We start from the raw sequence: 72089 nt of genomic DNA on the forward strand, positions 1-72089 counted from the left end.
ACATCCTGGCATCACAAGTCATGACACAGAACTGTTTAGGAAATGAAGGGAAGATTGTCTTTAAGAACCACATTGGGATGGGAAGTAAGTGATTCTAAGTAAGGCCCTGATCAAGCAGTTCCCTTGTTATACTGATGGGTCCATGGAAAAATTAATTCTGTTCACCATGATTAAAAATGGAAAAGTCAGGTCAAAAACATGTCTACTGGCTTCAGTGTGGGTTCGTTCCCTGACATTCTTATCTAGGGATTGTTTCAGTTGACTTAGAGACTAGGCCTCTGTTATCTGCTTCAGAATCTATTTTGACAAATGATCCATCTTGATTTTGCCTAATGCGAGTCATTATTATCTCAGTGTATCTCCCTTTCTTTTTTAGAGAAATCCTCTGGTTTATCCTGCACTTAAAAAGCTGCTGCCAACTGGAAGTATCAAAGTGGCCAATTCCAGCACATTCCTGCGCTCTCTTCTTGATAAAAACACCTATAATCTTTTTAACCTAAACTCTTAATTTTGAAGCTTCCCTGGTTATAAACGGGTGTCAGAGAAAGACAAGTACGGTGTGATTTCACTCAGAGGTGGAATCTAATGAACAAAAAGTTTATCTCTCTGTAAAATTGGTGCAGTCCTGGCTTTGAAGAATTAGGATGCTGTGAAGTTTAATTAATGTTGGCAGAAGCCTCAGACGCCACTGGATAAAAGACACCGGGCTGATGCGAAGGATTACTATGACTACAATTTACCAGTTGCTGGCTCTGGTCACTTATTGGGCTGTGCATTATGCTTGCATTTGAGCAAGCACATCAGTGGCCACTTGGAAATCCAACCTGACCTGAGGTTTGCCCAAGCCTTACACCTGAGCATCAAAGCCATCTGACATCCTAGGGGGCATTCGGTGATTCCTACAGCTCCCAGGGAAGGCTCGTTGAGATGCAGCGGGATAAAAAGGAATGAGCTACAGCTTCAGTAGTGAATAATGGTGACCCTGGATCCTGGGCCTACCACTTGCTAACTAACTATGGAACATTCCTTTCCCCCCTTTTTGGAATAATAGAGAGAATGCCTATCTTGGACAGCATGCAGAGGAGTAAATGAGGTGATATAGGCAAACTGCCATGTAGAACATGTGATAGTCAAAGCTGCCTCAGTGATGGATTCCAGAGAAAGAAACTGATGCAAAAATCCGAGAGAGAATACAATGAGCGAGAATACCACCATTCCAGACCACACCCATCTGCGATAACTCTATCAGTACATTCAAGCAGTCAAGAAAATCATGTTATGCTAATGATATTTTGAGACAAAATAAATGCAGGCATGTTTATGAGATTATTCTGTTGATAGCAACACCCTGATAGGTGACTTCTACTGTCTTCATTTGACAAATGTGACTGAAGCTGATGGATACACTTGAAATCACACACAGTCATTGAGCGTAAAGATGCACAGTGACCAGAATTCTCTTAGCCACATGACAGCTGCCTGTCACATCTGCATAGTGAACAGAATTTGTGGGATTAATGCTTACATGTGTTTTGTTTTAAATCCCAACATATGATAAAAAGTTACTTTTGAGAATTTTTTTATTTTTTTAAAATTTTTCTGAAGTTAGAAACGGGGAGGCAGTCAAACAGACTCCCGCATGCGCCCGACCAGGATCCACCAGGCATGCTCATCTGGGGCATTGCTCTGTTGCAACCAGAGCCATTCTAGCACCTGAGGCAGAGGCCATAGAGCCATCCTCAGCGCCCGGGCCAACTTTGCTCCAATGAAGCCCTGGCTGCAGGAGGGGAAGAGAGAGACAGAGAGGAAGGAGAGGGGGAGGGGTGGAGAAGCAGATGGGCGCTTCTCCTGTGTGCCCTGGCCGGGAATTGAACCCAGGACTCCTGCACGCCAGGCCTACGCTCTACCACTGAGCCAACTGGCCAGGGCCACTTTTGAGATTTTGAAGGAAGTAAACAAAGTGTCATTATAACATTTTAATGTTAACTTTATTCTTTTACTCTTACAACCATTCTGCCCCCCCCAAAAAAAAGAGTGGCCGTAATTCCCAATTTATTGACATGGAAATTGAGATCCAGAGAGTATTAATGCCAAGAGAATAACCAATTAATATAATTTATATAGAGATCAAAGGCTTCTTGGGGGTTTACAGGCATTGTGCTTTCCTGTTTTATTCCTAATCATATTATAATCTTTAAAAAATTGTTATCAATTTTTTATTGATTGATTTGAAAAGACAGAGAGAGGAAAGAAGAGAGGGACAGACAGACAGAGAGAAGTATTCCTTTGTTGTTCCACTTAGTTGTGTACTCATTGGTCGCTTCCTGTCTGTGCCCTGACCAGCAATCAAACCTGCACCTTGCTGTTTCTGGACGACATTCTAACCAACTGTGCTAACTGGATAATGCTGTATTCATAATCTCAAAGCAGCATTCCTTAAAGGTGGTGTATTGGGCAGGATATCAATGTGAAAACAAGCTGCCTTCTTATCCACCTTCTACCTAAAGCGAAAGAGGCTCTGGCAGATAAAGAATTTCTCTTACAACAGTCACGGGAGCTCCCAGCTGGGATATTTGGTGCTCAAGGTAGTCAACGCTCGGTTTCGCTGGTCTCCTGCTCTGCCTTCAGCAGCAGTAACACAACATCTGCTGGGACGAACCAGCCACCCTCACCGTGGCCCCTTCACAGGTGGGATGGCCCCAGAGGTCTTGAGAGGGCTGGATCCTGCAGGGTAGGCATGGTTGGGCCTGAACCACGACAAGTATCACCAAGGTCTAGGATTTTACTCTGCTTTCTTCCATCCTGATTTATTGTCCAGCTAATGACTCTCTGGACTTGGTGATGTATGATGCTATGTCGGGGACAAAAAAAAAAAAAAAAAATTGAACGTTGACTAATTAAATAGAACATCTTTATGCAGTGAAAGATTTAGCAGATGAATGTAACTCACATGAAATTATGGGAGAGTCCCATAGAAAAGGGTCCTAAAGACAAGGCAGCAAAGACAGGGAGACCTAGGCTAGAAGAGAGGGAGGGAGATGTAAAAAGGCAGAGAAGGAGAGAATGATGCATGTATAGTTACAAAGATAAGGAGAGACATACAGCAAAACAGACAGCTTGAGATGGAGACTCAAGGAGCAAAGTCTAAAGGGCAGCATTATGGACAAGCTCAGACATGTATAAGATGCATTTGGTTCTTTTCCTGAATAGACTCATATAAGGATGCAATAATATTCTGCAGAGATGTTGAGTACTTTTCACAAATAAAGCTATCTGCTGTATATCTGTTTATTCAACAAACGTATGCATGGAGCGCCTTCTTTGGTAAGGTACTGTGCTAGAACCCAGGGACACAAAAAGCAAAACCTCCTTGTGAAAATCTAATTAGAAAGACATTCATTAAACAGGAAGAATAAAAATAAATATCCAATTTCGAGGTTGCAGTTACAGTGATGGATAAAATCTATGGTTGTTGAAAGGCATGTTTAACAAGTAAATTATTTTCAAGTGTGATAAAAGTAGCAAGGAATAACAGAAGCACAAAAATATGTTTTTCTCCTCATACAGTTTTCAGGTTTAGAGAGGTGGAGGGGTTTAATCAAGCTCAGAAAGGAAAATGTATCTAGAGTGGATACCCATTCCCTAAGCAGGATTTCAACAAGTCATACTTTTTTTTTCTTTTAGGAATTAAACTATACTGTGGAACAGTTCAAACACATAGAAAAGCATCAAAATTGACACAGTGGCCATCCATGTGCCCACCACTACGTACCATCTTTTGTAAGTCTACATTTCAACCACTTAGAAAAAAGGGAAACTTTCCACACCAGTTACCCTGCCTGCACTACCCTTTGGTCTTCGTGACACTCTCAAGATGCAAATTTCACACCCTTTTTGCAGATGAGATAACTAAGATTTAAAAGATTTTTAGGGAACTGTCCCAACTGTGAAAAGCCTAGAAGTGGTAGAGTCCAATTTTTTCTCCCAGGATTATCTAATTCCATGCCTTTTCTGATGTGCAGCACAGCTCAAGGGAGAGAAAAAAGTCACAGAAAGGATCAAGAATTTTCAACACTCTGACATCTGGAACTAGGACACAGAATATACTTCTACTCTCTCTCTTATCCCCCTCCCTCTCATCTTCTTCTTGGCTAGGAAGTCAGGAGATTTATTTTTGCTCCTTGGGGGTTATGCACATGTTCACTCCCACATCATCTCAGGTCTAAGGAACGTTGGCAGGAAGAGGAGCACACCTGTTCCACCTTCCCCACGTCTCCCCCTCCTGTTCACATCAGCATCGGAAGCTGTCCTCCTTTGTTACCTCATTACTGTGATCCCTCACCAAGGGCAATATGCTGCTAAGGCACAGCCGTTGCCATGGGAACCGTGATGTCATAAGGTGACACTACGTGTTTGGGGTGAGTGTGATGATGAATTCTTTTTAATTTAAGATATTAACTTCATACACACACAAAAAAACTAAAATGCTAGATGTTAAAGTACAAAGGAACCCAATGTTAGTGCATACTTTTCTTCCAAGTAATCAAGTTGGACGTGACAACCTCCATATGGTCTTTTCCTGCTCTAAGATTGTATAATTATGGGGAAAGATGAATAATTACTTTTTTTTCAGAAAGAAGCAGCGTCGTTGGCCTCAGATCGTAAGGGTCATGATTTAAATAGGGTTCTCAGCTGAAAAGCAGAGTGGCCTTCTGGAAACGTTGTTAAGATCTCCGCTCACTTCCGCTGGGCATCCATAAGGCCTCCCTTTCCGCAAGCCTCAGTCACACCATCTGTTAAATAGGCATGCGAGCTTGGAGCTTTCTGTAAAGATTGGGTGAGAAAACATGTTCGAAGGAGTTGGCACACAGCGGTTCTACTTAAATATTATTTTCTTAGCTTTAAGTATGTGCCTGGGTACGCCATTTCTCAGCATGAACTCATGAAAGTCATTCTACTTCTTTGAGGCGTAACAACCTTATTGTCATTTATAAAAATGAAGACAGAAGATATATGGATGCCGATGAAAAAGAGATAGATGAAATCTTATTAAAGTCTTTCTAACTCTAGACTCCAGAATGGAGATTCTAGAATAAATGATTTCACACAATAGATGTGCATGTATGCATTACCATGCAATCAGATTCAATTATTGTCAAATATGACAACTGACTAACAATGTAAGATATTTAAGGCTTCTTAGTGAATACTGGTGAATGGGATTACTCCCATGGGGGTGACCTGGGATTTCAAACTAACTGGCATGGGTGATTGGCTCCAAGGATATTGGACTTGAAGGTAGAGAAGTTACAGGGAGAAGTATGATAGTCATTTTCAACTCTGTGAAGGTATTTTATATCTAAAGGGTAGATACCTGCTTGAGTTGGCCCTAAAGTCAGGAAAAGGGACACTAGATAAAAGTTAAATCATATGGACTTGAAGTAATATTTTCATATGATCAAACTTCACAGCAGGTGAGTTCAAGAGACTGGAATATCCTTTCCATGGATAAGGGACACGTTGGGGAATTTGGGTCACAGAGGGGTCTAACTCATTAGAGGAAGGTATACAGTGGCTAGAAGAGGGATTAGGAAACAGCAGGCTAGACATTTTCAAGATCGATACATAGTTTGTATTTGTTCCAGAGAACAAAGTTTAAAACTAATACCCACACCAAAATGCCTGCAGTAGAAATTTCCGTATAAATGGAAAATTTTCTTTTTTCCTCTAAATTCATTTCAGCTGCTAAGGATTTTACATTCTTTGAGCATCTTCAAGAATTGTGATATCTGGTCAACTATGACTGTGAGAGCCATTTATAAATAATGTAGGAGATAGGAAACAGCTGGGCGTCGCAAAAAGTGAAAAATAGTTTATCTTTGATTAAAAGTATTTCCCCACAAATTCATTAACTAGCTATGATTGTATAAAATTCTGTTGATACCCTGAAATCCCATGGTGATATTGGGAGCAAAACAGAAAACATATAAACACAATAAAATCATTCTTTAAAAAAATTACCCCAAGTATCTTACTCTAATATAATGGGTCTTAGAAAAGGGGTTTAGGGTAGAAAATAATATTGGCCTAATATATGGCTGAATGGGAATTCCTCACCTCATCAGTCACAGACTTGCTCATCTATAAAATACTCTAACGTGTTTTTAAAATTTTATGGGTATCATTAGCAAAAAAAAAACACAAAAAACAAAAAAAACACTATGAAGCTGATCATCTTGAACTATAAGCCAGGAAGATGCTGATGGATTAATAAAAGATAAACAAGATAAACACTGCAGGGTATTAAAAGCTCTTTTGTGACCATCCAATTTTGGGGGTGATCCAAGCATTTTAGCCTATGCCTCTGTGAGATGCACACATTACTTACAAGGCTCTGAACTTCAGTAGGCCTGGTCCCAACCCAGTGCACACCAGGTATATGACTTTGGGTAGTCTATTCCCTTCTCTGGACCTCAATTTCCCTTTCTGGACATGGCCATCAACATCCAGTAGTGAGCACAGAGCAGGGTTACAAGCTCTTAGTCTTAGCACTGGGACCAAGGCTCACAACTCTCAGGTCAATGGCCACTCTTGCTGGTTCTCTGATCTCTTTGAATCGACCAAGATGTCTGACCCCTGCTACTGCCCATCGGTTTTTGTAAAAGCGTGCTGGGCGCTAAGCCCAAATCATTGGTTCTGGCTATTTCTGGTCAGTCTTCATTCACTCAATAAATAGGTCCCAAGCATTGAGTTTGATTGGTGACATTTTCTGAGAAAGGCCAGATAATAAATCTAAGGGTCCTAGGGTATCCGTTATCCACTACTCTACTCTACCACTGTCATGCAAAAGCCACCACAGATAATATATCAGACAACGAGACTGGCTGTGTTCAAATAAAATTTTATTTTCAGAAACAGGTAGAGGGCCAAACTTGGCCCAGGAGCCTTAATCTGAAGACATCTAAAGTAGCTTCTGGGCTTTACAATATGAATACAATCTGATATTTGATACAGAGTTCAAAACTCTCTAGCCCAAGCATTCTTATATTGTATATTGCTGATTTCATGGCATAGTGGCCGAACTCACCAAAACCCTGCGACCCACAGAGCCTAGGGCATTTACCATTCTCCCCCTTGTAGAAAGTGTGCAGATCCCTGGTTTATAATAATAAAAGGATTATTATTGAATAATAACTAAGAGCAAGGAATTAGACGTGAGACAGTTACTATTTCAAGTCCCGTAAAAATGCTATGAATAATAACACAAATGACTGAGCGTCAACCATGTGATAAGCATTTCACTAATAATTTTTTAAACTTGTCCTTAATGTGCTAATCATAGCAATTATATAGCACAACTCTTGCTGCACTCGATTTACAAACTCAGAGGTAGTTTACCTAAGCCATGCTCCTATCAGAATATAAGAATTCAAACCCAGCGCAATTGTGTCTCCAAAGCTCAGGCTTAATTAATGTGGATGATGAAGGATGAGTAGGGAATTGGCTAAGTCGGGGGAGGAGCAGAGGAAACAGCCTCTGCAGAGACACAGAAGCATGAAACATGTTCAAGGAACAGGGGAGAAGCATTCAGAAGGGGGACCAGGAAGGGCAACAGGGCTGGCTTCTGACGAGGCTTGAATGTCAGGGGAGAGTTTGTTTGCAGTGTTGTTAGCCGGGGCTGGTTGGTGTGGATAAGCTACTGAGCTAGGCCAGAGAGTATTAAAGCCTTGGGTCATGGGCTTCTCTCACTTATTACGCCTTTCGTGGCATCATGGCGCCCTCCGAGCGGTCAGCTGTGATGAGGTCTGGCACAGGCAGCCCTCTCTTATTGTCCGGGTACCGTATTGGAGCGAACAGTGTCCCATCCTACTTAGGATGTGGCTCTTCTGCAGTCGCTCACCTCTGATATTTATTCAGAGAAATTAAACAGCCAAAATATTAGCCTTTAGGGGTTACTGTGAAATTGGAGGCCTGGCTCATTTTAGAGGTGCCAGATGTTCTTTTAAAGTAAGCATCGGCACACAGTAGGACACTCACTTCAAGGGCAATGCCGAGTGCTTCAAAATGACTCAGCTCTGAGCTTCTGCTCATGACCCAGAGTGGTTGACCTTAGACATGACCAGTCTCCACCCCCATGCTGCCCAGGAGAGAAGACAGGGGCCCAAGGAGAGACTGGCCTTCCTTGGGTCCCAGGACTGGTTCAGTACTGGTTCTGTGGCAGGAAAGCTGTGGGATCTGGCTTCCCAATGGGTCTGACTGGTCCAATGATCTGAATACAGCTGGTGAACCATGTGACTGCACAGATAAAAACAGCTCCAAGATTTGGGCAGCACAAAGGGAGGATGTGGATTCTGCAGCTTGTGCTTAGTAAACGGATTGGTCGTTTCCACAGAGGAAGTTCAATACTTAGAGCTGAAGGAAAGGCAGACCTCAGCTCACAATATGGAAACACCTCTGTGGATTAGAAATGACAGTGGGATGATCAGAGACACATGGCCTCTGAGTGCTTAAGCATCATTTTTTTTTAGTTTCCTGCTTTACGGCAACATTTCATACACACTTTGCATTGAATCTAATAATAAGTCCCTTTGTGTTTAAGATAGCATTTGCACTACTTACTATCCTGTAAACTTGCTCCTTGGCACACCCCTGAAAGTAGCTGAGAGGCAGCAACTGATACTATGTAATAATTAAGGTCATAACATCCAGAGTTGAAACAGGCTCTTTGGGTAACCGTTCCTGGTTACCATCCCCTACAGATATTGGAGTACAGGTCATTTAAAGGCCACCTGATGTCCCTTCTAATTCTGAGACTCTATAAGCCAAGAATTGATACCACTACATTCCTAGTGAGCTGCTGTTTTTACCTATGTTATAGTAATTATGGTATAATTTCAAATATTTTATATTATTATCCATGCACATGAACATACACATGTTTCATAAGAGATAAAGCTATAGCTGCTATGCTTTGGAGTCAGGGAGACCTGGTTCCCAATTCTGGTTCCCTATAGCTGGTCAGCTCTGTGTCCTTAGACATACTTCCTAGCCCTGCTTAGCCTCAATTCTCTTATAATAGAACAGAAATAAAAAGATCTTTCTGCCAGAATTGATGCAAGCATTAAAAGAGTTAAGGAACATAAATCTCTTACCGCAGTAGAGCAAGTCGTTGAGTTACAAATATTTGATTTAGATATAACTCGTACTTAGGAACAGAATGTCATAAGGACTATTGGTAATCCACTGCAGTTGGACATCAGTGAACATAATATCATAGAGTTACTTGACTTTCATGGCAAAGAACTAACGGAAGCAGACCTTATGGAACTAGAGCAGCAGATGATAGCCTTTAGGGAAGAAAACAGGGACCTAAAAACTCCAGAACCAAAAGTTTTCTACATAGTAATTAGATGATGCTTTTTGTCTTATTGAAGCAGGAATGGCAAAGTCAGAGGAGCAAGATCCTGAAACAGAGAGGTTCACCAATATTTACCGTATAGTTACTGAAGGCCTATGTTGCTACAGGGCCATTTATGATGAGAATAAGAAAAGCTCTGTACAAACCTCCCTTGGTGCCGACTTCAAGAAACTAACTCCAGCAGCAGAATCAAACCCTGGCTCTCAGCCCTGGCTGGTTGGCTCAGTGGTAGAGCGTTGGCCTGGCGTGCAGGAGTCCCGGGTTTGATTCCTGGCCAGGGCACACAAGAGAAGCGCCCATCTGCTTCTCCATCCCTCCCCCTCTACTTCCTCTCTGTCTCTCTCTTTCCCTCCCTCAGCCAAGGCTCCAGTGGAGCAAGGTTGGCCCGGGTGCTGAGGATGGCTCCATGGCCTCTGCCTCAGGCTCTAGAATGGCTCTGATTGCAGCAGAGCAAAGCCCCAGATGGGCATAGCATCGCCCCCTGGTGGACATGCCGGGTGGATCCCGGTCGGTTGCATATGGGAGTCTGTCTGACTGCCTCCTCATTTTCAACTTTGGAAAAATACAAAAAACAAACAAACAAACAAACAAAAAACCAAAACCCTACTCTCTAACACCAGATCCATCCAATCCAACAAGTCCATCATCTTCTGCGTCACCCAAGACTGTTTAAGGTGGTATTGGAAAATTTTTAAGTATTTACATACACAGAAAGGTAAAAATAAATACTATGCTAAGAGAAATATCTAAGTGGCCTTTGATAGATATATGTACCTGTTCCAGTTTATATACAGATTCAACCTAAGAAGAAACCTACAGAACCCAGAGACTGCCTGTAACTGGGAAAAGAAAAACACATAAACATGGTAGCTGGTGCGTGACTCTCATAGCGAGTGTCATAAAACAAGGAACTTAATAAAAATGACTGGACTTGCATAGAGTTGAGTCACATGCTGGGGATCAAAGGGTTTATAGATTCCAAGGCTGAGCTTCCAACTGAAAGAACAGTCCCCTGACAACATTTGTTCCTTTACTTCTTGGCTCCAGGAAGCTCCTGAAACACAAGAAATTCTGGAACTTAGTTCTGAAAAGCTGAGAGTCTACATTTCTTCTCCTGTACTCCAACATATGCACTTTTCCTGCACCCCAGACACAGCAGATGGCCAGCTCTCTGCACACAAACCAGCTCTGTAGAACAGCACTGGGCCTAGCAGGGGAGAAAGAACATCTCCCACCAGTTACTCTCTTTGAATTTAAAAACAGGCTCCTCTTCCTTCTTTTTATTGACAACAAGGAATTAACTGGACTCTCGCGGTGCCCTCCAACCCCAGGCTTACTAATCGGTAACTCCTGTTGTTCAAAATTTCTTCATGAAAGTGTCTGCTCCCCAGCACCACAAGAAAGCTGCAGATTAAAGAGACAAAGCTAATTATTTATTTTTCCCTGGGAGAAGGATGGTGCCTGGGAGGTGCTGGATCTCAGAGGTCTTTTATCCACTCCAGGTAACGGGAACATCAACCCAGTCATTGGGCTTGCCTGCAGTTCCACTCCCTATGACCGCTGTCTCTGGGCAGCCCGCAGCGTGTCCTAAGTCATCAAAGTACTGGAGACGATCTGAACCGCCCATCAACTTGGGGAAATATATTATTAGCAGGAGCTGTATTCCATATGCTGAATGTACATATAAAACACAATTCTATTTATAAAATCTTTTTCCTGCTTTTTTTCCCCCAAGATGTTCTACTTCTCAAACTGAGCAGATGGGTCTCTTGTTTCCCCCTGGCAGCTCAGGAACCTTGGGGAATTTCAAGGTATCTGTGTATATGTGGGATCCTTGTTATATGAGTGCTCATTATTTGAATTTGGATAGCGATGGTTGTCCAAAAAAATGTCTTCACTGCACAAAAAGCACTTTTTTTTTTTTTTCCAAAGACTAGTGGTAATAAAACCAGTCTTGACCAAGGCATGTATCCTATCGCTTCCCACCTTGTCAAGATGATTTGTGGCGGTGTTCGGGCTGCCACTGATTGTATAAAGTATTTTGAGTACCCACATCATAATGAGAACACAGTTCTCCTCACCTGCAAAATGAAGCTGCAGTCCTGGGGAAGTGGCACCGTATCAGGAAGTTGATGGAGGTGACGCTAAGGTTGTCCGGAGTCATGCTCAGGCTCAGAGCCATTGGCAAATGACGATTAGGCTGAGTTCGACCAATTAACAATTGAAAAAGAGAAAATCAACAAGGACGATGATTAGAAACTTCAAAAGGAAAATATTTGAATATCAAAGGATTAGGAGAAAGCCTTGAGGGAAAGAAAAAAAAAAGATGAATCTCTCAAATATTTTTACAAAAATTACCTTCCTCCTAATCACGATAGGAAAGTTAAATGCAAAGTGAAGGATTTCATTTCATTTGATCATACAATTTTGTCAGAAAAATGTCTGTTAAAAAATCAAGACCTGGCTCATTTTCTGATCATTTTACGAATTAGCATGCAGTTAAAATTATCAAATAAATTCTGACTGTAGAAGCTAAAATAAACTTATGTTCGTGCATTTTAGTTTCATCTGCCAAACTTCTTGTGTGCTTTCCTCTGGAACTGGGCTTCTATTTGAGGTAAGATTCACTTTTGAGCAGATCTGATTTCCGAGAAGGATTGTGCGTGCTACTTGAGGGACTTAAGATTGTGTGTAGAATCTGGAGCCAGGATGCCTTGGCTTTGAATCCAATTTCTGGTTCTCATTGTATAACATGGGAAGATTATTTCACTTTCCTGTGCTAAGGGTTCTTCCTCTAGAAAACAGAATTAATAGGAGACCTGTTTGAACAGACAGTTGGGAGCAAGGCAGTGGGCATTGTAACCAGAGGCATCTGGCCCATCCTTTGTGACTGAGTGTCTTCTACTTCTTCCATGGGTGTGTGTGTGTGTGGGGGGGGTCTATGCTTTCTTAGTTGGAATAACTAATTTTATTCCTTTTCAGACCCCCTTCTTCTAGTAACCTCCTTCTTTCTCTGCACAACCATCTACTATTTCTAGGAGCCATCTCTAACTATTTCTCATGCCACACAAGTTTTCGGCAGTCCCTGTACTATGATCCCTATAACTTTAGTTAATATCTCCATAGCTCCTCGGATCCAATCCTTTCTTGCTCTCCCCAGTCTGCTTCAGGAATACACGTGTTGCTAAGCTATGAGGAAAAAATATCATGCTCATCTCGGTATCGCTAGTACCTGGCACAGAAGACCCCTAATCGTTAACAATGAATGAATGGTTGCCTCAGTGAGGTCGCCTTGGCAGCAAAAGGGAATTTGAGTGTGAAAGGCACTAGCCAGGTTGGCCACAAACTCACCCTAGAACTTGAAACAGCTTGTTTATCTCTGAGCCTCATTTTCTATGAATTCTGGAGCAGAGCAGCCGAATTTGTTAAACCCTTTGGGTTCTTTCAGCTATAATGCCCTGTAATTTGATGACACCCATAAAGCTTAAGGGCTAAACCTGAAGGGGGCTATGCTAAGTTGTTTTACTTTTTCCCCTTGAGTTATAAAAGGTAATTTTCCTGGCCCTGGCCGGTTGGCTCAGTGGTAGAGCGTCGGCCTGGCGTGCAGGAGTCCCAGGTTCGATTCCCGGCCAGGGCACACAGGAGAAGCGCCCATCTGCTTCCCCACCCCTCCCCCTCTACTTCCTCTCTGTCTCTCTCTTTCCCTCCCGCAGCTGAGGCTCCATTGGAGCAAAGATGGCCCGGGTGCTGGGGATGGCTCCTTGGCCTCTGCCCCAGGCACTAGAGTGGCTCTGGTGGTGACAGAGCGACGCCCGGAGGGGCTGAGCATCACCCCCTGGTGGGCAGAGCATCGCCCCCTGGTGGGCGTGCCGGGTGGATCCTGGTGGGGCGCATGCGGGAGTCTGTCTGTCTCTCCCCGTTTCCAGCTTCAGAAAAAATAAATAAATAAAGTTAAAAAAATAAATAAATGAAAAAAAATAAAAGGTAATTTTCCTAAAGCCCTGAGGATGACTCATTTTTCTGCCCCTGGTTGCCCATTGATGAGTATTTGGGGCTGGAAGCCTTTCAATTTAGAACAACCTTATGCTCTGCTCCACTTGAATGAGCTTGGGCTAAGGTTTCTGGGGTCATGAGTTCTGGACTGAGGGCTTGCTCCTCTGGGTCTGCATTCTGATCACCACCACCACCAGTGCTGGTACCTTTTGTTGTGAGCTAGCCCATGCCAGGCAACACCCTGAAGAACACATTTCATACATTGTCACGTAATCCTTGCTCAAACTCAGAAGGAGGAAAATTATTGTTTCTGTTTTAAGATCGAGACCTCTGAGGCTTAGAGGAATTAGAAAATGTCCTGGAAGTCTCCTTCATAGTAAATTGCAGAAACTCAAACCCTGTTCTTTCTGGCTCCACAACCTATGGTCTTCACCACCACATTTCATGACCTCCCAAGTTGTAGATACACATATTCCATTGGGCTCATTGTCTGCAGCACCACGTGGTGTGAGGACCTCTTGTTCCAGGTCACAATACATCCACTTCTTACATTTGTGTGTGTTGTGGGTGGAATTGTGTGTGTATTGAGTTACTTCCTAAGCCTTCCAAGGTTCTATAAATATGCATGACAGTAGGCCTAAGAGAGGCAGAATGGTGTATTCATTGAAACTCTGATTTCTGCCTCATTTTATGAAGCCAGCATTGTCCAAATTCTAAAACCAGATAAAGACACTACAAAGAAAATTATAGACCAATATCCTTGATGAACATAGATGTTAAAAATCCTCAACAAAATATTAGCAAACCAAATTCAGCAATACATGAAAAAGATCATGCACCATGATCAAGTGAGATTTATTTCTGAGATGCAAGGTTAGTACAATATCTGCAACTCAATTAATGTGATATACCAAGTAAACAAAATAAAGGATAAAAGTTATATGATCATAACAAGAGATGCAGAAAAAGCTTTTGACAAAACCCATCACCCATTTATGATAAAATTTTTCAGGAAAGTGGGAATAGAAGGAACATAATTCAAGATAATAAAGGCCATATATGACAAACCCACAGTTAACATCATACTCAATGTGGGTAAGCTAAAAATATTTTCTTTAAAATAAGAAATAAGACAGAGATACCCACTTTCATCACTCTTATTCAACATAGTGCTGGAACACCTAGCCACAGCAATCAGACAAGAAGAAGAAATAAAAAAGCATCTAAACTGGAAAGAAAGAAGTAAAACTGTCATTATTTGCAGGTGACACAATACTATATATATATATATAACTACTAGAACTGATAAATGAATTCAGAAATGAGCAGAATACAAGATTAATATTTAGAAATGCATTTTAATATACCAGTAATAAACTTCCAGAAAGGAAAACTAAGAAAATAATCTCATTTACAATTGCATCAAAAATATTAAGAATTTTATTAATAATAAATAAGAAGATTCTTTAAAAATAATAAGAAGTAAAATTCCTTACATGAACAATTATCAGATACTGAAAAAAGAAACTGAAGATGATACAAATAAATGGAAGCATATACAATGCTCATAGATAGGGACAATTGACATCATTAAAATGTCTATACTACCTAAAGCAATCTATAGATTCGATGAAATTCCTATCAAAACATCAGCTCTCATCTGTAAAATTTAAAAATTATATTTCCTACCTTACATGATTGTTCTAAGAATTAATGAGTTAATAAATATGAAATATATAGAATGATGTCTTGTGTACATAAAATATTTTGTGTGTTAAATATCATTATCCTATATGCTTTTGTGAATCTAATTCTAATGACACTTTTCTCCACAAATTTTTCCAAAATTCTCTCTTTGGATTTTCATTCTCTGGTATTTCAGCAGGAAATTAAAATAAAATAAAATAAAAACATCACCATTACCACCACTACCACATAACAATAAATAACACCTTTATCTCATTTAGCTTCCTGATGTTAAAATTATATATTAATTAAGCAAATCCTTCATTTCTATGTGGATTCAGACCTAAGTGATATAAATTTCATTTTTTGTTGGCATTTCTTAAATGCAAAATCAATATTCTTTTGAGTTTTTCTTCTTTGTCTTGACTGCTAGAAAACTCATATTTTGAATCAGTTTTACTAATTGATAAGATCAGAGGATCTAGCCCTGGCTGGTTGGCTCAGTGGTAGAGCGTTGGCCTGGCGTGCAGAAGTCCCGGGTTCGATTCCCGGCCAGGGCATACAGGAGAAGCACCCATCTGCTTCTCCACCCCTCCCCCTCTCCTTCCTCTCTGTCTCTCTCTTCCCCTCCCGCAGCCAAGGCTCCATTGGAGCAAAGATGGCCCGGGCGCTGGGGATGGCTCCTTGGCCTCTGCCCCAGGTGCTAGAGTGGTTCTGGTCGCGACAGAGCGACGCCCCGGGGGGGGGGGGGGGGGCAGAGCATCGCCCCCTGGTGGGCGTGCCAGGTGGATCCCGGTCCGGTGCATGCGGGAGTCTGTCTGTCTCTCCCTGTTTCCAGCTTCAGAAAAATACAAAAAAAAAAAAAAAAAAAGATCAGAGGATCTGCATAATTTAAAATTTCCCTGATCTTGAATTTCCATATAATATTTAGATTTCCTGGTTTTATTTTTAATCATTTCATGTTTTTTTTTCCATTTCCTTTTTCATCTTTTGGTTCATCTTCTCACATTCCCTATCAAATAAAATAGAATATCAATGAGTTAAGATAGTAAGAAGTATATTTGTCTTTGAAATCTCATAATTTCAAGCTCTGTTTTATAGTCCTAGAGTGAACCATTGTTAAAGCAAATCAGAGCTGTATAGTAGTTAAAGCGGTGAGAGATTTTAATCAATAATTATTGTAATAAAGGAAGAGACTTTAGTATAAAGCAGGGCTCAGTTTGAAATATAGGGGAAAGTGGGAATTTATAGCTAAGAGGTAGAATCGGTGGATAGAAAATATTGAAAGAATAGGGTAATTCTTGTTAAACTGATCTAATATGGTTCTTGATGAGGGCAGGCCAGGGTGATTGGACACCATCTAGGGCAGGGGTCGGGAACCTATGGCTTGCGAGCCAGATGTGACTCTTTTGATGGCTGCATCTGGCTCGCAGACAAATCTTTAATAAAAAAATAATAACATTAAAAATATAAAACATTCTCATGTATTACAATCCATTATTTCCTACTGCTCATGTTCACGGTTGCGGGTGGCTGGAGCCAATCACAGCTGTCCTCTGGGACAACACCAAATTTTTATTAGATAATGCATAACGTACACGGGTCGTTGTATGGCTCTCATGGAATTACATTTTAAAATATGTGGCGTTCATGGCTCTCTCAGCCTGAAAGTTTCCCGACCCCTGATCTAGGGAATACTAAAGGATGAGAAGAGTGATCAAATATTGGGGGTTGGGGGAATTTAGCAAAAGTAACTTGACTTGATAAAATTCTTGTTAAGCCTGGGCTCTTGGAGGACATGTCCAAGGATGAAATCTAACTGATAAAAAGACCAAATGACCCTTATTAGAGTTTGGTCAAGGAGAGAACCTTCGTCACCATATAAATATGCCAACATCCAATTACTTTTAACCTATATAAACAATAGGTTCAACCTAATATGGTTCAACCTATTGTGTCCCAGAGAGTGCTTTTTTTTCTAAACAACCTTAATACTTCTGAAATATTAGTCATACAATACAGAAAAAATATTATTTCCTTGAAAACTTAAATGACGTTTCTTGATACCCACCCTCCTGGCAGCTTGTTAATAGTGGCAGCTTGTTCAATAACTAGTATATACCAGTCTGCCTCAACTCTAATGTGACCTGAAGTTGATATCTTGAAGCAGAGTTACTTCCAACTACATTTCATATTTAATTTATTACATAATTCTCCATAACAGAGTTTATTGATGAACTGTACAGTGTAAAATTATTATTTGTTCAAGATTTCATGGTCCTTTTTAAAACTTCATAGCTACCCTGAAAAAAAAAAATCCAATCTTCCATAAAGGTTTCAGAGAGAATAAATCCAAGATAAAGAACTTCACAGGATTAAGGATCTGTTCTGCTCGCTGTCTTCATCCCCTGTTTCACATAAACACAGTGGCCTTATTTTTCAAATAGGCTTTCATTTAGAAACAGATAAGAGGGATTCAATTTAGTTCCACAAATATCGAGAATCCTCTATTGGTTAGGGCGTTAGGCTAAGGATAAAATGTTAAAAAATAACCATATTTCCTACCACAGAAGAACAGTCCACGAGTGGGTGCTGGGGAAAAATACAGTTTTCCATATGATGTGATATGTGCTCAAGGTTTATTTTCAAGTTCACGATTTTTTCTTTTTGGGAGCTAAAAGTCTTCCACTATTCTTCACCATTACTTGTAATTTAAACAAATACATTGAATGCTGTTACTCTACACAAACTAATAGGGACTTTATTAAAATGCATTTTTATGTTTGAAATTTTTATTCCTTTTTATTGAATCGATTGGGTTGACACCGGTTAACACATTTACACAGGTTTCAGGTGCACAGTTCTGTAACACATCTCTGTACACCGTATTGTACATCTACCACCCCCAGTCAAGTCTCCATTCATCATCACTACACCCGCCTCCATCTCCCCAACCCCTCTCCTCCCGTCAATCACAGCCCTGCTGTTCATGTCCATGAGTTTTTCTCTTCCTTTTTCCCTTTTTTGCTCATTCCCTCCATCCCGTTTCCCACAGCCTCCACCCCCCGCAGCTGTCAGCCTGTTCTCTATCCAGGAGTCTGTCTCTCTATTTTGCCTGTTAGTTCATTTTGTTCATTAAAGTCCGCATAGAAGTGAAATCATACAGTACTTGTCTTTCTCTGCTTGGCTTATTTCACTCTCCCTAATGCTCTTCAGGTTCATCCATGCTGTCGCAAAGGGTAAATTTTTATTTTTTTTACGGCTGAATAGTATTCCATTGTGTAAATTATCACAGCTTTTTTTTTTATAACGAACAGTTGGTGAGGATGTAGAGAAAGAGAACCCGCATGCAATCTTGGTGGGAATGCAGATCGGTGCACCCGCTGTGGGAAACAGCACGGAGTTACCTCAGACAACTAAAAATGGGTCTGCCTGATGACCCAGCGATTCCACTCCTGGGAAGAAAATGCGTTATTGAACTAGCCCTGCCAGGGTCTCTGAGGAAGTGTCTGCGAGGCAAGCCCCAAGCCCCTTCTCCTGCCCTGTAAGAATCTCCGTAAGTGACAAAAGCACAGGGGGCCCAAGTGACCCTTTCGGAAGTCAAAAAGGTACACAAAATGCCACATTAAAAGTGGCAAAGAGGCCCTGGTCAGTTGGCTCAGTGGTAGAGCGTTAGCCCAGCATGTGGAAGTCTTGGGTTCAATTCCTGGTCAGGGCATACAGGAGAAGCGCCCATCTGCTTCCCCACCCTTCCCCCTCTCCTTTCTCTCTACCTCTCTCTTCCCCTCCTGCAGCCAAGACTCCACAGGAGCAAAGTTGGCCTGGGAGCTGAGGATGGCTCCATGGCCTTCACCTCAGGAGCTAGAATGGCTCGGAATGCAGCAGAGCAACACCCCAGATGGGCAGAGCATCGCCCCCTAGTGGGCTTGCCGGGTGGCTTCCGTTCGGGCACATGCGGGTATCTGTCTCTCTGCCTCCTTCCCACTTCTCACTTCAGAAAAATACAAAACAAACAAACAAACAAACCCCAAGGCCTGACCTGTGGTGGTGCAGTGGATAAAGCATCGACCTGGAATGCTGAGGTTGCCGGTTCAAAACCCTAGGCTTGCCTGCCTGGTCAAGGCACATATGGGAGTTGATGCTTCCTGCTCCTCTCCACTTTCTCTCTCTCTCTCTCTCTCTCTCTCTCTCTCTCTCTCTCTGTCCTCTCTAAAATGAATAAATAAATTTAAAAAAAAAAACCCAAGAAATGGCAAAGAAGGGTAAACTCCAGAGCAACTGGTACAACCGTTTTTGAACCCAATGTGTGCCTTTTGCTCACTGATTTGTGGACAGTCACAGGGATTTTTATTTGCACAAGATCATGAAGACTGCCTTATACTAAACTTTGAGTTTACAGATAATAGAAACTGAGGTTCAGAGAGCCGCAAAGTCTCATCCAAGATTAGGACCTGGGCTTCTAACTGCAAGTGCTCTGTCCATGATCTCAGATCTTTTCCGTGACAACCACCATGATTCCCCCATTGTGACTTTCTCAGCTGTATCCTACTCTGGTTTTATTTCACATAAAATAACTTTATCTATTTATTATGAGAAATTCTCCTTTCTATATCTCAGTTTGGTTCTCATTAGCTTATCACGGTGAAATAACTTTAAATATAATGTTAAATATAACATCAAATATAATGATCCTATACAAGTTTTTAAGAAGTGGTGCTTTTGGGTGTCTCCGGGCATCTCTCTCCGTTTCTCCCATTATCCCCATCTCCCCTGCTTCTCCACTCCTCGGAATGGGAGGAAGCTGAAGGCACATGACAAAGAAGGAGCAATGCCCAGCCCTTCTTCCAGCCTAAGGGCCTACAGACTAATGGGGCTGCAGAGCTGGAGGCCACGCGTGAATGGAACAGCAAGAATGATACTCCTGAGCATTCTGGCCTTTCCCTGAGCCCACCAACACGGAGGCAACCTGGGTGTAGAAGACCTCCCTGGACAGGTGTGCTAGCTAGTGAGCTTTTAGAACATTCATATGTGCTGAGCCCGAAAACAACTCTAGAGGATGGTGCCTAGACTCTATTTCCAGAGTGGGACCATGAGTCAATGACAAGGATAATGTTAGAGATGAGAAAGAAGATGGAGCCACAGAGGAAGAAGATTCTTTCCCACACATGTCCACCTCCACAAGGACTCATAATGCATGGCAGCATTTCATTGCCTTTATCTTTAATGCAAATAATCACCATATAAAGAAGTAACATAACTTCTACCAAAGAGCCAAACAGAGGCACTGCCACCCATGTGGAGGCAACTTAACAGCCTTTGGGTGTAGGGTTATAAAAATAGCATCTGAAGGTCTGATCTTTCAAACCCAGACTTATAATTATGCAAACATCTCCTTAGGACATTAGTTCACTTTTTTTAAAAAAGATATATATTTTAAATATGTCCTTTGACTTCTGAAATAGCTTAAGGTGACTGAGCAGTTAAAACAAGTAGGAGAAATAACATTTAAGGTTGTTTGAAAAGGCATTTAGAAAAAAACGTATTGGCACTCCCTGGACCTTGGGCTGAGAAGATTATAGCACAGGGACAATTAGTTTATTTTCTGGCAGCTAAGCTATAAAGGAAAACATTTTGAATTACATAATAATAGAAATCATACAAAATCATCTATAGAAAAAATTTTTTTCTGGACCTTAACCCAAGAAGAAATTTAGCATGTACAACAGTATTTTAAGAAAAAAAAAATCATTCAATGCACTGTATTTACAACGAGAGTTTTACAAAAGACACAGAAATGCTGTTCTTCTGGGTGATTCACAGACGGGCCATCCATAAAGGCAGAGGGTGTGACATTAAATCCTAGCTCAGGGCAGGCAATCTCGTTCCAGGCTGATATAAAGGTGCCCCAGCACTTACCCGGCTTTCGGAGGCCCTAACTTACTGCGTGAATAGAACCTGGAGACTTGTGTTGAATGGCTAGTTGAGCATGTCCTCTAAGCTTCTTTTCTCAAATGGAAGCTGTTTCAAGCAAGCTTTGGAAAAAGACTGTCTCACCCTATGTCTCTCAATCCTTTCCTTAAATTTCTCAGCTTTATTGGCATGTGCTTATTATACAAAATGTTGCACAAACTTAATATATAACATTTTGAAAAGTTTGGACAGAGGCACACATCCCTTATACCATCAAGGTAATGAACATGTCTAGCACCTCCAAAAGTTTCCTCTCATCACCTTGCTTTTTAAAAAAATTTTGATTTTTAGAAAGAAAGGGAGAGAGAGACAGAGACAGAGACAGAGATAGAGAGAAACATTGATTTGTTGTTCCACTTATCCATACCATTATTGGTTGATTCTTATGGGGTTTTTTTTTTATGATAGACAGGAAGGGAGAGAGATGAGAAGCATCAACTCATAGTTATGGCACTCTTAGTTGTTCATTGATCACTTCTCATATGTGCCTTGATGGGGAAGGGGATACTCAAGCTGAGCCAGTGACCCCTTGCTCAAGCCAGTGACCCTGGGCTTCAAGCTAGTGACTTTTGGGCTCAAGTCAATGACCGTGAGTTTGATTATCTTAGATACCTCAATAAGTGACACCAGGCATTATTTGCCCTCTGTGACTGACTTATTACACTTAACATTTAGCAAGTGCTTGCTTTACCACAATCCTATGATGTTTATGAAAGAGGACACTGGGTTAACTTTTTCACTCACACATTGCAAGCATGGTTTAAGAATGCAAAGCTAGCGTGTGGTGGAAATACTCACATCAGAGCTTACAGTTTTAAAGGTGTGCTTTTGCTCAAAGGTAGACAAGTTACTGACCACTATTTATTCATGTTTATGTTGAGAGAGATTGCTTATTAAGAGGGATGCAATCTATTTCTTTTGTCCACACTTTTGGCAGTGTGCCCTCGTAGCACCTCCCATTAGGAGATGGAGTCAGTTTCCCTACTGCTTGAAACTGAACTGGCCTTTTGCTCTGACACATATGCTGTGATTGAGGAAACTGTGTGTGGAATCTGAGTGTAGACCTCAGGATTTCCTCATGTCACTGGATCTCCTGGAACCCTACTGATAACCTGTGAGAACAAATGAAATCTAACCTGATGGAGGACGACAGACACCAGAGTAGGCATCCCTGGGAACAACCAGCCAGAAGCCAGCCCCCTGCAGAAGCAGAGCTGCCCAACTGACCTACCGCTTGCTATAGATACACGAGGGAGCCAAGCCAATACCAGAACTGCTCAGCTGAATCCAGCTTAATTTGCTGATCTGCAAAATTGTGAGCCAAATAAATGGTTGTTTTAAGCCACAAGCTTTTGAGTGGTTTGTTTTCCACTAATTGCTAACTGTTATGTATATTAAGAATTACCAACCAGAGGGAGAGGGTAGGGAGGAGAGGAGTAGAGAGTAGAGGGGGCCAAATATACAGTGAATAGAAAGTGCTTTGACTTTGAACGATGGGCACACAATGCAGTGGATAGCTCACATGTCATGGAGATGGGCATCGGGAACTTACGGATTCTTATGGACCAATATCACTCCATTAAATTTAATTTCAAAATTAGAAAAAAATTACCAATAATAATACCTTATATTTGCAAAGAACTTTACCATTTAGTATAAATATTTTACGCATATTCACTCAGTTGTCTCCTGTCCCAAGTCTTCTTATTAAATAAGAAACTGGGTGGGGGGAGGTTGAAGAGGGTAGAGGGGGTCAAAGACACGGTGAGGGAAGGAGACATGACCTTGGGTGGCGAACACACGATGCAATAGACAGATGAGGTATTATAAACGGTACTCTTGAAACATACAATACTACTAACCAATGTCATCCCAATAAACTGAATAAAAAAGTGATGCACCTCAAAAATAATAAAAGAAGAAAAAACCATGCCTATGGTTTCCTTGCAAGGGTGTGAAGATAATGAAGGCATTGGGGCTGGACCACAGCAGCTCAGTGTGTGTCCATCCCTTATTCCCTACTCAGGGTTTCTCAGCTTTTTCTTTTTTTCTTTTTCTTTTTCTTTTGGCCACCACCCTGCCTCCAGAGGATTTTTAAGACTTTCTTTTTTTCAAATTGCCTCTCCATAAAACCTTAATGCTATACAACTATTTCTGTGCTATATAAATTTGTGCTTTATACATAAAGAGCAAGACTTTTTCACCCCATAAGAACCAATTTTAAGTCCCTTGGGAGAGTCTATCATTTCATTACCATGGAGAATGCATACTTTATTGGCATCATGAAATGCACTTTTTTTTTCACGTTGACCCTAGAACCAGGAAATGATTTGCATTAGGTCACATCATTTAAAGACCACGCTGGCCCCAGAGGTGAACTGAGGGCATTGGCGACGAGCTGCACACTCCGTCTGAGAACCTGGGTTCAAACGTGCAATTACTCTCAGGTTGGATAAATGGAATCATCTATCTTTACAACTCTGGGGTGAAAACCAACTAATTAAACTGCTTGTAGCTGTTATAGTGAAAGAGGGGAAAGCTCTATAAATGCTTAATAATCGCGTTGACAGAATTGAAAGATGCCATTTGCCTCTCTGTGTATGGAGAAAATCAGACAGAGTCTTCTCCCGAGCCAGACATCCAGCCCCTCACTAAATTCACTCACACTCCATCTCTTTAAGGACTTATAAGACAGAAAAGAAAATAGCGGAGAGACAGATGAAAACATTTCCTCCATAAGAGCATAAAGCTCTAAGGACTGGGAGCCGGAGGGGAGCCACCCATGGGGAAAGACGGCAGGAGATTAAACGTGTGTGTGTCACTAATCACTATATTCCACCGTTAGACATGTTCTTCGTGAGGGGAGACCCGTGCAGAAAAGGGAGTAGGAAATGGGAGGCTGACCCAAGCCACCAAGTCCGCAGGACGGAATGCAATTGTTATTAAGCTCCAGCTGGTCTGCTGCCAAGTGCAAAGGGTGCCCGTGTCCAGTCCATTGAACCTGACCTTGGTCAGAGAAGCCATTTTTGCTTATGCAAGTGAGGAAGGGGGCTTTCAGGGAACTGGACTATGAAAGCATCCAGAATCTTCTAACGTTTAGGTTAGTTCTCAAGGACCCCGAGTCTGACTGCTTTCTCAGCCATTACCAACACGTTCCTAAATGAAGTTCTTTCCAGAGACTTCTGGTTCTCTGCTGGAAGAGCCCCGGTGTTTTTATCCAGGTAAAATTAATGAAATGAGAAGTGATTTTTCTATCCCCAGAGACAACTTGATCACGATAGAATGACGAATGTTGTAAACATTTACTAAAAAATTAAAATTAAAAAAAATAACACGATAACAAGGAAGAGCCTCAGAAAACATCAAAGGCACTATCTTTTTAACAGATAAGAAACCGAGGCTCCAAGGCAGGAAGGGATTTCTCTCCCATTCAGAGATGCAGCGAAAGTGGAGCGCATTTATCCAAATGCGCTCATTGTTCCGCACTCGCTCTTACTTCCTGCGATACAGTCGTCTTCTGCTCTCTCAAGTATTGATTCAGTTCTGCGGGGACTTGAAAGGAACACACGAACACAAAAACCCTTCTAGAATTACCTTTTCGCTCCTTTGCATTCAGGTTGATTTGCAAGAAGATTCCTCTTGCCAGAGACCATGACAGCTCATCCCCCTCCAACTGCGGATACTTGCTCAAGTTCAGAGATAACTTAGGGGGGGGGGGGGCATCTCCTGCTTCTGTGTCTGTTCTGTGGACGAAAAAATGAGAAAAAATATTTTTTTTTCTTAATAAATAAAGATGGGGCCACGAACCAAACCTGACAAGCTCAGGGAAAGGCTGCACAAAGGCCTTGCAAACTCAGAGACTAAAGGAACACACAGGATGGTCTGAATTAAACCTTTCTAATTAAAAGTGGTTTGTGGTGGGTAGTCATGTCCCGAGGAGGTGTTCTCTCTCTAAACAAAGGCCAGTGCTTACTTTTCCTCAAGCCTAACTGTTGTCCTTTGCATCTACCATAATGTACCTGATTCCATGCCTTTGGAATATAGGGTCATCTTCTCCCATCAGGCCAGACCTCCCACCAGAGTGGGACCCCGCAGACTCCTCATTGTCATTGCTGTGCGAACCATGAACTCCAATGTCCTGTTCCTGCCTATGTCAAAGAAGTTTCAGTTGTACATTGTTACTGTTTACCCGATCCCAGAGATTTCCCAGCTTTGCTTTCTCCTGCCCCCTTATCTATCACCAATCAATTTCATGGAACCCCCTTTGATTCTAATGTATAAAATAAGTGGTGAAACCACTACTTTCTGGAACGCCTTCTCAATTCATTGAGACTTTGCTTCCTGGCAATTGTCGACAGTTTGGCTCAAATAAACTCATAAAAAAATTCTTACAGGTTTGGAAGTTGTTTCACGTTGACAATTCCCATTGGGTCAAAAGAGCAGGCCAGCCCACTGCCTACTGACCACACCCTTTCCTCCTCATCCCCTCTGAGTGAAAGGTTTTTGTAAGTAGTGCTCTTTTAAACATCTTCCTTCCACACGACTTCTTGCTGACGCCAGGTGCCTACAGTACAGGGGCCCATGGGCCATTCCCTTTGCTTGAGATTTGCTGATTCTGGAGGAACCCGCTGAGGGGGCTCAAAATTATTAGTACTTTTCCTCTTCCCTTTGAAGGTCTTCTGGCTGGGCTAATATGCACATTACCAGAGACAGATTAATAGGAGAAAATCAGAGTTTAACACCCACACAGGGGAATTCACAGAGGCATGAAAATTCCAGACAGCGAGGCAACATTGGGGATATAGGACATTTCCGGACAAAGGAGAAAGAGGTGAGGGCCGGGGTCTTAGATTTCAGAAGTGAAAGTAGGCGATTTCCAGGTAGTTGAGGGAGAGCAGAGCACACATGCAGGGAAATTCTCACTAGGTGACTCAGAAACAACGGGCACAGGGGTTTTAGCTCACAGGCACCTGTCTGAAGCCCTCTTGTTGACCATAGTTAATTCGAATTAGGCTAAGGTGGCATCTGAAACCTACCTGAAGTAGGTTTCTCAGCCTGAGCCTCTTGGACAGAAAAGGGGGAGAGTCAGAGAGTCTTTAGTCTTCTGTTTCATAGTAAACAGTTTAAAATCAATACCCCCCCCAAAAAAAACCCCTGCAGCTTCAGAATGGCAGAATTTTCATCCTTTCACCACAATTTCTTTCTCTGCTGCTTCTCATTTATCCTCCTGCCCCATCGCCTTCTTGGTTCTCTTAGTAATTCAGCTGGACGGCTTCATGGGGCCAGCTGGTTGCCTTATGTGAGGCTTTCTTACTGAGCACGGTCTGCAGTTCCTGCTACCCTCCCTTCCTGCTGACCCTGGGAGCGTTGACCTCTTCGGGTTGATCCCAGGACTCATGCTCTCTTCTTCTTTCCTGTCTCTGGAATCCTCTCATACCTGGATTCTCTCAGTTTACTTCTAAACTCACTAGCATGGATGGAGACTAAAGAGTTTAGATGAAACACTGTGTTTGGGGTTTTTATGATATAGCTGCATTAGATGGTCCCTAATCCCTATCCCTGCCTATTGGGCCAGAACCACTTCTAGTGTAGGTGGAGTGCTTAAATATTTATTTATTCATTTATCCATCCATCCATCCATCCATCCATCCATTCATCCATCCATCCATCCAGACTCGGCACTCGTATTTTGAACACTTATTCTTTGCTAAGAAGCTTACTGATGTCAGTTGAAGGGTTCTCCAGGGTGTCTTCACAGAAAGGTCATATGAGGTAAACTCCCTACCTATTCCTGCAGAAGCCAGAGTGACTCATTCTAGACGGGAAGCAGGCTGTCTCAGCCAGAGCCTGTGTGGTACCGAAGCACCCCTAATCTGCAGCAATAAGCCAGAGCTGGAGGTGCGGCTTGCAGAAGGGGAGACTGGGTAGGAACGGAAGAATTGAGGTAGCAGATCTATTTTTTCACAAGTCCTTCCTGCAGTGAAGGAGGCTGCATCCTGTGGTTGAAAATAGAGAGAAGGACAGAAATAGCAGCACCTGCTTCAATCTGCAGTCCTCGGAGATGTGCCTGCAGGCACTTATGCCCGCCCCTGGGAATTGCAGAAGAGCAAGGCTGGCCCTTAACACCCTTTTAATTACCCAGGGGCCCCGCATCCCTGAGTTTCTTCCTTCCCTCCTTGTCACACAGATGGGGCGTCAGAGTTGCCACACCAGCAGAGCTGGACTTTGGCCTCAACTTGCTGTGTGATTTAGACAGAGACAGTACTTTGACCCTTTGCGGGCCTCAGTTTCCCATGTAGAAAATCAAAGCGTTGGTCTTGACATTTTACTTAAGTTCTAGCAGGCTGAACCGAACGGTCCTCCTTAGTGCCTTTCTTACTGCCTCTCCACGTCCCACCCCACACCCACGTCCTTCCATTCCTTCCTTCGTCCTCCGTGTTATACACACACAGGGGGTCCTTGGGTGATGACAGTCTTGACATATGACATTTTGCATTTACGACACTTACTCCTCAAAAAACTTCGTCCAGTTGGAATCCTCTGCAGCGTCTCCTGCATGTTCCTTAGGCGATCCTGATTCACCTGACTCAGTGTCTCCAGCACCTTCTGCAGGTTCTCCTGCCTCCAGCTTCCTCCTCCCAGCAGGTCCCTCTCTCCCACCTTGCAATGCCCCCTCCAGTGTGCAAGCCAACCACAGGAATAAAGGTAAGGAACTTTCTTTTACACTCATTTTTTTTTGGTCATTTTTTCTGTTAATACAACAGAGTATATTTGTGTGCTTTCCCTTTTTCTGTGGCTTACTTGTGTTTTTATGTTCTAGATTGTGATTTTACAGCTGTGTTAGGATAGGGAAGTGACTTAGGTTACGGTGTGTTTCTACTTACACCAAAATTTGCATTATGTCGCTGTCATAGGAACCAAACTGTGTCGTAACCCGAGGACACCCTGTAATCCCTTCTCTCTGTCCTTCCCAGACCCCTGCCGGAAAGGCAACTGTGTGCTCAGAGCACTAACGTTGTCCGGAGTGACAGTAACAGTGACACATGGGCTCCTATCTCACTCAGTATATTTTTTTCCTGTTGTGGGGACCTTCAGGGCACAGGGAACTCTGGCTCCCATGGAAGAGCCAGGGCCAGGGCTCCTATCTCACTCAGTATATTTTTTTCCCTGTTGTGGGGACCTTCAGGGCAGAGGGAACTCTGGCTCCCATGGAAGAGCCAGGGCCAGGGGGACATCTGGGCTTTTGAAGCCTGACATTTGCCTCCAGTACTCCCTCAATGGTGTCGCTTCTCCCTCCTTCTCACTGTTCCTTTTCCTGTCAAGTTCTTTCATCTCGGACCTTCCAGAGTGACAGCCCACAGGCAGTTTTATTATTTTCTGTCCTCGGCATCCGTGCCCACTCTGCTCACTGATTCACTGCCATGGAAACCCCCTCTCCTAAGGACCACCATCGTTCTTCACCACGTGTCCTCCCCCTCCCCCTTTCCTCTCTTACATGCTTCTCCATTCTCTTGTCTGCTGTAGCTGCCCCCTTCTGTCTCATTCTTTGTTCTCCCCCCCCATGTCTTCTCTTATAGTCTTCTTTCATTTCTGACTCTCAGCCTTCTTCCCTGCCCTCCTGGCCTCTCTTCTGCACCTTCGTGCTGTGGGAAGACCACAGTCTCGGATGCAAGATGGACAGGGGTAAGTTTACATTCAGCAGCCTTGAGGACATCGCCGACATCTCAACGGCACCAGGCCCTCATCTTCAAAACCGGTCCATAAAACGCACTATACAAAACTTCTGCATCAACAAGAGACGATATCAGTGAAGAACCTACCTAGTCTTGGGGGGTAACGGTAATTACAGTGCCTTAAGAATAAACCTTGGCTGACCTAACGACCACCATCACCTCATCATCTGCATCATCCGCAACAGCAACAACACCCCTACTTTCCTGTCTTTTTATTCTCCCAGGCTCTCTTCCAACTCTCATTTCTCCTGGATGAGGTTTGGTGTCCTTATTATACGTTCCCATAACCTCTTGAATGTCCCCTCTGATAGTTCTTACCACACTAATTTGTAGTTGCCTGTTGGACCGTCCTTCTTTCTTTTCCACTCAGAGCAGGGGCCCTGTCTTGTTGTCTCTAGGGCCTGGGACAGCGCTGTGTATGAGGCCCAGTGCCAGGACTAGTGGAGGCACATGAGGTGCCCAGTTCATAAAGTTTAAGGAGCCCTCTGAGTTGTGCCTCTGTAATAAAGACGATGTAAAATTATATTGAATGGCTTAGTGGGTTAATGCTGTCTTCCCTTCTACTTTTGTCAGTCATCTCAGTCTTTCCTTTGTTCTCGCTCTCTCCTTTCGCCCTCTCTTCTGTTAACGCCTGTCGTCTTTATCCATGACCTTCACTGCCCGCGTCTGTCCCTTTAACAGCGTCCATCTTCTCCCCCACCCAGCTCCCAGTGCTCCTTCCTCAGACCCTCCCCAGCCCCTGCTCTCCTACTTGCTTGAATCTAGCAAACTTTCTTCTCTCTGCCTCTTGCTCTATTGATTTATATGGGGTTTATTTTGTCCATGGAGGGAAAGGGATTTCTTTGATAATCCAAAAATCAGACTGGGCACAAAGCCACGGACAGCTTTTGTTTGATGTGGACAATTTTATTCCCATTCAATTCCCTGGGTTTTCAAACAGCTGCAGATCTCTGAACTCAAAACATCTGAGCTCATTCGTCCTCCCTCTCCTGAAAGTGCATGGGCATTTTTAAAAGTCTCTAACAGCCTCGTCCTGCAACACACTGAACAGGGGTCACATCATTAGTAGGGCCCTGAGTGCATCCTGAAAAGTTAAAATTATTAAATGAAGAACAGAGCTAGGTACAGGTCTCTAAATAAAAGTGAAAGGTATAAGCTACAATCCAAACTACTTCCTTTTTCCTGTCTCATGTCTGGTGCATTCTCTACTTTCTGAGGTCCAAACCTTTGTGAACACTTACACTTCCCGTCTGAGCTCCATTCCCCATTAGCTGAGTAGCTCTTCTCTAATTAAGATAGTCTCCAAAATAAAATTGCTTTAGAAAATTATAAACGTAAAGAATTTATCAAATAGGACGTAGGTGGCTTTGCAGATTCGGAAAACTGATACAGAAGTTTGTACGAACAATTTGTAGACTATGGGGTAGGTGATGTCTTGTAGACCATCTCTCCTGTTTGTATCTTTTCACCTCCTGCTTCTGGGACTTTCTGGTGGTTTATTCTATATTAGCTAGCAAGCCAGAGATTGAATAAAGTATGACACTGGACTTAATATTTGCTCTAACCCCTTGTGTAAAAGAGTTTAAATTCAAGAGGATAAAGATGTAGCTCACAAATAGAACTACCTTATGACCCAGCAATCCCTCTACTGGGTATATATCCCCAAAACTCAGAAACATTGATACGTAAAGACACATGCAGCCCCATGTTTATTGCAGCATTGTTCACAGTGGCCAGGACATGGAAACAACCAAAAAGCCTATCAATAGATGACTGGATAAAGAAGATGTGGCACATATACACTATGGAATACTACTCAGCCATAAGAAATGATGACATCGGAACATTTACAGCAAAATGGTGGGATCTTGATAACATGATACGAAGCGAAATAAGTAAATCAGAAAAAACCAGGAACTGTATTATTCCATACGTAGGTGGGACATAATACTGAAACTAAGAGACATTGATAAGAGTGTGGTGGTTACGGGGGGGAGGGGGGAATGAGAGAGGGAAAGGGGGTGGGGAGGGGCACAAAGAAAACAAGATAGAAGGTGACAGAGGACAATCTGACTTTGGGTGGTGGGTATGCAACATAATTGAACGACAAGATAACCTGGACTTGTTATCTTTGAATATATGTATCCTGATTTATTGATGTCACCCCATTAAAAAAATAAAATTATAAAAAAAAAAAAAAAAAAAAAAAGATGTAGCTCACGGGAAGGCACACACTTGGACAACATCATCTCTGCCTGGGGAAGAACCGGGCAGTGCCGAGCCGGGGGAGACCAGGCAAAGAGGGAAGCAGGGTCGCCTCGGGTAGAAGACATGTCGAATATTTGGTAGAAGGCAAAGCTGCTGCTGCACCTTCTCTGGTGAGAAATTTAACAATATATAACACCATTTTAAAATGCAAGTACGACTGTCCCAACATTCCTACCCCTAGGAATGTATTCTATGAATATATTAGCACATGTAAGAAAAGACATTTATACAATGTGAACACTGAAGCATTGTGGGAAGTAAGAAACAAGACCACAAATAACCGAAATGTCCATCAGTAGAAGAGATTATATTACCCACCATGCCTTGAAATACCTTGCGTCCGCTAAAAGGCATGAGCTTTTATGTCTCAGTATGGTAGCTCTTTCTGATATAAGACTGTTATTAGCATGCAGTGTATGGTAGCATTGTGATGCTTTGTGATGTGTCAGCTTGGCTAGCCTGAACTATGGTCTCCAGGAGGCCCTTACCACTATGTTCTTGGGTAGAGAGTGAAAAAGTGTATGGTAGCATTGTGATGCTTTGTGATGTGTCAGCTTGGCTAGCCTGAACTATGGTCTCCAGGAGGCCCTTACTACTATGTTCTTGGGTAGAGAGTGGAAAATAGATATTCACTCAGGATAGTTGGAGAGCAGAATGAAAACCGTGGTGATTTCGGAGCATGCACAGCTCTTCTCCCAGTTACTCAAACACTACCGTAGATATTGCTGTGAAGGGGATTTACAGCTGTGACTGATGTCCCAATTCAGTTGGCTTCTAGTTAATTACAATAGAAGGTAGATTATCTGAGACCAGACAAGATTAGGTGCATTCAGGTGGATAAAGAAGATGTGGTTCAAATATACAATGGAATATTACTCAGCCATAAAAAAAAAGAATGACATCTGACCATTTGTGACAGCATGGATGGACCTAGAGAGTATACTGCTAAGTGAAATAAATCAGAAAAAGCAAGACAAATACCATATGACTTCACTTACGTGTGGAATCTAAAGAACAAAGCAAACAAACAGAAACAGACTCATAGACACAGAGAAGAGAGTGGTGGCCACCAGGTGTGAGGGAGCGGGGAACAGAGTGAAAAAAATGGAGGGATGAAGAAGCACAGATCAGAAGTTACAAAATAGTCCTGGAATGTAAAGTACACCAGAGGAAAGATAGTTAATAAGACTATAATAACCATGTATGGTGCCAGGTGGATATGAAGATTATAAGTGGCTCACTTTATAAATTATATAATTGACTAACCACGGTGGTATACACCTAAACCAATATAGAATAATACTGAATGCCAACTGTAATTGAAAAATTTAAAAATCAGAAATAAATAAACCTTTTTAAAAAGGTTACACAGAGTGGGCCTGGCTTAATCAGTTGGATGGCCTTTAGTCTCAAGCATTTCCAGTGACACACTGCAAACAGCCACAGGGGCTGCAGCTGCCCTCTCTTCTCTTTACATCTCCCTTCCTGACCATGACCTGTGCACTCCGAGTGTCAGCTCCTGGCTGTGGGGTTCCAGTGAGCTGTGACTGTCCCCTCCTGACTGCCTGTTGTAAAAGACTTTGGGGTTGGTTAGCCAGCATGCGCAACTGCCTAAGTCCATTTCATAAAATTAACCCCTCCGTAGCTCTGGCTGAGGAGCTCAGTTGGTTAGAGCATCATCCTGATGTGCCAAGGTTGCAGGTTTGATTCCCCGGTTAGGGCACACACAAGAATCAGCAAGGAACGCATAAACACGAAAACAGCAAATCCATGTTTCCCTCTCTCTGCCTGCCTCTCTAAAAACCAATCAATTAAAAAAATTCCTCCGTGTGTGTGTGTGTGTGTGTGTGTGTGTGTGTGAGAGAGAGAGAGAGAGAGAGAGAGAGAGAGAGAGAGAGAGGTTTTCCTTGTCTAGTAAAACCACGACTGATGCACCTGTCATATAAAAAATGAAAAAAAAAAAAAAGAACTGCCTCCTAGATCTCTGATAGGAAACAGAAATCTGTAACAGCATTTGTCTCTGCAGATGGGATCCGTGGGGTTCAGAGACAGAGACAATGGTGAGAGGAGAGGTGCTCCTACCTTTCATACTTAACCTTGTGTTTTAAGTTATTCAAAAGGTCATACTTAATCAGCTTTTTATTGTGCTAAGAAAAAGCACAGCATAAACTCTGCCATCTTAAAGATTTTTGAGTGTACAGTTCAGTAGTGTTACTGTGGTAAAACAGATGTCCAGAACATTCTTTTAATCTCGCAAAACTGAAACTCTGTATCTCCGTATCTTTTCAACAATTACCCTTCCACCTCCCCCCCCCCCCCCCCCCCCCCGCATCCAGCCATGGTGGCCACCATTTCCTTTCTCTGTCTATGAGCTGGATGACTTCAGATGCCAGCTATGGCCGGAACTAGAACCATTGTGGCCATGCTTAATTTTAATGACTATTTGGAAGTGCTGCATAGTACCTATCCAGTCATTCCCTTCCTCTCTGGGGGAGCCCTCTCAGGAGACCTGGGTGCCTGATTGCTGGATTATTGTCTGTGTCACTTAATCACAGACCTTATTTTATAATTAACTTCCATTTATTTGACAAATACTCATTGACTGTCAAAAATTATGAGCTGCCAGCTTGGCTACCTGTGAACATGAAGATAAAAAAGTCACAGAGAGCTTGTTGTGAATGGTATGGCCCTTAGATTCCATCAGACCTGGGTTCAAATACTACTCTACGTACTTAACTTCTCTAGTACTTGAGACTCCATGTCTGTAAGAAGGGAGTTCATACTGACCTACACACCTTATGAGGTTGTTTTGATGAGGAAATGAGAAACTAAAAAAATAAAATAAATTAAAGAAAGAAACAGAAAAAAAAATGATTATCATCATGCCTGTCAATAACTGCTTAGTAATAAGAGCTATGATTTGTTCTTAATAAACGATCTAAAAGCATTCTGAAGGACTGAGCCAACATATTCTCCAACAAAAGGTTACTTTGTAAAACATCACTCCATTGTGTGGATGAGCCCAGGTACACATGTTAAATACTGAGTCATGTTTCTTTAAAATTCTGTGCTATAAAGTGAAAAAGAGATGGACTATCTATATTTGGGATAAAAGAGGAGAAGGAAGGTCTGTTTTTGTGTAATTCCCTTTAACCTTCAGTGAGAGAGTGGTCTAGAAAACGAAAAGGTATTTTGGTAAACTCCGAACCAAGTAACAAACATGAAGTAATCCAAGCTTTCTCTGCCTCCTGGGGGCAGCAGGCCTGGATTTCACCTTATCAGACCCGAAATTTCAGCACTGACAAGTTTATCCCTATCTTTCCTAAGCCATACCATGCTTCCCAGCTGTGGGCATTATATTTAATTGACCCCTTTGCTCAGTCGCTGATACAGAAGGGGGCTGTGAGTTTGTCTCTGAATTGGGGATGAGGAACCTACATCCACATGCAAATCAACTCGGTTTCCTAGCAATTTCCTCCCTGCCTTTCCCCTCCCAGATGCAAGCTGGAGTCTGGAAGCTGCTTGAACATTACGGCTGTTAGAGAACCAAGCTATAATTTTCAGGCTAATGGAAGACGTATTGGCAAAAGTTGACATTAAGTGGAACTAATTGCACTGTAACTGCTAAATAACTAAGAAATAACTACCCTGTAATTTATGGTTCAGTGTGGACTATTCAGTAACTTTGGAGCTCTTTTCGTATAGCAAGGAGTTCAGTGATGCATGAGCTGCCAAACTTTCCGCCATTCAGGGGGCTCTGGAAACTGAAGATTGTGCATTGTACAAACATGCAAGGCTGCAGTTTACAAAGGCAACCTGCCCTACTTTGTGAATAATGTTTCACTTCAGTGCTTAGTGGATGAGAATTGCGCCTGGTAGAGTCTTAGCTGCGGGTCCGCCGTAGGTTGAAATCCCAGACATACTTAAGGAGTATGTCTTTTATGGAATGATTCTGCTAATGGATGGACATTCTGCCATGAACAAAATAAATTAAAGGAGAAAGTAAGGGCAAGTGATGAGGCATGAAGAATAAAACTCTCATCTGGGTGGCAGCTCTCATGTCTAGTTAGGCTGTGTACAAATTTTAGTCCTTCCAAATTATCTTCTGAGCAACAAAGTTAATACAGGAGTCCATTAATTTTTCATTAACTTTTTCATAATCTTCTAACTGATATCCCTGTCACCCATTCTTCTGTCGCACTCCACCTGTGTCCCCAGTCCTCCTCGCCATAGTTAATACTCTTTCCTCCAAAAACCAACAATGCGCTCAGACCAATTCCCCTGCTTCAACTCCTTAAATGACCTCTTGTCATTTAAAACACTATTTTTATACAGCTGTGATCCATGCAACACTAATCACAAGAAATGTGTTTCTAAAAAAAACATTTACTTGGTAAGTATATTTCAGAAATGCTGAATATTGTATCCCCTCTTAGAAAGTCACCTCTTAAAGCTCTAAGAAGTCTTATAGCAAAGACTTTGAATAAGTTAGTTTTTCTCAAAATTTGACCACCGAAATTCATGCGTGTGTGTGTGCGTGTGTGTGTGTGTGTGAATGTATAGTACCTCTTCTTACACCCTATGATAGCATGAATTCTGGTATTTCCCTGGAAAGGAATTTTGAGAAATACTGGTCCCCAATTCAGATCGTAGCTTCTTAGGGTACATTCTTCTCTAAGGACTTAATTTATAACCATTCTTTTAGACAAAAGCACAGACACTGTCCTCACGAAAATTTCTCTATCCTGTCCAACCAAATTTAGTTATTCTTTTAGGTTATTATAGTGGTCTGTTCGGGATATATGCATATTAATTAATAATTATTCGCCCTCTTGATCTAAGCCAGGATTTTTCAACTTGGGGACTATTGACATTTTGGACTTCATAATTCTTTGCTGGGATAGGGTAGGGGGAGCTTTCCAGTGCATTGAAGGAGATTTAAAAGCATCTCTGGCTTTTACCACTAGATATCTGAGGTACCAGTACACATTCCCACCCTGGTTATGACAATCAAAATGTTTCCAGATACTATCAAATGTCCTCTGGGACAGAAATCACCCCCTGTTGAGAAGCACTGGTTCAAGCTATGAGGTACTAGAGTCCCAAAGTTTTATCTCGCTCATTCATGCATCTCCATACCTAATACCCATGGTTGCTTGTCTATGAATATTTAGTAAGCAATTATATTTCCCTCACATCTTTTATAAACTATAGAGACACAGACAATAAAATAAATTCATGCCTTTGAAAATACTTCTCTGCCTATATTATTACAGTAATTTAATCATTTATTGTCTTCTAACCATATTTCCAAAAATTAACCTGTTTTTAAGATCATTTTTTAAGAAATCAAAGAAATAAAAAAGTAAAATGATAGTGTTGATATGGTTAGTAGTTTTGGTGAAATATTAGAGAATAGCATCTTGTGAGTTTAGAGTTCTCACCTTTGCCAACTTACTTTCTTACTCTCAGTTTCTTCATCTGTAAAATGGATGCACTGTTATTCTTTTGGTTACAAATGGTTCTTCTGATGATACATTACATACATTATTTTAGAGAGACTTTGAAAATTCTAGAGTCTCAAGAAAACTCAAGAAAGAAGGTTATGATCTTTTATTCAATATGTTAGAGGACTAGAATATGCTAGCCCATACACATTTATTTTTCTCCAAATAAGTAAAAGTATCAAAAGAGCAAAAATGGTTGTTAAAGTTTAATTTGACATTTCAGTAGCATCTGTAAGTTATTTTATTAATTTTCTTTATAAAACTAATTGCATCATATTTGCACATAATTGAACTATTACTGCATGAGATTGATCATCGTTATAAACACTCATGCATACTGAGTTATTTCAACCTTGATCTAGAAAATTCATAATGTTTTCAGTTCTGCTACGGTCCCCTGGCTCTACTTGTTTTGTGTCATTTCTTACTTTCTTCCATCTTACTGCTTTCATTGTGTCTTTGCCAAAAACTGTCCTCAAAATATACTGGCCCTACTTGCCTCCTATCAAACAAGGGACAGAGAAATGAATATATTCCATTTACTTAATAATGAAGGGAAAAAAATTGGACCTGAAGAACTTTTTCCTATGAAGAAAATGTGTGGGCATTGCTGTACAGGTATTAAGATTCCAATTTTTAATCTCTCAGAAATCTTTTATTATTCCTCTCCTTTTTATGTACCCGACTGTATTATTACAAAGAAATGACCTTGTTGTTTGGGTGGCCACCAGATAATGGAGGGATGATGTAACGTTCTGTGTACAGACAGAGGTAGAAAGAGTGAATGGGGTGGGGAGCATAGAGAAGATGAAAACAAGAAAGGACAAAGACATAGAGTAGAGAAAAGGCAAGAGAAGAAGTTTGGGGATATTAACCTTCTCGTTTAGATGATTTATTCCACTTGTGTCAGGAGCATGTGGTAAAAGAACATTCTTCAGAAGAAGACTCTTCCAGTAATGATGTTCCTCATGTGAAGTTCTATTAAAATGAGTCTCAGTTAAACTAATATTTGGCAGATGACATAGTGGGTACTTTGAAAAACAAATGCTGGCCTGACTGGGTGGTGGCGCAGTGGATAGAGCGTTGGACTGGGATGCGGAAGACCCAGGTTCGAGACCCCAAGGTTGCCAGCTTCAGCAAGGGCTCATCTGGTTTGAGCCCAAGGTCACTGGCTCAAGCAAGGGGTTACTCGGTCTGCTGAAGGCCCGTGGTCAAGGCACGGATGAGAAAGCAGTCAATGAACAATTAAGGTGTCGCAACGCTCAACGAAAAACTAATGATTGATGCTTCTCATCTCTCCGTTCCTGTCTGACCCTGTCTATCCCTCTCTCTGACTTTCCTCTCTCTGACTTTCGCTGTCTCTGTTAAAAAAAAAAAAAAAAAAAAAAAAAGGATAAAAAAAAGGATGCTGGCATTCACATGTAAAAAAATCTTCCTCTCACAGCATAGATTGATCCTCCACCCCATCCCTGGGGAGAGGGGTAAAAAAGTAGACTTAAGTTCTTAGTTTCCCCCTTCTTCTAGATCAGGCTTCTGTTAAGGAACTTCAGGTATTAACTTCTCCATAGAGTGTCCCTGTACTGCTAGAATGAGTTTTCTGAAGCAGAGAGCTGGTAGCAATAACACTCTCTCTACATTGTCTATGTAAGCTGTCTCAGTTCCTTGACAAAATTTGAAAAGATTTTTTCAATCTGAGTCTGAAAACCCTGTTTTTCAGGATTTTTTTTTTTTTTTTTGGTATTTTCCAAAACTGGAAATGGGGAGGCAGTCAGACAGACTCCTGCATGTGCCCGACCGGGATCCACTTGGCACGCCCACCAGGGGCGATGCTCTGCCTATCTGGGACATTGCTCTGTTGTGACCAGAGCCATTCTAGCACCTGGGGCAGAGGCCACAGAGCCATCCTCAGTGCCCGGGCCAACTTTGCTCCAATGGAGCCTTGGCTGCGGGAGGGGAAGAGAGACACAGAGAGGGAGGAGAGGGGGAGGGGTGGAGAAGCAGATGGGCGCTTCTCCTGTGTGCCCTGGCCAGGAATCGAACCCAGGACTACTGCACGCCAGGCTGATACTTTACCACTGAGCCAACTGGCCAGGGCTGTTTTTCAGGATTTTGACTTGTAAGGGAGGAGTGATACATAATTCAATGCTTTTTGAATTTTAATGTGAATTTGGGTCACCTAGGGATTTTGTTAAAATGCAGATTCTAGTTCAGTATATCTGAGACAGGGCCCACAACTCCCCCCCCCCTTTTTTTTTTTTACACGGACAGAGAGAGAGTCAGAGAGAGGGATAGATAGGGACAGACAGACAGGAACGGAGAGAGATGAAAAGCATCAATCATTAGTTTTTCGTTGTGACACCTTAGTTGTTCCTTGATTGCTTTCTCATATGTGCCTTGACCACGGGCCTTCAGCAGACCAAGTAACTCCTTGCTGGAGCCAGCGACCTTGGGTCCAAGCTGGCGAGCTTTTTGCTCAAGCCAGACAAGCCTGCGCTCAAGCTGGCGACCTCGGGGTCTCGAACCTGGGTCCTTCTGCATCCCAGTCTGACTCTCTATCCACTACACCTCCACCTGGTCAGGCACAACTCTGCATTTTTATCATGGTACTTAATTTATAAGGTTATGCATATAAAAGCTGAGATTTCTAATGATAGCTATTAGAACAGAACATCCCAACTACAGTTCAAAGACATGATGGAAATTTGTTTTCCTTAAGTACAAAGGTTTGGGGGTTTAAAAACCTGGGTTCTAGTTCTGTCACTTTGGGTAAACTACCTCTTGAGTCTCTACTTTCTGCCATGTAGAATGGAACAGACTGTCCATTGCACAGGATTAAGTCAGAAAATGTATGTAAACATCCAGTCATTGATTCTGGCACATAATAGCCAATCAATGCCCCAGAGTTGTTTTATTATATTGTTACAAAAGGCCCAAGGAATAGATAACGGCATCTCCTTCATTTTGCACAACTCGGGTGTTTCAAGATGGCTTCCAATTGGAGCCAGAGACTCAAAAAAAAAGGGAAGAAAAAAAGTTATGAAAGAGACTGTTACCATGATACATGAAAACTTTTTACTTATAATTGCAGCAAAAGGTGTTTGTATCTAAAATGACAATGGAAAGCAATTTGAGAATGTAGACCCAAATTCCCAATTATTTTCAATAAAATAATAAAAATAAAATGTTTTCATGCCAATTAGAATTATGGAGTTTATAAATCCATATGCATTTTATTTATTCAGAATGGGTCTACCTGAATGGAGTCGAAATTTCCTTTGTCACTACCTAAGACGAAAAAGTTTTGCTATTGAAATTAGGAGTGTGAATTATACTATATGGAGGAAGGGGAATATGGAGAGGGTACAGGTAGAGCAATGCTGACCTCCAGTAGACAGAACTATCACTTACTGCTCACATTTGTTTGTTTGTTTTTAGCCACAGCAACCCTCTTTCCTGGCAGTACCTTCTAATCAGAAATTTTGAAAGTAGTCCTTGCCATAGCAGGTAATATATAAATGTATCTTCTAGAGCTGGGATTGGTAACTATGGCTGTAAGATCAAATCTGGCCTTCTGCTTGTTTTTATAAATAAAGTTTTATTGAAACAGAGCCATGCTTATTCATTTACATATTATCTATGACTACTTTCATATTGCACAGCGAAGTCAAGGAGTTTTGATAGTCTGTAAGAATTGCAAAGTCGAAAATATTTACTATCTGTCCCTTTACAGAAAAAGTTTGCTGAAATCTGCTCTAGAAGAAAATAAATGTAACATATAGCCTCCTATTTGCCATACACTTTATTCATGTTATTTTAATTAAAACCATTTTATCAAATTTTCTTCAATGAATTTTATTTGCCAGAAAGTATTTCAGATGTAGCAATAATTAGTAAGACTTGCTCACTGCCAACTTACATTACATAGGTGGGTAAAGCAATGATGTCTAATAATGTGAATTGTAAGATGCTATGGACTCACATAGTTAGGATATCTAATTAATGAGGTCATGCAACACAACACAACTTTGCAATAAATGTTATTATTCCCATTTTAACAACAAAGAAACTGGGACTCGGAAGAGTTGAGAAAACTTGCCCAAAGACAAGTACCTAATAAGCATCAAAGAGCATTTGTTTGGGGCAAGTGGAGGTTGATGTGGTGGATAGTTGGCATTATATTGAGTGGTGCACTTGAAACTATGTCAACACTGAATACATTTAAAAAACATATATTTCTAACTAGAACCCCATGATCATTACTAGCCAACACTGTGCTTCCAGAGTTCATCTCAGAATTATTGCTTCTCTAGAGCCTTACCTTTCATTTTTCCTGACTTGTCCCAGTCGCTGGCTTCAGGAACATTTCTGTAATTCCAACCATCTTTCTGGTGTGTTGCCATCCTTACCTCCATTTTCTCTTTGGATCTGTGCCTTCCTAGTGCCTGACCCACCTACTTTATGTTCTCACCGATATCTTATGTGCCTTGATGTGAAGTTTCTCATGATCTTTGGCTCTTCTCTGGACACATTATTTCTACTCTCAGCATTCCTGAGCAGAAGAATCCATGATCCCCCATTAGTCAATCACTTTGGATCAATAATAAACATACACTAAGTGGCTTCAATCAGTTTATCATTTTGGATGTAGGTGGATATGGCTGATTATCAGTCTTGCCTATTTCTTTGGCAAGTACCCTAGAACATCACAAGGGAGATGCTTGAGCATGGAATCGGTAAACCTGGATTTAGGTCCTACCACTGAGTGTCATTTTCTCATTTGTATGATTCAGATAATTATAAGTATCTTACAGACCTACTGTGAAGTCCAAATGAGCCAAATCTTGTAACGATACTTTGTGCAAATGCAGGTGATTGCACATATAGAGGGTGATGGTATCCATGTTCATCTTACTATTAGATATTGCATAAATGCATTTCAGATGACATGCTAAGCATTTAATATTTCAATATGATAACAAAGACAAAACTTTCAATTGAAGGTTAGAAACAAAATATCATTACAAAGCACTGTTTTAGGAGAAAACAAAAGCAAAGCATAACTTGGAAGAGCCAAATGACACAACATCAGGTGACTTCTCACCTATGGAAAGCCAGGCGCCAAGGAAAGCACTCACACCCGTGCCCAACTCTTTCCTGAGGACCTGGAGTAGCTTCCCTAACTCAGCTCAAAGGGACTAAATGTTTCCTCTTAATGAATATTTCAGTGTTATAAAATCTAAGGTGTTTTGTAAATACAGTAGTTCCCTATTATCCATGGTTTTGCTTTCCACGATTTCAGTTACCCATGACAACCATGGTCTGAAAATATTAAATGAAAAATTTTAGAAATAAACAATTTTTAAGTTTTATATTATGTGTTGTTCAGAGTAGCATGATGAACTCTCACACTGCACCACTCCATTCTGCCCAACTTGTGACTCATCATTTTGTCCAGTATATACACCTGTATATGCTTACCTGCCCATTAGACACTGAGTAGCCATCTTAGTTATCAGATCGCTGTTGTGGTATAGCCGTGCTTGTGTGTAAGAAGCACTTATTTTACTTAAATGGCCACAAAGCCATTTCCATAACTTTTATTACAGTGTATTGTTACAAATGTTCTTTATTTTATTACTTGTTTGTTACGTGGCACTACCTAGCCCATTCTGACTAATAAATCCAGCAAATCACGATCAAGCCAGATGATTCAAAGTCTCCCTTGCAGAAGCATTTGCTTTGGTAAGAGAAGAAGAAAGCATCCTGCTCTTAACCTCTAAGCCACATTGAGAGTAAGTCGTGTTGCATATTGTCTCCCCAAATTTCCAAAACTTCGGTTAATAGGGAAGACTGACATTACTCAGAGTTTATGCTAAGGTCTGCTTAATTATATAGTATATTAGTACATTGCCATTTACAGTACAAAATCCAACTTAGATTTCTCAGTAAAGAAAATGACATGCAAAAGAAGGATGGAGAGAGTAAGTTAATGTGGGAAACGTGAAGCACTACATGAGGTGGTATTCAGTTTCATGTGTCATAGTTGGCAGCCCAGGTAGCGATGTAACTGAAGTTGGAATTTTTTTTGTAACAAAAAGAAATAAAATCAGTGTTATAAAAATGCACCTGCCCCTCTTGCCACCAAATGAAAAGAAACTAGACAGACAAATTCAAAGCTCTTTTCGGATTTAACATCCTGGTTTGGCTTTTAAGTTAAATTGGGACAAGGGTCAAGACAAATGTTGCATTTTTATCTTTTTTGTAAAGTTCTCCTGAGAAAAACCTGTGATTTTAAAAGAAGGTAGAGCACACACACATACAGAGACCCCCTAAGTCCGAAAGAGAGACTCATTACCTATAGAAACAAGCACGGAAAAGGCTGAAGAAACAAAGGCAGGGTTGGAGCGTTACAGCCAGAAAGGCAATGAAGCAGCTCCCACTTGAATGCATTTTCTAGACGTGAACAGGGAACAGCACAGTGGGAGCTTCCAGAAGGTAAAGCGAATCTATCACCAATGATATGGAAAGATAAAGAGAGGGGTCTAACAACGTATTGAACACCTACTAAGTGACAGGAATTGCATTCTATGCTTATGAGCCTCATTTTCCTAGAAATTTTTATGAAACGCTTGTTTTCTTATGGAAATCTGCCTGGCATCTTACACATCTCCTGTCATTCATTTTTTAATACAAATCTGAGTGAGCTATCTCTATTTTTGGCAGGGGGGGGGGAAGCATGAAGCTTAGGAAAGTTAAGTGAATCGTAACAGCCAGTTGGTCAACCAGACAGCAAGTTGGGAATTGGGAATGTTAAGCTTTGAGTCCTAATATGGTTGGCATTGAATCTCAGGCAATTGCCACAGTGCCACACTGTCTCCTGGAGGGTTTCTGGTCTCCCCTGCTGCCGTGTACAAAGCTCTGCCACACCACCCCTCTGCTAACCTACCACTAACACCAGGGCAATGGATTGCTCATAACAAGCTGAATTTCACGGGATTGCTCTGCCTTGAGTTGGAACAGAATCAACTTCCTTGCGTCTTCCACTCATTGCTACTAATGGAGTCGTCTAAAACAACACAGAACAATAGTCATTTCTAGATGGAAAATAGCAATTTAGTTGCTATTCAGTCTTCACTAGGCTATTTCCTGACCCCTTCAATCATTAGTTCAATGTTCCTTTAAATGTGGCAGCTGGAAAGGGACTACTCTGTGCTTCGTGCCCATTTAGTCCTTCATCATTCTCTGAGTACAGTATTCAGATTTTAAAGTTTCACTATAAAACTCATAAAACAAATTCTCTACCACTGAAGACTGCTCTGTTTATAATCATTTGCATTTCCCAATCGCTGGAGAAGTGATATAAGCAGCAGTGAAAAAAAATGACATTTCACTGACACACAGTGGACAATAAAATGACATAATTATGTCCAACATGCATGAATATTTTAGAACTATGCCCTGAGAATGTTAAATAAATCCCTTGAAATTCTGCCACTGCAGCAAGCTTTGGGTTCTCTCATTCCACTCAACTTTCTGCTGTTGGCTTTTTGAAGAAATTTTGTCAGTGGAATCGTGAGGGCTGTTCCTTATACTTTGTCATCTCCAACCTATTCTCTTATTCTCTAAGGAGCTCAATTCATTTCACTCTTTGATGCCTATGGATTATTTATTAAATACATTTTTAACTTGTATATTTATAAATTCCCAGTTAGAAAAAGCAAAATTATTGTTTACAGAAATAGAGGGTGTACAGAAATAGAGGAATTTTACTTTTTAAAAAAAATCTTACTCTCACTGTCTGACCACTGTAACTTAAGGGGCACATCAATGCCTCCAGTCCTTTTGCAGAGGTCATGTACATGGCCCTCAATAAATCTGGTAATTAACACATTCGTGGGAATTCCAATCTGCTATAGGAAAGATCCTTAAATGATAGGCAGGATGTCTTTGATTTTCTAAGATTGAATTTCTAATACTGGGCACTATAGATCATCAATAACTGCTGGACGGGTCCTCATGGTCCCTCTAGTACAATTTAAAAGTTTCCGGCAACATCTCCTAGGTCTAGGATCAACTGGCCTCTGCCCATGTCTGCCCTCCAACCCATCTCACACTTGTTCTTGCCACACCATCCTCACTGGCCTCATTTCAAGTTTCCCAGTGAGTTGACCTTTTGCACATCAGAAGCTTTTCACAAGCAACTCTCTCTGCTTGGAATGCCTTTTCCCCACTTGGTTAACTTCCTCACTCATAAACTCTCACTTAAATGTCACTGTCCCAGAGAGGCCTTTCCTGTGTATCCCCAGCTCAACACCGTGCACATAGCAAGACCTCAGTAACAATAACCTGAATTATTAAACTATTACCACCCATAATGTGCATTATCTTTGCTAGACTAAGGGGAGACAAAAATGAATGAATGAATAAGGCATACTGTTAAAGATGCTTTATATTAAGGCTAAAACCAAAAAGTACTTTAGCCTGTTTGGATTAAATCATTCTAATTATTTCTTCTTTTGGGGAGGAGGAACTAACTTCTCCTTTTATAAAATCTTAGGATAAGAGGTGAGGTTTAGATATGTCAGTGAGCAGGAGAATATACATCCCCTCATCCCAGAGATCCTGAGCACATCTGAGTTGGCGACTACATTCATCCCCAACTGCTGCTGGTGCTTGGAATCGTGCCATGGTGGGATGGTCAGGTCTGTTCTCATTATCTCCCTTAGTGGATAAGGAAGAAGTAATTATGTGAATTTGTGTGCACTTCATCTAAGAGATGGGACATAGAGGAGACAGGATGCAATTCTGCTGAATTTTTGTCTCTGGACTTTATTACTTATAAATCACTCAAGAGGAAGGGCAGTGCCTGTTATCCAGAGTGGCAAAGAAAGAGGTCAGTCTTCATGATGGGAGTGGCCATAACCCAAAGAACGGCTACCAGTCCAGGCATGTAAATTCAGATGATGGTTCATCTTGACCAATCACAAGAGCCCTAACCTTATACCTTAAAGTAAAAGTCATTCTAGAGTTGAAAGAAAAGTATGTGTAGAGTGTAAGACAACATGAACTTGTGCCTATGATCAAGCCAGGATAGGTATGTTACACTGAGCAATGAACAGCCAGAGTCTGAAAACAAGAGGTTTATTGTTTTCCTACAGGACATGTCCATTTCAAGTCAAAAGGATGCTCTACTTATTATAGTCATTTATGGTCTCCGACTGATGGAGGGCACATGCCCACGTTTGCTGCCAGGATCACTACACCACTGCAGTACCTGGCACTGCCCTGACAAAGAATTGCTGCCACCTCAAAATGACACACAACAACATTTCATTCATTTTTTTTAGGTCAAATTGAGCCACATGACAATGCCTAATTTGAAAAGGTAGGAAAGTATAATTTTTTTATGTGCCAAAAAGGTAGGAAAATCTGGAATAGTTAAACAGGCTTAATAACTACTATAATCTGTTTTTCTAATGGCAAATAATTTTTTTCTTCTTCTTGCTTGGAAGACATATTCATTCTTACACTACAAAAAGAGAGAACTCAGGAGCTCAACTCCAGAACTCATAACTCCCCTAGCCATGTGATCAACTTGAAGTCCAGGTCCCTGAGTGGTTCCCTGTTGTGGATTTCAAGTCCTGAGGTAGTCCCTTTTAGTTCAGAGATCTGCATTCAAAAGACATATTATCAGCCAATATACAATAGAAGAACACACACCAGACTACCACAGTAAGCACTCCCAGTTACAAATGATGGACGCACAATGGCTGTTCTATCGCACTCCTGCAATCCTACTGGAGAGATGTGACATGGTCCCCTCTGGGAGAGAAAGATGTTCCCAGATTAGTGTCTCATTCTGCTCCCTGGGTAGGACCCCGTTCTTTGGTTCTCTGTGGTCCATGGACCTCTCTTGGTTTATTTTCTGTTAATGGAAATGGGATTCTTCTATTTCCATCAACTTCCTTCACCGCATCAAAAAATGATCATTGAAAACATAGTCTACTTGGCAGCTGAGCGTTTTCTCAGCCTCTGTCCTGCTTAGGAGTTTGAGAGCCCTAGTGTTATTTAAAATCTCAAACAGCCATAGACTGTGATTTATTTGCAGTGCCACTCACTCAAAATGTTAATAGCCTTCATATCTCTTTGAATCCAGCCATTTATGTATGTCAGTACCACTCTCAGTGTTCTTTTCTGGATATAATTCTTAGATTTGTTATGTCTTTGTTTGCTTGCCTCTCCCCTCCCTCCACCCCCTGCCACCTTAATTACAACAACTTTAACTTACAAAGCTTCCTTAAGCAAGCCAAGATTGTAGTCCTTTTTTCCCTTTGAGCCATTTTGTGCAATTGAATGCATTTACTGGATACCAAGCTCCTAATGACACCTTTCTACTGAAACACCTTAATCCTTTCAGAGATTTTAACAGTGGTTATGATGGCTATTCATTTCATTTGATCATTGTAGCAAGTCTAAGTTTTCTTTGGCATTTGTTAGAGTCAGGGACTATCTTAATCTCTCTTTATAGATTAGGGTGAAAACCAGTTTCCTCTCTCATTCCTTCAAGTTCCTGAACTCCTTGCCCCTCTCTATTACCTTTTATCACTAGGGCCACTTCTTTTATAAACTCATCTCTTTCTTGCCAAATATTTTCAAAAGCACACACATCATGTACCAAATTACATAGGATGATGATGATGATGGTGGTGATGATGATGAATTGTGATGATGAGAAGGAGGAAGAGTAGGATAAGCAATATATCTCAAAACTTCAGCATAAGTTCAAAGTGGCTCAACAGGGGTTCTCTACTCACTGTAGTCTCCCAGGGTCCAGGTGGATGCAGGTGCCACCTGGACACAGGCTTTCACTGTCACTGTAGACGTAGTCAGAGACTATGGTGTGTCTTATAAAAGCTTCCATCAGTAAAAAACCAGAATGCTTCTGTTCACATCCATTAGCATACTCCATGACCTTGTTCAACTTTGTGGAAGCAAAGAAGCCCAATACTAATGTGCCTCTCAGAAGGGGAATGAGAAGAAATATTTAGTGACCAACCCTAAGAACCACAACACCTACATTGCTGAAGAATATCAAGGAAGACTTTTCTTCTCTTGTTTTTTTTTTTTTGTTTGTTTGTTTGTTGGCTTGCTTGTTTGCTGCTCTTTTCCTCAATTTGCCTGTCAACAACACTCATTTGAGAGGGTTCCCCAACTGAGAAATGTAAATACTTGTCCACTCTGTTGGAATTCAACAATTTCTGTTCAGGTGAGACTGTGGGATTTGGCTACCAGCTAGAAAACCTCTCTGTACTCCCCCCCACCACCCCAACAAATCTGACTCGGAGCAGTGATAAGTGATATTTGGAATTTAAATTGCTGTATTGTACATTCTATCACAAGGCACAATCCAAACTAAGAATTCTGAAATAGTGCCATAAACATAGCTGTGACCTGAGTAATGGTTCTTTTGGCCATGACCATGATTGTGACACAGTTATGTGATCCTGACTACATTATTAAATTTTGCAATACCTTGATGTCCTCTTCTTTAAGATGGCATGATCAATTATGTATATCCATCAAGGTTTTATCTCTTTAAATGTCTTTCAGATATTTATGCAATACTAGCTGTGTCAACCAGTATGCTTATATTAACAATCATTGCTTTGAATAATAATACTAACATCATTGCCATTGTTGTTTGTTTGACATTGCAGAGCAACGAGGAAAATTCGTATGGGTAAATGCAAGGAGAGACTAACATCATCCTTAAATTATTCCACTCCTTTGATTTATGAATCAACAGAAAACTGTTTCTAGGACCAGCTATCTGATGGGGGGGGATACCTTTGCTTGTACAGAGAGTTAGAATTTTACCTTGCATTACTGGTAGGGAGGGGTGGTATCTACTTCTTCTGGTCCTAATTCCAACATAAATATTTAGTATATAGAAGAATTTTATAGCAGTGATATATATAACAGGTTCTTTAAAGAGTCACTTTAGCTATGGATAAAGTTGGGGCTAGCCTTCTGTCTGAAATGGTTTAAGTTGAGCTTTCCCAGAAACAAAATGAGTAGCTCATCTGTCAGGTCCCAGCCCAGATGTTACAGTCTCTTGAAAACCTCCCATGAGTTCAAAGTCATCACATCCTTATTTGCCACAGAAGCACAGTAAAATGTGGACCACCTCAGCACACATGCACCTCTGCCAGTCACTCTCTGGGTGGCGTTGGGCACATTATTTAACCTGTGCTCCTGTGTGTCCTTGTTTCTATACCATCTAGCACTATGTTATCTGCCTCACAGGGTTTTTGTAAGAATTAAATACGGTTCTACATATATAACACTTAGAATGATATCTGACATATGGTATATACTCAATAACTATTTGCTATTTTTAATAGCATGACACCTCAAATAGAATATAATTTAAATGTCTACATATCTGTTTTGTATATTCAGACTGTGAGCACCTTGGCATTGGAGAAAGGTGTCATATGGCATTCTTATAAAATAATTACAACAACAATAATAGTAATAATGATAAGTAGCATTAATAGCATACCACATCCTAAGCATTTTTAGGTAATTATTACATAGTATCTCAATTAAACTTGTTAATCTTGTTAATTTTGAAAAAATTGAGGCTTAGATAATTTAAGAACCTCATTCAGGGAAAAGATAGAGTGCTTGCTTGATAGTGAACTTAGGTGTGCAAGGTTATAAATCCAAAGCTTTTAACCACAAGACTTGATCATTCCACAGTGTGCGAACTACTTCTTTGAATTTTCAGCCCCTAGCATACATAGCATTCACACTTTGTGAGCATTCCATAAATGTCTATACAATTAAAAGGGCTCTTAGTTCGGAGGAATGATGATTAAATGTGGTTCCTTAAAAATGAATTACTTGACTATACTGAACAGATTTCAAAGATTTCTTTTTGTTTGTTTTTACATCTCATCCAATATAATATGTATATATATTCTATCTAAAATCCAAATCCAGTGTTGTCTCTCCTCTTTAAAACCTTCAATAGCTCTCGATTTCTTACCAGATAAAATCCAAACTCATAGTGAGGAGTGTTAGCTTTTCACAGTCTCTTCCCCTCTTTATTTCAGCTTGAAAACAAGGCTGGTTGAAAAGAATAAAAATGGTTACCATGAATTCAATGTCTGACCCTGGTTTTGGCTGATTAAGTACATTGGCTCATTTAATCCTCAAATATCTAATCCAGGAGGTGGGTGTTAGTATTATTTCTGACTTCTGCTCTTATTTCCTGGACAACTGGATTGACTTGGACAAGGTCACAATGCTAGGAAGCGGTGAAGTGAAAAGTTAGCCTATGAGAATCTGTACTTAGGGCCCCAGAAACGGGATGCGAAGGGAGACTGTGCTGGGTGGACCAGTGAGAAGTCAGGAAAAGTCCCTGATGAAGTCTGGTCAAAGAAGAATCTGGTGATGAATAGAAAGTCATCAGGCGGAGAAGACAGGGACAGGATTTTGTTCAGAAAGAATCACGTGTGCGAAGGCTTAGGAGAGGGAGGAGAGAGAAAGAGAGAGAAAGGGGGAGAGAGAGAGAGAGGGAGAGAGATAGTCAAAAATTTCAGAACAATGGCTATCTTATTGAAGTCACCTGATATATGTTTTTTTTAATATTCTGTTGTGTATATGTATCAAAGCTTTTTTTTATTTTTTATTTTTTTTATTTTTATTTATTCATTTTTTAGAGAGGAGAGAGAGAGAGGGAGAGAAAGAGAGGAGAGAGAGACAGAGAGCTGGAAGCATCAACTCCCATATGTGCCTTGACCAGGCAAGCCCAGGGTTTCGAACTGGCGACTTCAGCATTTCCAGGTCGACGCTTTATCCACTGCACCACCACAGGTCAGGCAGATATATGTTTTTTTAATTAATTTTTTTCTTTCCCTGAGATTTATCTCTTAAAATGTACATGGAGAATACAGGCCCATGTAGACAATAATCTATTTAACAGTCTCAGTGGGCCATTCAAAGGGTCTAAATTCATATTGCTTTTAAAGGGAGACCTGCCGGGATGCTGTGTGCTTCTTTTGATTGGCTGGAATAATCTGAGCCCTCCTTCTCTGTATCTTTCCAATACTCCAGCCTCATGATTTCCCAGCCGCCACTTCATCCCTGTCCCTTCTGGATCTGGCTCCCTTCCCGACATCCCTTACGTTTATGCTCCACTGAGACAGAAAGACACAGACCCAGACCCCGCAGAAAGCACAAATATGGAACCAGAACAACAGTTCTGTTAAACAGATTGAATGTTGCATGGCCTGGGACTTGTGAACACATCTATTCAACCGGGCTTTTTGCGAAATTAAAACTTACTGAAGCCAGGTCAGCAGAACGCGGTGACACTGGGCCTTCCGCAGGGACAGGGAAAGTGCATTGCTCAACAGAGGCCCTCGTGGGGAGCTTTTCATGGAAAGGTTTATTTCTGCCTATTTCTACAAGTATGTATGTATACATCAAGTATATATATTTAGCATTATTAATATTTCAATGTTAAACAATTGAAACTTACGAATAGCAGGTGTTAACTAAGACGTTTCATCCGCAGCTTACTGATGAGGGGTGCATCAGCACCTCGCTAGGTTGTGAGAGGGAGCCTGGATCCCTGAACCGGGGCCCCTGCTTCCCAAGTGGAGGAACCTGCACTCCAGTAATACCCCAACTTCTTGCAAGAACCTTCTCCAGACCCCTGAGGGCACATCCTCCCTTGGAAGTAGGAGACCACAGAACACCTCCCTGTTAGCATTATCATGTTAAATGTTCACCTTTAACTATTCTTTACCTACCCAGTGATGTATCTATTTATATTTTACTTTTTATCGAGTCCCAGAGATTTCCTGCCCCTCCACATGGCTTTCTCCCGCCTCCCTCATCTATCACCAATGGATTTCATGGAACCCGTTATGTCTTCTCCCCTGATTCTAACGTATAAAATAAGGTGCAAAACTGCCATTCTTGGGATATCTTCTCAATCCATTGAGATTTTGCTTCCAGGCAACTGTCGTCAATTTGGTTCCAATAAATTCATAAATAATTTTTAAAAGGAGAAAGAGAGAACATTTCTTCTGAGGCTCTCAGAAATTTGAGCCGGTGACCACTGGGTAGCAGACATTGGTCTATGTTTCTCCGTTATTTAGAGGCGATTTGCAAGTTCGTAAACAGCAGGGATTCACTCTGCTCCTCCCTCTCGCCCAGTGATCCTGCTGGGCGGAGTCTGTGCATCTTCCTGCTTTGCCTGAGCCCTACCCTTGTCCCTGGGGAGGGCGGGGGAGTGCAGCAGTGGGCGTGGCAAGTCCATTTAGCCTCCCATTAGACTAGAACACTTTTTTATTTTAAACTGGCTGTTTTCCTAGGTCTATTTCTCCCTTGAGTCAGAATTACGGCTGATGTTCTTAGAACTGATATATATATCACATATATAGTCATATACACACACTATATATATACACACACATACACATACAGCTTAAACTTATAATATGGATCAAATTGTATAGTGTACGTGTATTATACATTATATATAGGTATCACCATGAATACAACTTTGAATATGAACTTACGAATATGAATATAATCTATGAATATGACTTTTGGACATCATAAGGTATAATAATAACCTTAAGATAATATGTATTGTTATCTCTTTACAAAGATCACCGCTCACGCAAAGAGACCTGAAGGATCTCGTTGGCAATTGTGCAGTCAGTCAACTAACATTCAAACCCAAATTAACGCTTATGCTCATCACCAGGCACATTACTTCTTAACAATTACTTGGCACCATTTAGAAGCTGACTGAACTGTTTCTGGGTGTGGGAACTGGATCTAGGTGCTGACTGTCGCTTATTTTCCATGCGATTTGCTCACCATGAGACCTTGGGTGCATTTCAGTGCAGAAGGAAACAAGGTGAAAAGAGTAACGACCAGGAAGGCCCTTGGGAATGAAGGCACATAGTGCTCATTCGACAGGGAGCGGCTTCATTGAGCAGAATGGAGGCCTTTGAAGGGGCTGGAAGAGAGGTAACCTGGCGAAACTGTCGGGATATGAGACTAGAACCCAAAACTGTCGGGATATAAGACTAGAACCTGAAACTGTCAGTATATGAGACTAGAACCTGAAATTGTCTGGATATTTCTGGAACTTGACTCTGAAGTGTTCTGCATTTTACTTAAAGAACATTGCACCTTGTATTTCCTAGTTAGTAGTAATACTATTTTTTCGTATTATTTGTCAAATACTCTATTAGGTCTCTTATACATTATCTCTGATTTTAAAATTGACCCTTAAATATAAGAATGATATTCTCACATTCTTGGTAGGAAAATGGAGGGTCAGAGGGAATCAACTTTCCTAAGAAGGAATGACAGTCTGCTATGAAAGCGGCCATATCTTGATGTGAGGCTATGAGATGGAAACGAAGACATGTCTGGTCAACCCTGAAGAACTGGAAGTGACTGAATGGGACAGCAACACAAGAAGACATTACTTTAACCTAAGGGAACAGCCTAAGAGAAAGAATGGAATAGAAAACTCTTGAGGCTCCTGAGAGTTGGGAGATGGTAGCAACCTAATACATTGCGCTGAAACTTCTTCCCAAGGGGGACATGCAAGAAGAAATCTTGTTCAAACATGTTCTTCTGAGTCTAGACACATCTCTCCTTCCCATCCTGAGAGATACAGGATTTGTGGAAGAATTCTGAGGAAGGTTTCCTATTACTGAATTAGATACACATCTTTGAAAAAAAAAAACCACACAGCTGTATCTTGATCAAAAAACACAACATAACATTAATTTCTCCCAGTCTCAGGAACTCATGTAAAATGTATGTGCTGATTTTTAATTTTCTTTAGTGCAGGTGGCATGCCGTGGTGGGGGCGGGGGTGTGGAGGGGAGGGAATTTGTAGCAGAATTAGTTAAGTCACGCAGCCCCGTGCATGGAATGACCTTGCTTGCATGCCAAACTTCAGGCGGAACAATAATGAGAAGGTAGCAGAACTAATCAATTTGGAACAGGGCCCATTCCCTCCATCACTCAGGCCACTTAGAATGCAGGAGGTGTCCTGAGCGTTTCCTCAAGCTCGCCCTTTGAACACAGAAAAACAATGCCTTCTCTTACATAACTCCACAGAAAATGTAAGTTTGCCATCTATTATAAATTAGAACCAGAATGAGTCTCCATGCTAATGTAACTATTTTCCCTTTCAGGACCCTTTTCTCTTCTTCAAAGTCTCCCTGCCCCTTTCTGTTTTCTTTTGGACCTTACAGAATTTAGGGCATCTTCCTAAACCCAACTCTGTATCCTTGGTGATCCTGGTAATCCAAGAGTTTTTATGTGTCATTCTCATCAGACATTGTATGATCTCTCTGAACGAATTCCAGATTTCCCTGGACCTCTCTTTCTTCATCTATCTAGGAAATGCAAACAGAGTAGCTAGGGGTTTTGTGAAGATTGAAGGGGGAAACATGTATTCCACACTGCTCCGTGTTATTTATGACCCTGTCCTAACCCTCCCTCCAGACAGAGCTGCTTTGGAAACGACCCTTCAGCATATGTTCATCTTAGGTAAGCTTCTTCTTTCTGAGCCTCCATTTTGCCTTTTATAAAATAAAAACAAACTTCTATTCTTGTGAAATTGCTGTGAAGATTTGCTGAAATAAGATGCAGGAGACCAACAGTGAGTCAGTTGTCATTCATCTCTATCATTTCCACAGCCATTTTCAGAAAGCATATTACTTGTACCATTTGAGAATCTTAGGGATTAAAAAAAAGTAATCCAATAATCATGAATTCAGGCCAAAGGTCTGGAGCCTGGGGGTGCCTTTTAATATATGCTGTTCCATCTGGGTTGTAGTTGGATGTATTTATCGCTCACAGGGGTGCTCTGTCATCTGTTCCAAAGACAGAAGCCCAGGAGACTCTGCCTCTCCTGAATTGCTGAAACCAGGAGTTTTAAGAGATTTCTAATCCTTGATAGTTAGATGGCATCAAGTGACTCCAATCAGTGACACTGCTCGACCATGCCCAGAGAGCTACTGCGATGACAGGATTCTTCACAAGATCTGCTAAGAATGTGAATTAGATGATAATAGGAAAGCTTCTCTGCTTTAAGATTTTCAATCCAGGACATTTCTAGATAGAGAACAAGGTTTCCATCAAAGTATAAACATGAAGGCTCTCTGTTCACTAGTCTCAAATAGGAAGTAGAGCTATGGGCAAGAAAAAAAAATCCAAGAGCCTTTTAGGACATAATGCATTCCTTTGATAGAGAAGTTTCAATATTTATAAATTCTCTAGAAAACACACACACACTATTCTGGGTTATGTCAGAATAGCCATGTCTCTATCATGAACGAATACCAAGATATGCTTTTTGATTTGTGATTTTTTGGTCTTCCTTATGCTTTTCTGCAAATTTTAGGGATACTGCTGAGCATTAAGAGGTTGAGAAGCCTCCTAAACACTAACATAGCGACAAGTTTGGGGACAAATGAATCACCAAGTCCAGTTGCTTGAGGAGAAAGAAACAAGAACACACGGAGCTTCTAGGCTATTTGTGTTGGTTTATATGGCAGGTTTTTGTTTTTCATACTTATGTGATTGTCACAGCTCCATGAGATCAGAATCTTTTGGGATATCTTAAAAATGAATTTTCATATGCTTGAAACAAGTTAATAGTGATTCCACTCCTTGGGATATGTTGGCCAAGCATAAAGAGGTAACATGCATAGGATGCATTTTCTAAGGATGGTGGTTCTGTTAATTGGAAGACCCTTTGTTTTGCGGAACAACTGTGATGACATTGGATAAGTGCTGTTGGAAGTAGGAGCTAGTTCAGCGATGAATTATGGTGCCTCATAAAGGAAAGAAGAATTCAAAATGCTTGGAGAAAAAATACTGGAAAGAAGAGCTCTAAGTCAATTAGAAAGGTTTTTTTCATGCATTAAAAGGAAGAAAATGGAACATCTGGTGACAAGAGGGGAAAGGGATTTTAGAGAAGTTATAGCTTTTATACAGGAGGATTGCTAAATTGCTTGCTTAGAGATGTGTGATATATTCACCTCCCTGTCCTTTTTTCCCTATGATATCTTAAATAAAATATGTGTAGCTCACCAAACCTCTGGTGCAAGTGAATTAGTCAAAGAGTTTTAAAGAGGAATAGGTTTCTGAATTCAGTTGGATCTAAGATGAGTCATGGGAAAGCACTCGCTCTTATGGAATGCAAAATGAGCCATAAAATAGAACTCACAATTATGTCACAGATCAGACATGTGGCCTTCTGACACAAGGGACATATTTTTAATGTCTGGCATGAGACTAAGAAAAAAATAAATAAAATCTATCAAGAAATGTTGAGCCCGACCAGGCGGTGGTGCAGTGGATAGAGCATCAGATTGGGATGCAGAGGACCCAGGTTCAAGACCCTGAGGTTGCCAGCTTGAGCACAGGCTCATCTGGTTTGAGCAAAGCTCACCAGCTTGGACCCAAGGTTGCTGGCTTGCACAAGGGCTTACTCGGTCTGCTGAAGGCCCGCAGTCAAGGCACATGTGAGAAAGCAATCAATGAACAACTGAGGTGTCGTAACAAAAAAACTGATGATTGGTGCTTCTCATCTCTCTCTGTTCCTGTCTATCTGTCCCAATCTATCCCTCTTTCTCTGTCTCTTTAAAAAAAAAAAAAAAAAAAAAAAAAAGATATATTGAGTCTAATTGAATTAAATGGATGAAAAGAACTGTAGGATGTAAGAAAAAGTCAAGAATTTCATCCAAGAATAGAGAGGACATTACTGAAACACCATTGAAGATTTCAGTGATGTTCATCAGAGATGTTCATCACTGACATGAGATTTTTGGATGATATGCTTTCAAAGACTTCATTCAGTTTGTGCATCCTGTATTTCTATAGCTCCTTCAATTTTTCTCAGATATGGGCAAAGTCACAAATCTTAAGGTACTTTCCACTGTGGTAAGCAAGACATCAGAATCCCTTACTCTGAATAATTCACTATGTTCAATACTTCTGATACAATCAGAATTCTTGTATTGGTAGATCAATTCCTTGGTTCCTGAGTCTATCATCAGAGGTTGAACAGAAGGACCCAATTTTATTCTATGACACCAGTGTCAAAAAATAAGCTGCATATCCTCAACCTCTAACATATCTCCTCTTAGCTTTCAGTAGTTTTGTCACAGAATAGTGAGACTCGTGAGTAGAGTTTTAGTATGAGAAATAATACCCAAGGTGCTATCTCCAAAAAATAAAAAATAAAAATCTTTCTATTTTAACTGACTGTATATTTTATCTGATCATTCAACAAATGCATTTTGAGAAATTGCTATTAGCCAGGTCTTACATGTGATGCCTGAGCTACAAGAATGAAGACCAATCATTTCCGCCTTCTTATTGCTCAAGTCTCGTGGTCAAGACAGGTGAGAAGTCATACAATTGCAAGTCACACTATGGGATGCAATATGAAGGGCAAATGCAACATGGTGTGAGACCTCAGAGATAAGAACCCAGCCCAGACATAGGGATCAGAGAGTCCTTGCCGGAGGATGTGAAGTCTAAGAAGAGACTTAAAAGATAACTATGACTTAGCCAGACATTGAGTGCAGAGAAGATATTTCCCAACAGAGAAATCACCTTTTTGGTGCCTAGAGAAAAGATGAAGCAGTGAGCAAAGTGAAGAAGACCAGTTGGATAGAACATCAAGTTGGTGAGAATTACTGAGAACCAGAACTAGAAAAGGGGACAGTGGCCAACTCTGTAGTCTCTGGGAGCCACTTGAAGATTTTCGACCTTATCCTGTAGTCAGTAGGGAGTATTTGAAGGGTTGAAGCAATGGAAGACATCGTGTAGTAGGCATTTTTAAATACTCACCCTTCCTGGTCTTTGAACAAATGTTTGAATGGCAGCAAGAGTGAAAGCCATGAAATGGGAGATGATGGCACATGGCCTGGATTGGGGGCGGAGAGAACAGAGAAAAATGGTCACTTGAGGTAAAGAAAGGACGTCTACGTTGAATGGGAGTTCATCTTTTTGATTATTCTTTTGGTAGTATTTTTCTGATCTGTTCTGTATTTCCCGGGTTGTGTTGCTTAAATAAACGACATGTTACTAACCAAGAAGAAGGTAACATCTATCAGTGATTTCTCAATGCCAAATATTGCTTACCTCTTCTATCCCAATAAGCCTAATTATTGTGTTGATATTTTCATCCGTTCCTTCGTTCCTTTATTCAAAGCTACATTTCTTGAGAACCTACTATATGCAAGTTTCTAGGCACAGATCTAGACATAGGAGGAGACCTAATGCTGATGTGGCAAAGACTTCATTCTCACGGAGCTTCCAGCCCACGAGCATCGCAGACAAGAACAAAGTACACACAGAAATGAAAGCGCAGCCTCAGATGCTACTGCAGAGTGTGGTAAGACAGAGGAAGACAAGTTCACACGGGAGAGATTGGGAAAGGCCTCTCTGAAAGGTGACATTGAGCTGGCACTTGAGTTCTGAGGAACTAACATAAACATTGGGGGTCAAGGGTGTTCTGAGAGAAGGAGCAGTAGAAGAATGTGCCTTAACATGAGACATTTCTCCTGACTGCTTCATTTAATGTCACAACCTAGCTCTTCTTTATACTTAATCCTGACCCCATTTATACTACTTGACTTTCTCTCTCTCTCTCTCTTTTTGTAACAGACTTGTCACTTCCTAAATGCTGTGCGTTTTACGTTTTCATCTTCTTTATTGTTGGTTGTCTATCTCCCTTGATTGGAACACAAGTTTCAAGGGGTCAGTGTGATTTCTGATTTGTTCACTGGTATATCCCCAACACTTAGGAGAGTTCCTGTCACATACCTGATGCTCATACAGTTTTCTTTTCTTTTCTTTTCTTTTTTTTTGAGTGCATGCATGGAAGAATGAATACTAAGTGATTTGAAGCAGAAATAAAAATAATGTGAATGTAGTAAAGTAAAGTATGATTTGCAATCGGTATGGGGAGATAAACCTTGCAGGGCTGTGTAGCCTAGAGCAAAGAGTCTCACTGTTTCCAAAACCTTCTACTAGAGGGTTTGGAGTAGAGAAATGGAGGATTGGATTTGCATTTTTAACAGATCAGTCTGGGTGCTGTGTGGAAAATGAATTTCCGAGTGTGAGGAGAGAGGAGAGGCAGAGATCTGCTCAGGAGCGAAGACTTCAGTGACTCATAAGCCCATTTCCTCAGCCCTAATGGATTGCTCCGTGTTCACTATCCTTCAAGTACAGTTTGCATTAGCCTTACAGTAATGCGTTGTGGGTAAGCTGCCAACTTCCCGTCTTCTGGCATGGCCAAAAGTAACAACAGCCTGGAGCCGGGTGTGCAGCTAATCTGAGAGAGCATCTTTTATGCCAAGAAAGCATAAACATACTTCAGAGATGCAGCCTTGATTAAAAATACATGGACACTCTGTGGATCTAAGCTGAAGACATATGGCCTTTGATTGCCTGGCATTTTCAATTCATACAAGAACATTATGGTGCTGCATTATGAATGAGAAGACACATTTCACTCTCTTAAATGGAGGGACATTATGTGCTTTTCCCCTTGCCCTCCCCATCTTCTGTCACCCCCACCCTCAGTCAAAGATTGAACTGTTCAATTAAGTCCTGATGAACTCTACTTCCAATTTCGTCACAGGAGTGCTTGCCGTAGCTGGAGAGTGAGCTGTGTCCCGGAGACGGGGAAGTGTCCATGCCGCCAGCCCTCCTTGCTGGCAGAGTCCCTGCACATTTCCTTCACTCTCTACCTTCTGCTGCAGCTTTTCCTCCAATCTTGAACAGGTGACTCGACTAACTTTTATACGAAGCATCTGCCACCTGAACTTTCTCTGTGTTTTTCACTTAAGATTCACTGAAATATCCTGATGCCTTCCTCACCTGGAGGAGCAAGACAGCAGGTGGTTAAGAAAACAGACTCCATCATGAAGCAAAGAAACCAGCCAACAAACCAACAAAAAAAGACCTAGGTCTGAATCCTGAATTTATCACAAGTGAGGTGTGAGACCCTGGATTAAATTGATTGATGAGTTTAATAATGAATTTATTTCCTATGACAGAGATAATTATGGTATCCAGAAAGTTGAGTGGATATCATGAAGCTATGCCATGAAGTAATACTATTATATCAAGTGCTTAGTGCAGGGCTAGGGACATAGCAACTTCAAAAAAAAAAAAAATTCTGGCTATTGTTAGTGCTTCAATATTTTTGTGTAGGTATATGAAGAGATGACACTTAGAAATACATATGCAGGTAAGACAGCTGGCTACATGGCAATGGAGCCAAGCATTGCCAGCCATCACTAGAAGCTAAACAGATGCAAGGAAGAATTCTATCCTGGGTCTTTAGAGGGAGCATGGCCTTGACAACACTTTGAATAGAAATTTCTAGCCTTCAGAAATGGAAGCAAACATATTTTCATTGTCTGAAGATGCCCAGTTTGTGGAAATTGGTTAGGCAAACTGATATAACAGGTCATTCTAATATGAAGCCACATGTGAGAACTGTTACTCTAAGTAACTTAACTCCAAATCACATTAGGTCACCTTGACTGGGACTCCTTCTTCATTCAGGTCATGACTATTCTTTACAATGTCTCTCACAGTTGCCCTCAGCAGGGTAGAAGTCTTACACAACGAGATGAAGCAAAGAGGTCTCCAGGTTGGCCTTTCCTACATTACCAACTTTCTAAAGAGCTCATATGACCCTCATGGGGCAACGGGGACACTCACACGTCAGGAGTCATGTACCCAATCCAGGTCAATGTCTATAGGTTTGATTTTCTCTCTTTAAAAAATAACCTCTCTATAAGAATTCCAAAGTGAACTTTATCAAAGGGAAAAGCACAATCATTACAGTTGAGAAACTGCTCTTGAAACTTATTAGCTCGTGACTCATACTCCTGAAAGGAGCTAATACCTTAATTTCATATTTCTCTGCTCAAATGCAGACCAAGGCGTAAACCGAAATGAAACTTTACACTAATGGCTTCTTAATTATACCCATCTAAAAGCAATTACCTGAGTTTTAGCAGATACAAAGTTAGGGTTGATGGGACCAGCAGATGAGGAATAACATGAAAGGTCATCTACAAAAAAAGATCAATGAAGAGAAGATAAAACAAGAGAGAGGGTAAAAAAAAAAATCCAGAGAAAGTAAATGTTGATAAATTCCTAATAATAGTGCTGCCTGCTTTCTAAAACAAGCTTGGCCCTTGCTCTCCTAACTGTTAGAAGCTGAGCCAAAAAAGAAATGTTTTATTTTAAGGTAGACACTGACCAGGTGTGACACTTCGGTGCCCGAATACAATTACTTTCTGCCCTATTTTGAGCAAAATTTTCTAAATTGTAGAACAAGGATTCTAAAGCAAAAGTGATTAAATAAACATCTTGTTACATTATCCATTAGGAAGGAGCATGAGGACACAAGGTCAGTTTGCAGAGTCACACAGAATTGTGTGCGTATAGCCTGTGTGTGCACACTTATGTGCACACACAGAGGATATTCACCAAAATGTCTAGATGTCCTCTTTGAGTGCAAGGCCTTGATGACATTCTATTTTAGGCCATATGCCTTTCTATTTTATTTGGGCTATTTTCAATGAGCTTCTATTCATTACAAATAAAAGAAAAATGCTGCATGACCTGTGGTGGTGCAGTAGATAAAGCATCGACCTGGAACACTGAGGTCACCGGTTTTAAACCCTGAGCTTGTCTGGTCAAGGCATATACGGGAGTTCATGCTTCCTGCCCCCCCTCCTTTCCCTTTCTCTCTCGTTCTCTCTAAAATGAATAAATAAAAAAATGCTTAAATTAAAAACCAGATATAAATGAACCAATCTAGAAGGGGAAAGGCACGTTAACTTGATTGTATTTATCTCTATTAAAAACTGAACTGACGTGGATTCTAGGAGCAGGTTTCACACACTTCTCAACATAGATTCGTGTCTCAGACTGAGAGCCATAGAACAGAATCTACCCATGGGGATGGGGGAATAGGTTTTATTTTGGTCTGCATGAACAGGAAACATTTTAAAATGTGACTGCCTTTGGACACAATCTTCGACTTCATTTGCGACATCCTTCCTCCTCTTTCCATGTCTGGGTCTGTCTCTCTCTCTCTCTCACACACACACACACACACACACAACCTATTTTATGCATTATTTTTAATTTGCTTAACATTTGGCACTTGGCTCTAAAACCTCCTGCACAGGTGGAGTCTTACTGTCTGGTCTCTTAGAAAGTAAAGTTAATACATATATAAATAAAGCAGTCTTTGAAGACAGCGAGTGATAAGACGCCAAGTCCTCAAAGATTTTCCAACTTCTTCTCTCAGTCCTCAATCATTTGAATATCTTTTGGTTTAAAATCACTATTTATTTTTCAAATGCTAATATTATATGTTCTCTGTGGCCAGGAACCAGTTACAGGTTAAGCATCATGAGCTCAATTCCAGTCATTGACGTCTGTCCATTCAGAAACGTGCATTTTTGCAGTTTCTAGAGTTAGCATAAGGAGGAAGAGTTGGTTTCCCATCAGATAAAAATCTATGATCAGTTACAGCATTTCTACTCGTTTTCATTTCTGTGACCAAATTTCGAAAGGCAAGAAAACTTCTCTATCCACAACAACAAAATTAAAATGCAAGCTAATATATATTAGTTGTTTCCTGCATTCCCTACTCTGTTGGTGCTATATCAGAGATAATTCACTTTAATTTTCATAAGAACCCTCTGCAGTAACAATTACTCTTATTTTATAGATGAGGACATTGACACTCATTGAGATAAATAAATTTCTGAGGATTGTAGCTTTAAGTGCTAGCAACAAATCATCAACCTGAGTTAGTCTAATAGCAAAGTATGAACCATTTCCCTAGATAGATTTCTGAAACAGAGCCCCTGTCCACGGCGTGCTGGCGGCTGCTGGCATCGGCTTAGGGGATGTGATTTTGTGCTTGCCTCAGTTCAGGGATGTCGTATTTGTAGCCTGAAGTCAGCCACAGTGGGAGTATTTACACACCGGGAATTGCCAGCTGTTAAAAATCAGGACTTTTTATTTCCCAAGAAAAGTCACTTGCTAAATATATACTGGCATATCCTGCTTCTAAATTAGATTTGAGTTCCTCCCTTTCTTTTAGTTTTTGTTGAGGCCCCACTATTTGTGAGGCAAACTGCTGGTACCAGAAGAAAAAAAATGTTGCTAAGTTGATCCCCACTTCAGAAATGCACAGATTAGTGAAATTTGACATGGAAGAGAACCAAAGACCACAACATCCAACAAATAGAGCAAAAAGTAAAAGTCATCTCAACTGTGCAAGAAAGAAAATACGGACTGGGGATTCTATATGTAAACTGCAGTTAAGAGGTAAAATTCTAATAAGAATTATTCAGTCCAGGCCAGATAGCTCATGGTTAAAGTATCATTCCAATATGCCAAGGTTGCAGGTTTAATCTTGGTCAAGGCACATACAAGAACCAACCAAAGAATGCATAAATAAGTGGAACAACAAATCAACGTTTTTCTTTCTCTCTCTAAAAATCAATTAAAAAAAGAAATATTAAACGCATCCTACTTATTTAATTCTTTTTCTTTCAAATTATAAAACATACAACTCAAATGAACATAAGCAATAAAAGCCATTTTTATAGATGCTTTTTGGTGTTTTATTTATTTGTTTTTTATGATTACATGGACTAAACAGTATGCACTAGCTTTTCCCTCTGTCTAAAATGATTATTTTCCTCCCTTAATAGTCATATCTAGTTTTTAAGTTTCATTTTATCTGTTAATTTTGAGTAAATGACATCCCCTCAGAAATGCATTTCATGATCAAGTTACCCCTAAAGTGATTCCTAATCCCATATTTGTGTTATGGGTTGAATTGAATTCCCCTCCCCCTCCAAAATAAGAAGTATGAGTCTGAACACCCAGTGCCTCAGAATGTGACTTTATTTGGCAATAGAATTTTTGCAGATATATCTAGTTTAGTTAAGATGATGAAGTCATTAGTATGGGACCAAATTCAATATGACTGTTATCCTTATGAAAAGGAGAAAGTTGGACCCAGGGAGGGATATAGAGAGAGGACAATGTAACGAAACAGGAGAGAACGCCATATGAAGATGGAGTCAGAAATCATAGTCATGTGTCTACAATGCTGGTAATTGCCAGCAAACCCCCGAATCTAGGAGAGAGGCATGGAACAGATTCTTTCTCAGAAGGCAGCTGTTCTGCTGCTACCTTGACGTAGGACTTCTAATGTCCAGAACTGTGAGACAATAAATGCCTGTGACTTAAGAGCCCCCGTTGGTGGTACTTGGTTATGTCAGTCTTAGAAAATTAATACACTATTTCAACTTATTGTTCTATCTTCTTGTTTCCTTACTGGTTAGTTTTCCTCTTTCTCCTCACACTGGAATCCTGGAATCCTGGAATCCTGGGATCTCTGGTTCAAAGTTATACCTGGTTCTAGATAAGCTGGCTGTCACATAGTAAGTACTCAGTAAATATTTTTTGGAAATAATAAAGGGAAGATTAGTGACTTCCATATCTTCAGAAAAAGCCAGAAGTATAATTTTAGGTGACACTTGATCAAGCAACTAGATAAAGTTACCAACATCTCTATCTCCTCTCTCTCTGGGTGTGGTGCCAATGTCATCTAAGTTCTGTGGAAGAAATCAAATAAGTTCTAGTCATCCCGTACTCCATCAGGCAGGACCTTCAGTCATACGCAAGCATTACTGACACTAAAAGAGACCCCCTAAAATTAGGGAGGATTTAAAATAATTCTGGGTGGAAAGATAGGCACTTTGTCCCTTTGGACATCATGGGACCCCATTTCAATGCAGCAGGAGAGCATGGAGTTCTCTGCTGAATCAGAGGAAGATCTGGAACTGAGTGTCATTTGCTGTCATTGACTTGACTTGGGTAGGTCATGAGCTTATCCCAGGCCCAATGATGAGCTAGGAGTGGGCAAGGTTACACTCAGAAGCAGAAACCATGGAGTGGAGGCTGAAGGTAGGGATCACTGTTATCAAAATCTGAAGGGTTTCTTAGGGGGAAGAAATGGGGAGTTAGAGGCTAAGACACAACCAAAAACGTCCACTGCACTCTCCAAATATAGAAAAAGCATTTTAAACTTTTGGAGCCATTAGCCTCCATCAGCATGAGAGAGGCCAAACACACTTCGTCATCTGAACTAATGTCTTTTTTTTTTTCTGTTATTCTTCTCTACTCTCTCAGATTCATTACTTTGTTTACTCGGCAAAACTCAAATTCAAATTAAACTGACACTTGAATCACTCACAGCCTTTTTTTTTTCAATATGGGATGACTCATTGAATGGATTAGAATGGCTTCCAAAGATTTTCCACACCTCAAAAGCACCCAACTGACCCTTTAAAGATAGGAAGTCCCATTTAAAAATGGACAGATTCCTGAATACGGGTCTCAGTGTATAAACCAATCATTAAGCATGGCACTCTCTATAATTCAGAAAGAGAGAAGGCAGAACATTTCTTCAAATTTATTTTTTGCTATTGCCGTGAAGGGAGGATTATTCCCTTCACCAATTGGTTTCATGTTTTTTAGTTTTCTTGATTGATGCTCTGGGTAAAAGCTTCAAATGAACCAAATTTCTGCTAAAAGCCGTACTTATGCGATTCCCTCCAACCACGAGCATTTAAAGGCGAGCATGCACTGGTTTCTAGGGTATAGAATAAAAGGATTTAAGAACACAATTAGTAACTTGTTCCAGCAATTAGATCTGAGTTTAATTACAAACTAACCTCTTGATAGACCATTTGACAGTCAGTGCAAAGTGAGGAAAAGAGATCGGAAAAGTGCTGGAAGCAGCAGCAAAAGAACTTTTCCACGTATTTGTCTCTGCACAGGTTGTCTTTGGGGCCCGTGTTGCTTTTGTGAGGAAAGAGGTAACAGATTTTGTTCTTTAAAATGGTTTATTTTTTTTTAACTTGACGATAGGGTTTAATTTTTGCACTTTCTCTTCACCTATCTGAGAGGCAAGTTAGGATCCCGGATTTCCTCCTCCACTGACAGTAATTGTATCCAATGTGCTTCCTCTCCATCCCCAGGGACACGTCTGTCTTCTTCATGGGGCGGGGCAACGAGCACGCTCAAAACCTAACACATTAAAGCATAAAGGGACTTTGTGATCATGTGGTCTAACCCATCCCTGTTACAGATGGGCCCACCTGAGTCCTGGAGAGGCTGTCCCTCAGCCAAGGTCACGGAGCTGGGCTGGCGCCGAGCCCCATATAGAATTCTGTCAAGTCAGCGGAAAAGAGTTCACTCTTCGGAACAAAGGGGAGGTGTGTACTTCCTGCGGTTGTGCTGGAGTCATTTATTTTCTTCCTGTTAGCATCTCCAAAAATGGAGCCTTTGAAAAGATAAATAGGAGGCTGTTGTTTCAACGCTGCATTCCTCCCCCACCCTTAAGTACCAGGCAGGACTCGACTCCATTTACTCTGCGTGTTACATCCAATGGGCTTAATGTAGAGCCAAACATCAGAGGCAGGACGGAGCCAAGTGGGAGGAAGCGTGTGGTTAAGAATTAGGAGAGCAGACATGATGAGCTACTCTGGCATGATGCCCTAGGTACAAACTGAAAGTCAAGAATATAAGAATATAGCATAGTGTACGTTCGTGAGAAGGGCACCTCTTATAATAGTATAATCAGGGTGATATGTTCATTTGTGCCCATTTGTCTTGTAACAAAGTACTCCACTCCCATGGGGAAAAGCGTCCTTAAGCCAAGACATTTGTTAGAATACCCACTACTCACAATGTGCTTTCTAAAGAAAACGCAGGAAACGGGTCCAACTCAGTGTACAGGTCTGATGTGAGCTGTTGTCTCCCAGTTTCTGTTGCTGAAAGAGAGAATGGGGTGGCCTCTGCCACACTCCCCACCTCTTGTCCAGTGTCTTCCTCCACCAGCCCTTTGATCTGGGCAGCACTGTGGGGTTTCCCACAGTGGAGGCCAGTTAGATTAGTCTATTCCGTGCAGGGGTGAAGTCAGGGGTAGTATGCAGACCTTGTAGCTCCAAGTCCAGCACTCTCTGCCTTCACCTGCAATGTCACCATCCATGTGTGTGACAAGAGGTCTTTCACTGATACTGGTCATGTTTCATAGGAATACCATAGTCTCTTTAAAGAACAAGATACGGTCACAATCAACTCATAACGAGTATAGTATATATCGTATATCCAGACCGTGCTTCCTGCTAAAAGAAGACATACCTAGAGCCTAACAGTCTACTGCTGTTCATAGAGAACTAACTCTTTAGGAGCAGATCTTTAAAGATATTGGGTCACAGGTTTATCTGAGAATCTAACTGAATTCATGAACACTGGACAGTTCCCCAAAATGCCCTTTCAGACACAAACCCCATACATTCACATGTTTGCCCGACACCAACATCCCTATCGAAACAAACTTGGCCCCTACGGTAATCATTTCATGCTGGACAGTATCTTGGTTTCCATTGTCTTTGGTTATTTTACTATTTATAGGATGGTTTAATCCAATCTTCCAAGGGTTTTGGTTAATTTTAGACTGGGAGATTCCTGCAGCAAACACATCTGGGAATCTCGTACCTTGCTCCCTGTCCGCCCTGGGCCTCTTCAGTAGTTTTGCCAAGACTCCTGAGCTCCCAAAGGTTCCTTTGAGTCACACAGCCTGGAGCGGCCATTGGGGCTAAGCCTTTAAGCACTAGCATGGGCCAGCGTGAAGCACTTCATTGAAATGGTTGCTGCAGGGTGACGCCCACCCCTTCCATCAAGTGTCTGCTTGTTTTAATCTCCTGTACATTATGTGCTAATTTTATTTAAATTAATTAAGCTTATGTATCATTTGGTGGATACAAAATAGAAAGTGTTAGTCCCTGTCCTAGAAGAGTTAAAAGGCAGATTAAATTATCATTATTAGCAGTATTATTATTCTCTACATTTAATTAATAGTACATTGATAATTCATACTCAATGATGGTGGCCAGGATAGAGGGACCAAGGCAGAGACTGCTTACTCCTCAGAGCAACTCCAGGAAGCAGGCATTGTCATTCTCAGCTCACAGAGGAGGGAAAGGGAAAGAGACAGGGTTAATACCTTGCTCGAAGTTACACGTCTGCTCAATGGCAGCATTTCCGGGTGTTTAACTCTAGCCCTTTGCTTAAACCACTGTGCCCTTTTGCCCCTTGTATGCGTTACGGTGCTTTTTAAGGCAAGCTTAATTTCTTTCATTTACCACACCTGTGTTATAGGTTTTATTATAACTATCTCCTTTAAAAAAATGAAGTAACTCAGGGGCAGTTCAATGACTTAGACAGCAATTTAACCAGCAAAAGGAGTAGATTCAGGATGCAAACACCAAAGCCTTGGTTTTAATTTGAAGACACACACACACACACACACACACACATACATGCACACACATGCATGTACACACTCCAACTAGGGGGAAAGATGCAAAGAAAATATAAAATAGGAAATAATAAATTTCTAGGTGGCCAAGGGATCATGGGAGATATCTGGGACTCCAGCAGAACCTTTGGGAGCTCAGGAGTCTTGGCAAAACTGCTGAAGCAGCACGAGCGGGCAAGCGAAGGGCTTCCCCGACGTCTTCGCTCGTGATCCCAGGTCTAGTCAAGCTCCTCTCTCTGTTGCCACCACTACTTTCTTAAGCAGAGTGTTTTAGACATAACTGCACCTTATCTTAGGGCCTGATGGTCATGAGCACTAATAATTACTCTTGCTCTTGCTGTGATGTAGTAAGAGTCTCAGGATTCAACACTATGGAAAAGTATCTGTTCCTCCAATGACTAACCTCAGACTAATCTGATTTCTAAGGTCTTTTGTTGATTTGGACTTTGTTTACTTAGTTTCCATCCTAGCTGACAAACTTCTCATAGTGGATTTTCATCTGCCAGGGTCAGGAGGGAGGAGGAGAGGAGACATTGTGGGGGGAAGGGGGGGCGGCTGTAATTTGAAAAAAGACTACACAAAATTGCCATTTTTATGGCTTACTTATCATCTCTTTGTGTTAAATTTTAGTTCCTTTGATTCTTTTCTGACTTTGAAAATATTTACTTGGACATTTGCAATGATATTAATGAAGATAATACAATTTTTCTTTCTAGCCAAAAAGTAACAGAGATTGTAGGAAGATTGAGAGACTTTGTTCTAGGTCAGCCTCCCGATCTTTGCCCAGATCTGCTTCCTGACTTGGCTGTGTGCCTCTCCTCTCCCCCTTTGCCCGCAGGGAGTTCTGTGTCCAGGCCTGGACCACTAGAACCATACAGAAAACACACTGCCTGAGATAGCAGCCATGTCTGTAGGTCTATTTGAACTTCCCTACTGGCTCTTGACTGTTTTGGGTACAAAAGTTTGAAATGAATGGAGCCAACAGTAGCAGTGTCCATAAACAATACTTTTAATATATATAAGCCATTCCTGGATTTTTATTGTTCTAGTGACCACAACATCACTCTTTTTACTTGATCCTTCTAAAAAACTTGCAATGATACAACCTATCAGACTTGTCCTCAGGCAAGTGGCCTGTCACACCCTTGCAGATAATTTTATTCAAGAGTGATTTGAGGGTTGAATTGAATAATTGGTCTGACTGCCATTTTGTTCTTTAGCTTCCATGTAAATGAGTTATGCATTATTATTTGCATAACCCCCTGAGAGAGATGGCAGGCATTTTCTCCCACCTGTGGAAGGTGTAAATGCCCTTTGTCCTAAGACTATCTCTCCCCAACATTTTAATTTATTTTTAAGTGGGGGGTGAGCTAGAAATGGGAACTATGACAGAATATATTCTACTTATTTTTCTGGGAGAGCTTAACTTGTCCCTTCTAACAGCATTCTGTGATCATCATCCATTTGCTGCTTCATGCAAATAAATACCATTTTCCCAAGTTTAGAGCACCTCTGAAGGTTTATTTATTAATATGGGTTGTGTCACTGGTAACGGCATGCATGTCCTTTCTTTCCTAGATTTAAAGTTCTCTGAGGGCAGAGAACTGGTTGTTGATTCCTACTACTTATTTTTGTGTCCCCAAGATGTACAATGGAGCTCAATGTTGAGTCTTTGATAATGATAGTGACACTCACTTTATTCATACTTGGCATTGTCTTATTAATTTGACTTTTATCCCCCGCTCCCTGCTCTTCTCAAAATGCACAGGCCATATTTGCTTTCTGGATCGGAAAGGGAGGGGGATGTGAAAAAAAATTAACATTACAAATCAGCTAAGCCTAGTGAATCATGCAAAATGCTTGTGGTCACGCTATTTTATGGAACAAGGGAGTGGATGGTTAAAATAGACCCTGGAACCTCACTGCCTGAGTTTGAATGTTAAGCCAACCACATATTAGCTGTGTGGCAATGTCAACTAATTTAACCTGTCTGTACTTCACTCTTTCCATCTGTGGAATGAGGACAATAATAATGCCTATTTTATTACTAGTTCAAAGTATTAAAGGAAATAAAACAGGTCAACTGCTTAGAACAGGTGCCAGGCATATAACAATTTCTAAATAAATATAGCTAGTGTTATTTTGTCTGAATGGACCATTGTGAGTTAAGTGTTTCTATATTGATACCATTTACAAAGGATAGAACTAACTCAGACTCATTAAGGAATACGGTTAATAAGTGATAGAAGCAGCGTCTGAACTCAGTTCTAGAAGTTGCTAATAAAAATGACAGTCATGATGAAGAAAGAATGGAGAATAACCACCTGTGGCCAGCAAATTGCTGAATGCTCTGAGACACTGCCTCATTTACCTGCAACAATAAAATGAGGTTGTTCCTGTCACTGTCCAAATTTTATTAACAATGACTTCTGGCCTCAGAGAGGAGATGTAACCTGTCATGTCTGTGGTGGAGCCAGGGACTAAGGCAGGTGGTTGTGCCTGATCCCAAAGCCCCCAGACTTTGCTTCAAGTCTACCAATCCATTTCTTGATCTAAAAGGAAAAGGGTTCAAATAGTAGCATGTGTGTGTGTGTGTGTGTGTGTGTGTATGCGTGAGCACGTGTGTGTGTGTGGTAAGGGTGGGGGGAGGAGCTGGTAAAAGAATGAATATAAACAGCATTTTGAAAGCGAGCCATTTATAAGTAAGATTATAGAATCTGTTTGAAGATTCTCCCAGAGGACATGTTATAAAGATGACTTGCACGCAACTTAACGAGAGGTTAGATGAAACACATCAGGTTCTGTGTAGGCGGGATGCACACCGAAAATTAAATGCAGGCTGGAAATGTTAATAAATGCATACACATGTTCTTGTTTGTAATGTGCTCCTTGTTTTTCTCATTGTCTCCATGTTAGAACAGTGAGGAGCTCTCCGCCGGGTCTCCTGGGACCTGCTACTTCCCCCTCTGGTTGTTTTGCTTTTCTCTCTGTCTCTCTCCCCAGCCCACTCTTCTGCCCTCTGCATGTGCTTCCATGGCCCAGAGATGTCCAGGACCCAGGGGTGTGACTATGCACAAGGAATGAAGAATGAGGACAGAAGTCACTTGGGGCTTCCAGACCATATATCTCACGGTAGCCATAGTGATGTTAAAACCAATAGCATTGCATCACTCCCTCATTAAAGATTTCTGAGGGTTTCCCCTGGTGGTCCATAAAAGTTCAGACACTTTTTACAGATGTGTAAGGCCCTAGTGTGTTGGCCACCCTCCAGGGCCATCTGACCACTGTGACTTTTCAAGCCCTGTACCTTTTGTCTGACAAGCCCCTTTCCACTGTAAACCTATTTCATTCATTCCTAATGTCTAATCTAGATGTGATCTTCCTGGTGAAGTCCTTCCCTGCCATTCCCCAGGGGAAGTTAGTGACCCTGGGTGCTCGGTTGCCCTAGGACTTTACGTTCACCCCTTCTGCACCCTTAATATTACTCATAACAAATAGTTACCACCTATTAAATGCTTAACATGCAAAGAACTGGGCTAAATATCTTAACATGAATTTTCCACTTTAATTCCGCCAAATAAATAGATTACACGTTTTGTCCTCCACCTAAATATGAGAACACAGAGACATTTAGAAAATGTTTTAGAACATGCCCAACAGTAGAAAAGCCAGAATTAATGCTCTGGCCCTTCTGACTTCAATACGGGTACAATTATCAATTATGCTAGATGACCATTTTCTATTAATGCGTAATGGTTACTCACATATAAGATTCATTTCACTACTAATACTTGATATATTTGAAGGCAGAAACGTTTGTTTAGGCTTCTGAAGAAGGCAGGTTTCGTGTAAGGCAGAGAGCACTTACTCTAGAGTTACACAAACCTGGTTGAAATCCTAGTTCATTTATTAGTTGTGTGTGCCTTTTGAACAAGTTACCAAATCTCTCTGAAAATCCATCTTGACCTCCTTCTAACGGAGATAGCGATGTCTAT

The sequence above is a fragment of the Saccopteryx bilineata genome, chromosome 2, assembly GCF_036850765.1.
Source record: "Saccopteryx bilineata isolate mSacBil1 chromosome 2, mSacBil1_pri_phased_curated, whole genome shotgun sequence".
Lineage (NCBI taxonomy): Eukaryota > Metazoa > Chordata > Mammalia > Chiroptera > Emballonuridae > Saccopteryx > Saccopteryx bilineata.